We start from the raw sequence: 72,089 nt of genomic DNA, 5'->3' as shown, positions 1-72,089 counted from the left end.
TCCCGCCTACTACCCGAAGATAGCTGGGATGGGCTCCAGCAAATTTTCTGGCAAAGGGAACTAGGGTGTTGACACAGAAATATTCTTTCACCCAAATTAGGAGAGCAAATCTAATGGATGTGGGTGGATTTTAGAGTAGCTATATCACCAAGAATAAATACACCGGGAGATAAAATAGATAGGAACAGTCACGGCTACTCGAGGGATCCTCAGATTGTTGAAAGATTTAATCCCCTCCAAAACATAAAACAATCAATCTTACAAAATTTGAACATTATGCATGTTTATTTTGTTCACATTATCGTATAGCGATGAATCTGTGGGTTGTTTTGTTGTTCTTGTTGAGTTTGACCGTCATGTATAAGGTCATTTAATTTTGCTTTTTGTTGTTTGTTGTTTGATAAAAAACTTATAATAGTATTTGTGATTTTTTTTTTCATAATTTCAAAATTTTTGTACACACTCTAAAAATCAGAATAAATATTTAATTAAAAAATTGATATAGCAACATGCAGCTATTTTAAAAAATGAAATAAAAGTTAAAAAAAACATATGTACATATGGACATATGTATATCCGATTTAGTAAAAAAGTGCTTTCAATTAGGTGATCATATTGGTACATATCACTCGCCTTCTATTCCAAGCCGACCATCTGCAACAGTTTTTCCACGTTGCATCTAATTTACACACCACACACCACAGACAAATATTTTTGTCTTGATGCAGTAACATTGGCTGATAAGGAACTGATTCGACGTGAAGATATAACAACACATAATTTAGAACACAGCGTTCGCGCCATTGCTAAATTGAGTCATTAGCCAAACCTGCAGCATTGTATTATCATCTTCAGCCCCGTCTGTCTCGCTGTGGTATGCGATGTGCCAGCAACTGCACAATGTTGGGCTCGCTCGCACTAAATGAAAACAGGACCTCGCCTTGTACCCACGAGTTGTGTAAGCTCGAGCGACAAACAACCGTATTTGATTTCTCTATGAAATCCCAATTCAATTGCCCCTCAATTGGATGCGAAGAAAACTTCCGGTGTTGATTACATTTCGATATTTGATAACGATATTTTGGATTTCCTCTGAAATTCCATTTTTTCATGAAGTCTGCTTGTGCCTAAACAGATTTCTTAGCAGCCAACTAAACTGTTTGTTGGGCCTCATCATACTCATCTTCATAATGTGTCCTTATAAGGAATTTTCCAAGGATAGATTATGAATGAGTGTCATGCAAAGTTATAATGAAAACAAATGAAACAACAAAAATTTAAATGGGAAAACAAAATTAAAAGGAGAGCTAACTGAAAGAACATTTTGCTTTTACATAACTACCGACAGCTATAATTACAGTGTAGCAAAAATCTCCTTTGTTTTCGTTGTTTGTCCATTTAATGAGTTGTCAATGAGCCTTGCAAGCCGTACTCTCTGCGAGTTGACGCGTGAGTTACGGCTCACTTATTTTATTCGCTGAACTCAGCGTGGAAAAACAATGCTAGGTAACGCTAGTTTTTTGTTTTATATGTGAGAAAATAAATAGTGCCATACAACCAAATAAACCACAAGCACTTTTCATCTATGTCTAGCCATCCATCCAATGTGACTGACTTCGAGAAAAACAAAAAACTTTTTGGTAGTGGCTTGTCATGCAATGTGTGGAATACTTCCCAATGGGAATTCCACCCCTCAAATGCACTTTAGATGTTTGCAACTTGGTAAACAATGGGCGTTAAAGCCATACCTCCTCGCTTCATCCAAGAATTTAGAGTTGTGATGCATCTAACGTCAGAAGAAGTATTATGTGCTGCACTTATTGTCGTTTAAAATCTGTGGACTGTTATCCAGTACCTGCTGGTTTTACTTTTTTTTTTTTTAACCACAAAAATATTTTAAACGTGTTAAGCTTGTGCGCTAGAAATACAGCAAATTACAAAAAAAAAAAACATAAAAAACTAAAACTAATAAATAAGCTAAATTAAATCATTAGCACAATTTAAAGCTAAATAAAAAAATCAATTATAACGAAAAATCCCAAATTATTATAGCCCTGGTGTGATGAAGCCCGTCAAGCAATTTAATTGGATGCAGAGAAAACATTTTATTGTAGGCGCATGCATAATTTTAATAGATCTTATCATCTTACCATAACTGCTATCAACTTTGTACAGAAGCAAATAACTACTGCAGTGAGCTAGCTAACATACGTTCAGGTCCTCTCTGATGTTACAGAGAAATAGCGACTTTTTTCCCGGGAATTTAGCTACTATTGAATACATTTTGATTTTATTTAAAAAAAAAAAAACACTTTACAATTGGTGAAGTAAATACGATGAACTTTCCCCAGAAGCAAATAACTGCTGAAGTTAGCTAGCTAACACCCGTTCAGTTCCTCTCTGATGTTACGAAGAAATAGCGACTCATTTTCCGGGAATTTAGTTACTATTGAATACATTTTGATTTTATTTAAAAAAAAAACCACTTTACAATTGGAGAAGTAAATACAATGAACTTTCTCCAGAGGGAGATAACTACTGCAGTTAGCTAGCTAACATCCGTTCGGCTCCTCTCTGATGTTACAGAGAAATAACAACTCATTTCTCAATTATTAAGTTACTCTTGAAATATTTCGATTTTATTTTGAGGAATAAAAAACAGCTACGAGTCAGCGTGTTTACAATTGGTCGAGTAAATACGATGACATTTCTAAAGAGGCAGATAGCTACTGCCGTTAGCTAGCTAGCTGTTCAGGTCATCTCTGATGTTACAGAGAAGTAGCTACTCAATTCCCAAGAATGAAGTTACTGTTGAATACATTTTCATTTTATTATTATTTATTTATTATTATTATTAAACAGACATATATGGTCATCATACAGTCAGAATCTGATATCCAGCCACGCATACTGACTATTTGCGATAACTATCCCTGTTCCCGTTATGAGAATTGACTTGTTCTGCATGAATGAACACATTTCTTAGCACCATATTGGATAGATTTACAATTATACTGATAAATTCTTTAATATCTGTGGTTTGATTTTTATTTGATTTTTTTTTTTGTAATGAATTATGTTGCTGTCACACACTTTCTGTTTTGTTGTTCCATGTGACGTTTTCATTGGGCAGAGCAACATTCACTCTTCTGGAGACAGTTTGATGGCCTCCAGTTAGATGACAAATACCGGTTCGATCCGTTCCATACTGTTCGTAGCAGAACTTGTCATGACGTGAGTTGACGTGGATCCTCTGGAGCTTTAAGGCGTTTCCATTTCTGGTCACATCACAGAAACCTCCGCCGCATATTGCACTGAACTTTGAAAAACTAACGAGGAACAGCCTATTATCTCTAAAAGTGCTTCGAAGATGGAGAAAATGAACTTCTCTTCAAAGTCAGCTCACACAGTAATAGTCTGCTGAAAAAGACGACAAGTGCGATAACCGCAGCAGATAACGTGCGAAATGGCTCCCGCGGACACATCAATTCATCGTGACTTAATTAGCCTTACCTTCATTAACTTTATCTTCATAACACCCTGCTAAAATTTAATGACTCATTTGGGTAATTAGGTTGTGTTAAGTGAGGACCGAGACAGACTCTTTGGCAACTTAAGCAAATGACGGCTCGTCGGCTTTGTCCTTCAGCCTCGTTTGGATGGATAAAGATTCACATTCAAGTGCCACCTTGGAATGCATGTTTGCTCTGTGTGACATCAAGCACAGGCAAGTCCACGCGTGGGGGTGTGCGTGTGTGTGTGTGTGTGTGTGTGTGTGTTTGTCGGTGGGGTCGAGCATGATGGATAATGCAAAGAAACCAGGGTCCTCCGAAGCGTAAATGTGACACGTTTGCAAACACAAGTCCGTCGGGACGTTGCGGTTCACCTACGATGGCTCCGTCAAACGAACCTCCGCATGGCTCTTGGTGAGCTGTCAAAATGCGGAATACATTATAACGGAGGCTAAAAGATGAAGGCGGGAGTAATAGCATCCAGACAGAAGGCATGGAGCAAGAAGGATGATCTGAGACTGAGGGGGGTAAGGAGGGGGATTAAGGACAACCACATGTTCAAGAACAGTATGAGGACAGTGGTTCAAAAAGTCTCAAACTAAGAAACCCAAGGCAACAATAAAAGCGGAGATATTTTTCTAACCGACCAAGGCTCCTTGGAGAGCGTAATTGTGCGCATGAGCAACTTAACAGAAGCGGTGACAACACTAGCTTAATACTGGATACCACTGGTTTTTTTTTTTATTATTTATTTATTTATTTATTTCTATAAAAGGTTAATCCAATGCTTTTGTGTTGTTGTTGTTGTTTTTTTTTTTCAATATATGAGCTGGCAACATTTAAGTTGTCTTGACATGAACACCAAAGCATTGGGGTGGTGTCAAAAGGATTTCCAAAACAACTGTCTTCTATAGAACAAGAACTAACTCGATCCTGTACGGATGAAAGTTGCTATTTGGTTTTATAAGCGTCCTGACATTGCAACGTTTTAAGGTTAGGAACGGTGCAACATGAACTTATGTGTTGGGCGGTGTAAGAATGCATTTTTTTTCTCTTCTTTTTTTTTTTTTTTTTTTTTTATCTAAATTGGCCAAGATTTTTTGTGCAATTTCTTGTAATTATGTCTGAACTCCTGTAATCTACCTCTATGGTGTTCTGACTAAACCAAGGATGGGAAATTAATGGGACCGACGCGACAGATTTTTATATTAACTCATTCACTGCCATTGACGGCTAAAGACGTCAAAGATCTTTTTTTTTTTTTTTTTTTTTTACTCGGCAGGTAGTGAATGAGTTAAATGAGAAGAGGGGGGGCTATGAGGAGAATTTTTAAGAATGCAGTGGAACTTACCGCATTTCCTGTTTTTTCATGTTTTTTGTGATTAATCATTTCCAAAAAGTGTGATTAAAACCAATACAATAATTCATACAGGAAACAATGTAAATCTAATGAATCTGTTCCAGACAGCTAAAAATATGAACAAAATAAAATACATGTGTATGTGTTGCTGTGTTATGTGCATTAAAGTAGCAGATGTTTGAATGTTTTGAATTACCTTTCAATGGGTGCTAATTTCTGTTAGCCCATATGTGGCGTTTGGCAAGATACGTTAGCATTAAGCTAGCAGACGTTCATTAGCCAAAATTATACGGTTTGATGAAACAATTTGGTGCTCAAATATGCTTGGAGAGCGAGCGAGAAAGAGAGAGAGAGTTTACTTACTCACCTATCACATGGTAATAAATATGTAATAAATATAATGATGTGAATGATGAATGTGGTAAAAGCATGTACAAATGGTAACATGATGAAAAATATATATATACCTTCTTCACATCGCATACAGTGCTTGAGGGTGGTTCTGTATTGTACCCTCTGTGACAAATTGACTTTATGGTCTTATGATGAGAGTTACGGTGCCCGAAACTCCAACACTGGAATTTCTTCTAGCTAAGCAGGACCAGATAGCGTCTGCTTCTCCAACAAAGAGGCTCCAGTGAGAGAAATATGTGCAGACATTGAATGAGAAGGACTGTTCGTTGACAGTGCAACCACAACAACCACATAACTTGCATTCGCTGCGCATGCTGGCGACCGACTGCGCTGGCTGGCAGCCGGCCCGCCAGCACGTTTCTACTTAGCCATCTTAACACATGGCCCAATTAGCTCCAACACTTGCCGACCAGAACACGGTGAAAGACGGTAAATATGTGACAAAGTGCTTCTCGACATAATTACATAACTATTGAAGGCAGGCCCGATTGCTTTTTTTTTTTTTTTTTTTTTTAAAGATGGGTTGATTGAGTCCACATTTAGACAACAATGATGAGATTGTGTTCTTTTGTATTTTTGTCAAGTTCATTGTTCATGCAACAAAGATGATCAAAATAAATAACTTGTGCATTTTTAATACAGTGGTGCCTTGACATAACCACGACCATGCTTGCAACTCAAAACGCTCGTATGTCAAATCATCCTCTCCCATTAAAATGAATGGGAATAATATTAATGCGTTACAACCCCGACCCCTTCCACGCCAGCAAACATGTTTTTCACAAGTTTATATTTAATAAATTATTATAACTACTGGCTTATTCTGGTGTGCATGACTTGGCCACTCGGGGGCGGTATAATTCAGTCATACAGACACAAAGTAACAGTTTCACAACCACTGTGATTTAATAAGCTGCACTGATAGTAATTGTTCGCAGATGATAAATTATTATTATTACGATTACTATTATATTGCCTGTCTACATATGTTGCTGCATCGGTTGTGTCCAATATCCGTTGCTTGAAAGCATTTTAACACTGCCACATAGGTGTTCGCTTGTCAAGGGCGTTTCCAATTCACTGTTAGCATTAAGCTAGCCGACTTTACGGCAAAGTTATGTGGTTGTTTTAAAAATACAAGCTGTACTTCTCTTTGTTTTATGTTTAGTTTAGTGAAATTTATAGTGGACTGGCATTAATCATCTTGAAGCCTCTTCTTTTAAAACTTTGTTCACGATGCCAAACTGCTGCTTGTTGTAAAGTGAGTTGAGTTCACTTACCATGCAATGTTCATATTTCAGATTTAGGCCGTCAAATAAAAAAAATAATAAAAAATCTGACGAATAATGGCATGTACCGTCGTTCATGTTGTTTACAAACGTTTGTGAAGGTCACCTTTATGGTGCTGGGAAGTCGGCCTGTACCCACTAATTTATCTCTCAAGTCGCGCCTTCAGTCCATCTTGTTGGTGTTTTGGATTATGTGGTGTGAAAGTATTTATGAGGTCATTGTGATCCAAACAATCAGTCCTCTCAGCACATCGTAGCTGCGGACAAACTCTCTTTCGAACGTCTTTTTTTAAGAGCACTTTCAGCTTTTGGTTGAATTTAAAGGATTTTTTACACTCGCGCCTCAGCTTACATATTGTCGCTTTGCCAGACACACTAACTTCGTTGTTGTTAAAGTCAAAGTGAAAGGATTGATGAGGATGTTGAATTTTTTTATCTGGAAAACCTTCCATTTGACGCGCGAACTTGATTTGTTAATGTTGGACACCTCCGAAATGATTTAAATCCAGAAATAGAATGAGTGTTTTTATTGCATCATCATGTTTCAGAGGCGCTTGCAGCTTTCGGAGCGCTTGTTCGTGCGTCTGTGTGTGGGTGCTCAGCAACTTGACTGTGGAATCTTCGAAGCGAAAGGAATTTGGAATCATTTTCTCCAGTGTGCTTATATCGTTAAAATTGAGTTTTAATATTTTTCTTGAGACCTGAATATATTAAAGAAAAGAGAATTTTTACAGGACCGAGAAACAAAAAAAGGCAAATTTTTATTGTTTATTTAGTTTTATTTTAGGATACAGCAAATTTCAGACAGGAAAAAAGCCAAATAATTTCAATGTCAATTTGCTCTTAATGTTAAAGAGCAAAGCGGTTGATTCTTTTTTTCAAATTTTGAGTTCATTTAACATTAATAACATTAGTATAAAATTAAACAGAGCACTAATGCAATTTAAATATTAACATTTACATAACTTCGCAAGCACTCAAACCAGAATAAAATAATACGGATGCAATGATGATTTTTTTCAGTATTAGATTTTAAAAACAATTTTTTTTTTTGGGTCAATTTCAGTCAAAAAATACATTTCCTTCAAATTTAACTGTTGTTAATAAGTAAAGGTTAATACAATTTTTCCCGATATTTTTGGTCAAATTCCAAAGTTAGCCTTATTGAGTTATTATTGCTGTAAAAGAGATACGACTGCTCGCACCGAGCGCTGCGAGTGTCTGAATTCCCAGAAGAACCCTTTCTCTCGTATCATGAGCCAATACAGACTCCATAAAAGCCGCAAGTTTATGAGCAAACATTGAGCACTCCATCATTCCATTAACTGGGCCGCATGCCATCATAAAGCGCACGCCGGCACACTTGCTCCGAATAACTAGCCCCCCCATATTTACCCCACATTTACATCTCGCTAAGAGATCACGTCATGTTTTCTCGCCCCGAGGTTAATTCTCTCCTACTGTTATAGTGTCTGTTACCGAGTGCAACAGCAACACAATAACGTACTTTACTGCCCTGGACAAAGGTGTGAACTTGGCAACTGGAGATACGACGGAACAAAACAGGCGCTCGATGGCTAATAATACGCATGGAAACCACTTTGGGGTAAACGATACTGTCGTGTATTGAATGTACGATATCCATGTCAGAAAGTTTTGTGTCTTGCGCAGTGCTGCAGTCGTGTCCAAAAGAAGTGGCATGTCGGATTTATTTACATGGAATATCTTGGAATGTATCAAAAGTCATTTAAAGGGATGGTTAACAAAATTGAACGTTGGTTGTTAATAGCGATCTTATATGCAGACGTGGGAAATGTATTTTAGCATAACCCCGATTAAGGTTAAACCGTTTGGTATTGAAATTGCGATTTTAGACTTTTTTTTTTTTTTTTAAATACTCATCACCTCAAGCTCATCAATCCGAAGCGGCATGCGACTTGTGGACAGGTCACACTAACCCAGGGGTGTCAAACTCATTTTAGCTCATGGGCCACATGGAGTGGGCCGGACCAGTAAAATCCTGATCCATAACATAAAACAATCGGTGTCAATATTACGCAGACTATCGCAATTTGCATGCTATCCTGGTGTTGCCAGAAGTTGAATGTGAGCTATTTAACACATTTATATTTTTTCTTACCAATCAAACCAGTTTGCGTTTTAAATAGTGACATCCATGTCAATTCCATATTTTTTCTCTACTCAATCGAGCATTGCTTGTAAATATCAGGAATAACACTTTGAAAGAAAGGTTTACGGATTGACCGCCACATTGAATTTTACGATACATATTAAAAGATCTGAGGTTATGGTAAAGTTTATAGATGTATCGCACTACAAATTATTTGTCGGTTGTTTATTCAATTTTTTTATGCTTTACCAAATCTGCTCGGGGGCCAAATTAGATCCGTTTGTGGGCCAGACCCGGCCTGCGAGCCGCATGTTTGACACCATTGCATAAACAATCAGCATCTAGTTGGTTAAAAAAAAAAGCACGGTGGTAGAGTGACTATGTCCAAATTCCGGAAGTCAGTTCTTGTCAGTGCTACAAGTTTTTATCTCTGCTTGAAATAATAAACAGCAAAATCAGGCCCAGTCAGATTAGAACGACCGGCCCGGCCGGTGTGTGTTTTCATTGACGCTCTAATGCCGTGCAGGTGGTTCCACTCACTCAAGTGTGTTAACAGGACGTACACATGCTCCATCCTGGCTATTTGATATGCTAACGCCTGACCAGACAGTCTGACTGCGGAAAACGGCAAAGATATTGCAGGAATTTTTCAAGCCAGATGATGATCAGTTTTGGTGGTTTGACCACGTTAGAGGTGAAAGATAATTTTGTGTGTTACACCTCGTGGCAGCGATTTAACAGATTTTGATAGGGTGGAATGCCCTGGAAGCAGTTTTGACATTTTCTGGAAAATTCTGAATAGATTTTCTCCGGGTTCTCTGGCTTCCTGTCCAAGCTCTACCTCACATTTCACCTAATAAATTGTAATAATTCATTCTTATGTCATCATTTATCACTATTCGACTTCCCATTTGACTTTTTCTAAAATTTGACAGAGGGACCGGACCAGGAGCAGATGGATGGAATGTTTTGGGTACCTCACCTCATCTGAGAAAAAAAATATATATTTAATTTTAAATGAAAGTGAACAAAAGCATTACAACAGAATATATGTCATTAACACACCACAGTATTTAGAAAATAAAATATTAATAAGGTTGATTCATTTAAATTTTTCAAGTTCGACGGGCCGGATTAAAACGTTTAACGGGCCACATGTGGGCCCCGGGCCGTAGTTTGCACACGCCTGCTTTACACTGTATTTATTTTGACTTACTCAAGCCATGTATGTGAAAATAAATGATTTGCTATTAAAAGCCCTGTGTCGGTTTTACAGTTTGAGGTGTTACACAAGCAAAAATGAAAACTCAATTTGCCGTGTTCACAAAAACGAAAATTTGTTTAGAAAGCGGTGTTTTTGGTGAAATCCTCCCATGTGCTTTTGCTGAATGCTAAAGAATGTAAAACGCTCCAAACGTGTTTTGTTTGTTGTTTTCTGGTGAAAATCGAAAGTACTTTTTGTTTTTCTGTGGGTTTTGAAAGATCAGTGAAAATTCTGTAAAATGGTTGGCAATCCTGAATGGAGAACTCTGCTTTCAAAGCTGCTGTCAGTGAATGAGTTATTGACAAACTACTCTTCAACTGCATCCAGTTTATGCTATTAGGTTTGATTTAAAGCCCGTACACATTTTATGTTTGCTGTGCCCCCAACTGTGATTCACAGACAGGCCAAAGCCTTGTTCTTGACAAAAATGCAGAGACGCGAGAACATCAAGAGACATCTTACCAGCCATATTTTTATTTTCTATGTGTGGTCAACAAAATAAACAAGATTTTACCGACATGACATATTTCACTTCAATTATTTTTACATCAAGTACGTTCTGGGTGTTTGTGTGTGTTATTTTGTTGTTGGGTAAAAACTCCTTTTCACAGCGGGCAATTCATTGTGAAAGTTTTATTTAGTGTCATTTAATGACACCAAAGTCGACCATCTCACTGGGATGCTTGTGGACTTGAAATCCGCATGCCAACGGTGGGCCATTATGTCCCTCGATGACAACTTTACGGCCTTGCTGTGCATGGACTCCATTCACCGCAAGGCTGTAAAGTCGTTTTTGATTTGTTCAAAAAGAACAAATCTTTTAATCTGTTCAGTGAACGTGAGTGGATGGATGACTGCCTCAAGTGATTTCATATATATATATATATATATATATATATTTTTTTTTTATATTATTATATATATATATATTTTATATATAATTATATATATATATTTTATATATAATTTTATATATATATATATATATATATATAATTATATATATATATATATATAATTATATATATATATATATATATAATTATATATATATATATATATAATTATATTATATATAAAATTATATTTATATTTATTAGATATTTTTTTAAGATTTATTAGATAAATTTTTAGATTAGATAATTCTTATAAACTAATTAATCGCAAAAAATCCCTTATTAATTGTGATTTATCACAATTTTTTTTCTAACATTTTTGTGAAGCTTCCAACAGGTATGTACTTGAATAATATCTTGTAATTAATGTAAAATCACTGTCCTACTAGCTTTCTTTGATTCTCGAATACGATTTAAACGGAGGCAATTTTCTTCGACAAAAGTAACTCGTTGCTCTATACCAGTGCTTCTCAATTATTTTATGTCACGCCCCCCCCCCCAACCAGAAGAAAACAATTTGTGCCCCCAAGGCCACCACCCACTCTCCGATGCAACTATAAATAATAGCATTTTCGTGCAAAACAAACCTACACCGTAGAGTTAATCTTCACTGCGCAAAATGTGCAATGAGGGCGCCACTGTCACCTACTGGAGTGGATGTGCAATTACACTTTATTGTAGTATGGCGGGGAAAAAAGCCTGTTGCCCAAGGTCACACGCGTCCCCCTCAGCATCACATCGCACCCCCCCAGGGGGGCCCACCCCACTATTTGAAATGCAATGCTCTATAAAGCACATGCATGTAATTAGCAATATTCAATATATTCCAATTTGGAAGTATTTTGCCCAGAACTCATCATACCAAGTCATAACGGGTTGCGCAATCACTAATGTTCTATTCTCCAACAGAATCTTTTCCACAGAATTAAATCGTGCTGTTGTGGCTCAGTGATGTGATGCCTTCCGACACATTTGCATATTTGTCTAGATTTCATTGCGGTGAGATGTGACAATGAATAAGAACTGTCAATAAGATGACCTTAATTCCACTTTTGAATGATGGAAACGGCTCTGAACTATCAGTGGAGGTCTGCTGCTTTGCGTGTTCTTTATTGATTGACTACCCCTTGCTATTGACATCTTTTGGTGTGTTTTCGGATGACCTTGTTGGTGTTGCCTGGGAGCTGGATTGACCAGAATTCGAGTATGCATTCTTAGGAGGGACACACCCACCATAGCAGATGATTTCTTGAGAATCCAGCTAAAGTGCGACAAAAATATGCCTTGGACTCAGCGCCATTGAATCGCGCAGACTATGAGAAGACTTTTCTGTGGATTTTTCTTTCACCAGTCTTCGGTCTGTTCTGTTTTAATTAGCAAAGTTCACATAGTGCGGTTCATTTTGTGTCCATGCTTAGATTGTCGACAAGCTCTGTATTGATCAACACCGTCTGCATTTCCAAGCACGTGGAACCGTGTTTGCCTGTTTCTTTTCTGGCACCGTGCTTTTTGAGCATCAAATGAAATATTTTGCATATTAACTGAGTTGAAAATGGATTGATGGGTTGATCCAAGTTTTAGGAATGTGCGATTGGCCACCAGTCTTCCAGAGAGAGCAGATTTCGTGCTTGTTTTTCTTTTATCCACCGATCCAAACATTTCAGAATCACGTTGGCACTCAAGCACCTCTCAACTCCTCTTGCCTTTCTTGTTTCAAGAAGAATGTCAATGGGGCAGCAGCTGCGTGTGGCACGGAGCGGATGCGTTTGTCAGATTGTCAGGGTTGGAATTTTGGTTTTGGAATTTTCATGATAGTTAGTTTTAGTATTAGTTTTTGTTTTACAAAAAAAAGTGTTTTGTGTTCAAGATTTGGTATTATAAAAAAAAAAAAGTCAAAAATATTCATTTAAAGTATTTTGATAATACAAGGCACAGTTCGTAAACTTTGATTTACAATAAGTGCGGTGCTTTATTTTATTTTATTTATTTATTGACTTATTTTAGTACCCAAAAAAGTTACGGTGGAGTGTCAAACAAGGTGTTGATTTACACACCAGGAACTCCGCATGGTAGCAAGCGGAGAGAAAAGAAAAAACATGGCTGTGTGAATGGAAGAAGAAACAGAGAGTAACAAAAGAAAGTGCTAAATGTGGATAAATATTTTCTCAGCACACCCTGAGGTAATCGGCGCACGCCGTAGCCAGTTAAGCACACAACCTCGCACATATGGCTCTTGCATTTAACAATTTTAATAACATTCCTTCAACTTCTAGTGGCAATGGCTACAGACAATAGACAAAAGTACATTATTAGACATATATATATATATATCTTTAAAAATGTGGGTTCCCCAGGCTGTGCCCAGTTGTAAACCCCCCCCCCCCCCCCCCCCCCCCCCCCCAGACCTCAACGCCCTACAGTCTAGTGCTATTCAAAGCTTCATGTGCTGCTGCTGCTGTAGACTCCAACGCGGGTCATCGGTCTGGCCTCTGCACCTGGTCAACGAGAGCAAATAAGCAGTCACCCTTCGTCTCGGGACAATGGTGTGCGACACCACGGGAGGCCCCCCCCAAACCAACTGCGGGGCCTCTGTGACAATGTCCATGCATCCTGTTGCTGTCAGCACCCCACCCTGTCATTTTGCTTTCTTTCACTTTTTTTTTTTTTTTTTTTTGTACCTCAACCCCCACGTTTCCACTTTCCCTTCTACTTTTTCCTCCAGCAGTACGTTTGACACCTGTGTGATACAACATGCTATGACTCGGTAACGTAAATACAATTAATGCAGAAGTCGTGACCGGCAGACTCAATTATTTTAATTTAAATATCTGAGAAAACATGTTTTATGTGCTGTTTTGCCACATTTGCTAGCTAAAAATGCAGCATTGTCGACAAAGAAACTGCAAAAAAAAAAAAAATAAACAACATGGGAGTCGACCTTGGCCTGGATTTTCACTGGAGCGTTCTTTCGACTTTCAGGGTTTATCGCAATGTCGACGTGAGAGCATCTTATTGATTCATTGAATGATATCCGACCCTGGAATGAAGCGATAGCTGAGATCAGAGATCAAATAAGGCTTTTGTGTCTTCTGTGGTTGTATCACAATTATTTTTTTTATGATTTTTTTTTTTGTTTGAGTATAACGCGTCCTATTCCTTCATTATAACAATAACTGCGGAAATTCTTTTAATTATAAAAGATGTTACACTCAAAAATAGTGATAATTTTTACCTGTTATTGAACTATGTTGTATATAAAGTATATTCCGTTGTGGCCAAAAGAAAAAAAACTGTGCCCTGATTGATACTAATGACGGGAATACGCGATCAATTTTCAATTAGTTCCCTTTAATCTCCAGAAACTTTGCATGCCGTCTCATCAATGACAGTAGAGTGCAACCAATTTTAGATTGATAGATTTTTCAGAATGAAAATAAAATTGAGATCACAAGTTCGCAAAAAGGTGCCTAGTGAAGAAAGTGCAGAATAAAATGCACCCTGGACCGCATTCGTATTCTTTGATTACTTGACAATTTTGAAATAAAAATGTATGAAATATATTTTACATACACTATAATGGTGACCATATGTGACTGAGCTCAACCACATCCTAAATAAAAGCTTGGAAATCTGTGTGAAAACAGGTCAGGTAATCTGTAAAATGTGTTTTTTATACGACCCGTTCACCTCGGAGGGAGGGTGGTGGGCGTTGGGGGAGGTAGAGGACAGCCTCTATATATATCTTCAGTGATGGTGGTTGCGTGCGGGTTCCCATCTCTGTGCCCTGTAACTGACTCCATCCCTTCAGACGACCCGTGTCGTAAAGTACGACCGCGACTTCCCGCTGGTTTTGCAGCTAGCCTCAAATGAAGCTTTTAGTGAGACCCAGAAACACCCCCTGCCAAATTAGCTCGGTCACCAACTTCCTCTCGCCACATCAGATGGAAAATCATCAGAGAGAGAGAGAGAGAGAGAGAGAGAGAGAGAGAAAGAGAGAGAGAGAGAAAGAGAGAGAGAGAGAGAGAGAGACTGTGTGAAGAAGCAATTGAGTACCAAAATCATCCCAAGTTGCATTTATCAGTTACATGTACAAAATGCATTTGTACATGCACGACTGAAATAATTTTTTTTACAGAGACTAGTGTGGATTGGAAGTGGCAACCAAGCGCGCCCCTTCAATGCTGGCCCCTGCGATGTGATTAATGGTTGCGAGTGTGACCCTGAACTTGATGGTGGACCTCTGTACATTGCGAGGGAGCTTGCTGAACCAAGTGAAAAACAAACACGCACGGACATGAAATAAATAGCTCGGGCTCAGGTGGTGAGAGCGCAGTGGCTGAGTTGTATTGTCGCCAGCCTTGAATTTGAGGTTTTCTCTATTCTACCATTATGTGTCCTTATTTACATTTTAGAATTAATTGCTGTCACTTTATTTCACTTAAAAATTACATGATCCAAATTCTTAAAAAAAAATTGCATTACTTTTTACGATTAAAAAACCCAATTTCATTTGTCTTTAGCACATTTTTAGTACGTATTGGTAAGATTCAAAGTTTAATTCCCCGCAGTTTTGAGTGTGCCGAAAAAAGCTTGAAAAATGATGCACAGCGTACTTGAAAAGTGAACGATTCTGGACGGGCGTTGAGTCGCGTTCTGACATTTGTGGACGACGGCTGTTTTCGAATGCGTATTGGGTTCAAGGCATTGTCATGCGGTTAAAGTCGAGTCTTTTCATCCAGTCGTCAGACATCTCCAGCGGAACAGGCCATCCATCAGCGCAAGCCAGACCGACTCCGGGGGCTGTGGGTTACCTTACACCGCAAGCCCCTCGTCTCTGTTTCTTTTTACCCCCTTGTCAACATCCTTCTTACCCCCTTTTCCGATGAATGCCTCCACTACTTCCTTCAATCCGCAAACTCACTCCCCGCATCATATCTTTTTTTTTTTTTTCCACCTTCTCTATTTCTCCCCCCCTCAGGCACCATCACTCTTGTCTCTTCCGCCCTCACACAAGCTGGCCAGTAAAACCGGGAGCAGGCTCATGGGAGACCATTAACCACCAGAAACGAAGCTTTAGAGCTCTGCTTGCAGAGCAAACGACCGCAGGCGCACAATCCATCGCCTAACCTTCCGACAACCCAAGAATGGAGTACAGTATTAGAAGATATCCAAATACAGCGGTTATCTCGCCTTTGGATTCGACCTAAAGCGTAAAAATAATCTGTACGATCATGAGCCTGATTTGCACGAGCTCCAAAAAAAGCCGAGGTAGGCTCGATTATCGGACGGCTCTGAAGCAGCCTTGCTTCATCCGGACAACCAATATTTACGGTAGCCAATCTACATCAGTGATGGTCAAACTACGGCCCGCGGGCCACATGCGGCCCGTTAAACGTTTTTATCAGGCCCGTCGAACTTGAAAAAAATTTATTGTTTTATTTTCCCTGTAATTCTGATGCGTCCCCACTAGGAGGCGCAATCTAAGATAGATATTTTCTTGTAATGCGTTTGTTAATTTTCATTGCAAAATGCTAAATATCGGCCCCGATAATCGCTCTATTACTAATAGAAACACATTGGATAAGACAATGTTGGAATCCTTCTATAAGGACAGCTGCATGGAGTCCAACCCGGGACCTTCTCCCAAGCTCGCCACACACGTGGACAGGATTTCTACCCTCTTGTGAGACGTGGATGTTGCGTGTGGTCTGAAAGTCAATGCCCTCGTTATGAGGTGCTATGTGCTCAAGACGCCTACATCGGGATTTACATGTGATGGGGCGCGGTGAGTTGGGGTGGGTGGGGGGGGTCACATCCAGCCCCCAGTGCCAGGTGCTGCAGTCTCTGCAACAAATGGGGGGGGACATGCTTATTGTCGTGTCGTGAGATCGGAAAAAAACGCAATGATTAAAGTCTCCGGAATCGGAGTGTTGTGTTACGGCCGTCAAGATATTGTGATGCTAAGGTTACAAAAGGTGAAAAAAGAGGGTCAGTGACATCGTTTTCGTGCACAGGAATAGCATTTCCTCCTCTTGCGTGCACGTAATTGTGCCCCGAGGTTGACCTTTTACTCAGTTTTTCCAACTCTCCACTGAACAATAGGATGCTTTAAAGCCGTGACTGTGAGTCACGAGCGAGATAGTCATTTGTTCAAATACAATGAACGTGTAATTGAGCTCCAATAACAGCGAAATGTGAGGGAAGAGTCGCATAAAACTTGTGGCGTGAGTTGTTTTATTTTTCTGTGGCTTTTTGGGACGGTAATGGTGTAACGTTGAAAAATTGATACGTTAAGTGTTTGGGTAACCTCACCTCATCGGATAAAAAAAATCTATTTAATTTTAAATAAAAGTGAACAAAAGCATTACAAAAATATATATGTCTTTGAAAAAACACAATATTTAGTAAATAAAACGTTAACAAGGCTTAGTCATTTAATTTTTTTCAAATTCGGTGGGCCGGATTAAAACGTTTAACGGGCCGCATGTGGCCCCCGGGCCGTAGTTTGCCCACCCCTGCCCTATACTAATCTCATAAATCACACATCTGGGGACCTGAACCAACCCGCAGTATGTCGATTTAATTTTTTTTTATGGCCAAATAAATTAAATCGCGCATTAACTTGATATTTCCTGCCGAATTGAGTCGTTTTGATTTTTGCAGTAAATCTGTGGGAAAGTAGCACTTTATCCTCAGCTTCTCCTAGTGAACGAGTCAATTTGATTTTCACAGTTCACAGGCTCTCTGATATAAACCATGAATACAATGCGGCCTTAGATAAAAAAAAAAAATGTGGTCGAGGACACCCCTGACATAACTGATGTATCGTGTCACTACATGACATCACAACCAAACATTGAACCTGATCTCATGCGCATGTTGGCTGCATAAATATAATGTAATCATGTCATCATGAACGTCTGCAAACATGTCTGGCAACCCCAATAAAATGTGTTTGGGAATGGCTGATGTCAGCGGCACATAAACGCCGCATACTCTTTGTTTTCCAGCAGGGGGTCTGGCAGGCCGCTCCATATTAACGCGCAACCCAATCTGCACACCGCTCTATTAATTGAGTTATCGCACGTGGCTTTCAGTGCTTCGTAAAGATCAAATGGAGATGTCTGAGGACACCTGCGTGCATGTATGTGTATGTAATGGAGACCCCCTCGACGGCTCCCCGGAGACAAGCGTGACACCGAATCTAAGAATAGCCCCTCCCCTCGTATGTATTTCCAGCAGTCGGTGGGGGAGTGGGGACCCTTGGGCCTAGTCGTCGTCCTTTGTAGGACATTTCTTTTTACCTGACACATGTACGTTATAGACCTAAATTGCGTCTTCACTCACGCTGACAGATTGGATGCAGTGGTGGAAACGGCAAAGTGAAGTTTGATGAGATGGAATCGGAAGTGCGAGTGGAAGAGACAAATAACGATACGACGGAGGAATTGAAAATACGGCTATCATCAAATGACAAATCTTATTTGTGCCGTTTCACATCAAGAACTCAGTGACGATATAACCCATTTTCGTCTTTTCACCCGAGCTCGCCAATGGTTACCTGCCGTATATGTCACTCGCCAATGGTTTCAATAAATGGGTCTAAGCTGTGGCTGCGATGCGGGTGATATCTGATAATCATCCATGATTTGATGTAATTGTGTAATTGGGGTAATGCAGTCCTCTCATCTTATCATAACAAAGCGGCACGAGTGGATTGCTACCTTTTATGTCACTCAGACCCGCCGTCCAATAATAGGGTGAGCATCTCGTAATTGGCTCTATTTTCATTTCAACTCGGATAATATTTGGGTTGGAAAAGAGAGTGCATTGTTGGATTGACAGCCATAACTACAAAATCCAGTGATCCAACACAAAAGCTGTTGGACATACAAGCCGCACCAGGCTATAAGCCACAGTTAAATAAAGGTACATAAACAGTGCCCTTTAACACGGCAACAACTTTGCTAATTAAAACAGAACAGACCCAAGAGAAAAAAAAAAATCAAGATTTATTTAGCATATTTTCTGAACTCTAGAGTGCCCCTACTGGTGAAAGAAAAATCCACAGAAAAGCCGCACCGTTGTATTCGCCGCATGGTTCAAAATCTCGGAAAAAAGTAGTGGCTTATAGTCTGGAAAATACGGTACTCATTTGAGTCTTTCTGCAGACTTACTCCAAAACATATAAAAACTAAACAGGAGCAGGAACAATTTTTTTCCCTTCGATAAGAAAGATCTAAACACTTGATGGCCCCTCTCTCCTCCATGTGAAAGCATCGTTTCCTACATTAGCTAAAGTAGCGAATATAATAAATAACAAATGGGGTGTTTTTTTGGAATAATGAGTTAGGTGTATCGAAACCCTTGTCGATAATACACAGATGGAGAAGTTTAAGAATAAATGGATGATGTCGGCTTTCGCTCGGATTGAACTCGAGCGCCATTACAGCTTTAATGACACGCCGGCTGGTGTGCATCTACTTTGAACGCCCTCATTTGCATAATAGCATCAACCTCACAATACTTGCAGCCGAGTGATGGCCTCTCCCCTCTCTGCGGTCATTCTCCCTCACCTTTATCTCCCGCAAGCAGATGCTCTAATGCCGACAAACAGGAATTAATTAGCATTAGCGGGCACTTTGCATAAATAGAAGCATGTGAAATGTGATCTCACCATTTGTTGTAAATGACCAGATGGCACTGTGGCACAAAAGCAAAGTGGAAACACAAAATCATCCAAAGTCCTCTTGAAAGAATACCGCAGACATGATCGTCAAGCGTTCAGAGAAAATATTCCGACTAAGTTTTAAAGCGGCATCCAAAAATAACGGTTGTTTTCTGCTGCAGTGGAAGCTCAAAGGTTTCCATTCTGAAATTCTTGCAAATTTTCTCATTCCTTGTACATTAATGACGTGAGCTGGCAATGTTTTAAGTATCGTTTTAACATTCTTAGCTGTCATTGTGACCCCTTTTTTTTTCTTTAAAATCAGTCACCAAATTTGGCTGGTTCCGATATTGCACATATAATGCTGAGATGAAATACACAACGTGTTACGATTCACTCAAGTTCGATTCGGTTTTCGATTTCCAGTTCCCAATTACGGTTAATTTTTTTTTTCCCAAAATGAATACAAAAAAAATTTCATTTTGACATCTATATTTTGCCCTTGTTACAAAGAGTAAGTTTTTGGAACTTTATAAAAAAAAAAATAACATAAACAAATCATTTTGTTTACATTTTTGTCTTATCCGTGTTTTGTTCGTGCCAGAACTCAACATAAAAATAAATAAATTTACAATCAACTTTATTATTTTTTTTTTTATTAATTTATCGAGCCCATTTTAAGTAGTTTAAATTAAGTGTAAATCAATTTTCAATTAATCGTTCCATTCCTACTATCCACTGTTTCATTGTTTCATTTAAAAATACCTGTGATAATACGTGTGATAAACCTTTTTTGTTGATTCCACGACGACCGAGTAGTTTACGAGTCGAGCGTGGTGTTGGGTTTTATTGGAAGCAACCGTTCAATGAAAAAGATGAATATTTGTTTTCACACTTGTTGGACTTTCTATATATATCTCGATATACAATTTTTGGTTGTGTATTCTTGAGCAATTCGTAGCAATCTTTGTTTGAAGGCACCTGTTTCAATGTGAAAATATTTAATTCAAGAATATTTTATAGCGTATTTTTGTACATTCTTTTGAACTACTTTGTGTGGGCATTGCTTTAATTCCATAGTTTTACACTGCAAATCAAAAAATTAAAATAAATCCTGATGGTGTGGAGGCCACACATTAATTTTCTTTGCTATTCCAACACAGATTTGGAACACTTTCTGTTATATAATTTTTAGCTGTATCCATTATGTGACATGGTTAATGCAAAATTTAATTTTAATATTAAAAAAAAAAAAAAAAGGGGGGAACGCACTGAATGAAGTCTTGAAGACCATTGGACACTCTTAGTAACAAAAAAAAAAAAGCCTCGGATGCGATCAAGTCTAAACAGGTATATTCGGCGAAACCAATGAATCTCTGGAAATGACACGTTTCCCTGACAATGTTCTGCCATTCGTCAAGAAGATTGCCACTTTCATTTCGACTCTCTTACCCGGCCGGCCTTTCTCCCCCGCAAGCCGTCACGCAATATGAACTGCTATAAAATTCACAACTGCTCGTATGTGACCTCCACGTCCGCTGTGAAATATACTCCCTGCTTATTCTCGGCAATAATTCACCATTAAGCATTGCGGAAGGAGCCATAAAACGTCTGCGAGCGAGGTCGTCCCTCACCTGGGGAGAGTGGTCGAGCTTGATGAGCGCCGCGTCCTTCACGCTTGCCAAAAGTGCAGACTTAGTGCCACTCACTGTGCTGCCACTCCAATATATCAGTGCTTTTTTTTTTTTTTTTAATTAATTAATTATTTTTTTTATTCAAATTAGTTGAAAAATTGGTTGTAATTTAAAAGGGTCAATTGTCATCTAGATCAGTCACAAGGAAAATTCACTGATTCAGTCGTGTGTGTGTTTGCCATGAAGCGACGTGTTGACCAACACGCACACGGATTTGGGAATGCCTTCAAAGGAGGAAGCCATATGGTTTACTGCAGCGGTTGGCACATTTTGTACGCCAAGTACCACCGAGAAAAATACTTGGCTCTCCAAGTAACAGCGTCATGTACAGCTTTAAAGAGCGTGGAAGGGTTCATCAAAAATGGTGGTATCATTCCTAAACATTGTATTGGATATGATTGTAAGCCACTGTAACTTTGTTCAAAATGTTACTTTTGATCATTAAAGGGGAAGTCAACCCAAATACAATTTTTGTAATTATATGTTCGACGTGCCTTCACTTGGCTAAACATGCTGATTAATGTTGCATTTGTGGAATATGAATGAAGTAGAAAAAGCAACCCATTTTTAGCCATCTCAGGCCATGGCGGCCATTTTGTTTTTTTCTGTCCACTGAAAATGACATCACAGTCGCTCATGGCTCAGGTAACGACCAATATGGCTCATCTGCTGAGCCATGATTAGTTGCTTTCTATTTGTTGACTTCCCCTTTAACATTAAAATTGCTTAAATATAGCAAATATGATTTAATCAAACAGTATTGTACAAAAGTTAATCCAAAAAATTCTACGTAAAAATCCCCAAAATTTTCTAAGATAGAAAAAAAAAAAAAAAAAAAACAGAACTATTGTGGCACTCGCAAGTCCGAATCCTTTTTAGCATTGTGAGCATTCTTTTAGTCAATAAAAAAAAATACCACAGATTTGGACGCAGCACAAGAAATTCAAAGATGATATTTGATAAAATTTCTCATAAAATCGAATTCCAACTAAATGTTGCTATTCAGATTTTCTTCCTCCCCCGTTTCTTTCAACAAGACTCATTTCACATTGAAACATTCATTTTGGTTCAATTAAATTCAGAGTCATCTGCCATCTGGTCAGAGACGATAACGCTAAATCATGAACAAACAATGAGGTCATTAAGAATTAATTATTTTGACAGAGAAGCAGAAACGTTTTGACCTGCCAAGTTAAATGGTTTGTTTAACAAAAGACTCACAAATTCCTCTGCAAAAAATATCCAATAGAATCTGTTTGGCCAAGCTTCAGAGTATTTTGGTAGAACTATTTAATATTTGTGCATGGCCCGAGTTGTCCAGTTCTGATAAAACTGCACCTCTGGCAACATCTGGGTTCTCCATTGTTTAAAAAGTCTGCAGTCATTTCATATGGAGACCAGAGAAGGCAAGTGTGGAGCGTTCCACTCTTATTTTGTGGCCGGTTCCCGAACAGCTTGAAGCTGGCCAAGATTGATTGGTGAAATGACATAGTCAGTGTGTATTCTCACAAATCCAGCTGCGCCGACTCCATTTCCAGGCAATGTACCCCTTCACGAAAGCAGTGAATCATTAATCAATCGGACGATTGACTTCGAATATCCCAACACGGTTTTTGTTCATAGGGTTGCTTTCAGGCTGCGCTAAATACATTTTTCATTTCCTGCTGTTTCACAAAAAAAAAAAAAAAAAAAAAATTGGAGAAAACGTGACAGTTTTTCAACAGATGTCTGGCAGTCATTATGTGAAGAGGTGGCAGAAGGATTTTCCCTTTGTCAGTCTTGTTTTTGTTGCTTTGTAGATTGAGGTGGCACCACAGTGAAAATAATTTTAGCGAACAAAGTCCCTGCTCTTCTTAACATGAATCTTTTCACCCAAAAAAAAAAAAAAAAAATATATATATATATTTTTTTTTTTTTTTTGTGTAATCAACCTATGTTTGCTTTACACCAGGGGTGGGAAAACATTTCGATTGGCGGGCCACAATGGGTTCTAAAATTTGACAGAGGGGCCGGACCAGGAGCAGATGAATGGAGTGTTTCGGTAACCTCATCTCATCAGAGAAAAAAAAATACATTTAATTTTAAATGAAAGTCAACAAAAGCATGACAACAATATATATGTCTTTAATGTATTTTGTATTTTTTATGTATTTAGAAAATAAAACATTAACAAGTTTTATTCATTTAATTTTTTTCAACTTCAGTGGGCCCGGATGAGAACGTCAAACGGGCCGGATCTGGCCCCCGGGCCGTAGTTTGCCCACGCATGCTTTACACTGACTCAAAAACAACAACAAATAAATTTTTAGGAGTGTTGTGTTTCCGAATGTTTTCTTTAGCTTGGTTAAGATGCGCAGATTGTCAAAGAAGACAAAATGCCGTGGCTCTTAAAAGATCAGTCACCAGCTGGCCATATTCGGAACTCGGATTTGAAAACATCTGGCAGTAAATGACTTTTGATTACTTGGGACGACAAAACACGACTGTGTCCCCAAAATAATTCCCCTTTTTATGCAAAAACTTTCCCCCCCCCCCCAGTTTATACTTTAGGCTACTGTCACAAGACCAAATTCCCCGCAAATCATTTTATAATTCCAATGACTAAATGTTGTTGTTTTTTTTTCCAGGTAAGGCAAATGAAAACAAATCATTTGCACTACCGACCTGGCAGCAGAACGCCAAACAAAGCAAAAATAAAAGCAAATAAAAAGACAAACCAACAAGCTGTACCGAGTAATATCGTTAAATCGTTGCAGACATATTACATCACATGACATCATAGCACATGGTGAATAAACGCTTCAAAAGAAGCTGAAAACAGGTGCAACAAGCCTGCACACAATCTTCTGACTAACATTTTCACGTGTTTGTTTTTTTTTTTTTTAAGTATCACTTTACAGGGAGTAAACTCCCAAAAAAGTCATCATAGAAACAAAGTACAGGTAGTTGCATTCTCAACGCAGCGGGGAGACGCTGCCGACTTCATCTTCGGCTTCTTGGCATGTTCCTCTTGTTGTTCTTGTAATATCTCCGTTTATTGCCTGTTCTCGTGTTAAATCTTGGACTGACTTTGTTTTTCTGCAACATGTTTGGCTTGCGGCCTGAGCACGTCAATAAAATACAAGCACATTATGCGTTTTATGGCAAAATTGTTTGCTAAACAGCCAGTTGGTGACACACCTGAATAATAACGAAGCGCAGACGTGTGTGTAACGCCGAAAGGGATACTTCCGGTTCTGTAGCTGTTATGTGGTCACATATTCAGCGGGAGCTTTTTATCTTCTGCCACTTGTTGAAATGACTTGACGTGAAGCAGCGCAAATATATCCGAGCGATGATATGGAGATGGCGAGCAACTTCGCAACACGAGGCAAATTCTTTTTGCTTAATGGCAGCAACTACATCCGGCCGCCATCAGTTCACGTGGTTCCCTCGCGGCGAAAAGTGTATGTACATTATATGTTGCGTTTTGTGCTCACAGTTGACTCTTATTTTTTTTTAACTAATTAATCACAAAGAAATTCATGATTAATCACATTTTTCAACGACTATTTTTTGCGACGCTTGTAACAGATATTTATTTGAATAATATCTTGGAATTGATGCAAAATCACCAAATATGAAGTATATTTTATTCAAAGACTGTTTGAATAGCTTTCTTGGATTCTAGAATACGATCTAAATGGAGACATCTTTGCAGACATTTATTTTCCAAACATTTCTCAAAACTGCCCACAAGCGCCACACTCCAGCAGTGTTGGTTTGCAAGGCCCAGTGGTAATTTGAACACTGTGTTTTGTTGTTCTGAGACGTGCTAGAGATGTACAGCTAATATGGCACGATATTTCGGTTCTAAGCTTCGTAAAAAAATTGTCATTGAAAAACATAATAAATTGTGATCAATTATGCAAATTTTTGCAATTAATTTGTTAAGAATAAAATCGTTAAAAATTAATCACCTGACAGCACTAACAGTGACAGTACAAGTGGATAATGTCCACTGAATTAAAGCATGACGTCATAGAAAATTTTAAGTGAGTGTGGTGATAAAGGCTACTTAAGAATGATTGAATCAATTCTTTACACAGCATTTTATTATCACTGCATGTCTTTTTACAGTACTGTTATTTTCCTTCTTCCATTTAATCCAGTATTTAATTCAGTGGGGAATGTTGATTTGAAATGCTGTCCAACTGATTTCATTTACAAGCCTGGAATATAATCAAATCAACCCAGTCGAGGTGCGTCTATAGAACTAAAATGAGTCAAGCAAATGCGCTCCAAAAACAAAGACGGCAGTCATTCGTGTTTATGAAAGCCTCTGACATGTGAAGAACACATATTCACACGCTCATGCATAACAAACGCTTTGTGCAATATGATCTCTTCTGGCATCGGTGGAAGGCAACATCGTAATCTGCGATGCATTAAGACTCCCACTGACTCCAGCGTGTATTCGGTCACATGTCAAGGCTGCATGCTTTGCAAAACGCTTATCTAATAAGGTCCAATGCAAGACCTTTTCTGAAAAAAAATAAATAAATTATATATATATATCTATATATATATATATATATATATATATATATATAGATATATATATAGATATATAGATAGATAGATATATAGATATAGATATAGATAGATAGATAGATATCAATATCTATATCTATATATATATATATAGAGAGAGAGAGAGAGAATTAAAAAAAAAATATATATATATATAATTAAAATATATATATATATATATATATAGAATATAGAATTAAAAAATATATATATAGAATATATATAGAATAAAAACAAATCTATATAGAATATATAGAGAATAAATACATATATATCTATATATATATTTTATTTTTTTATTTATTTTTTATTTTTTTAAACCCAAATATACCGTATATCAATATCCACCCAAGAGTGCTCTACTAGATTAATACACTTTTTCTTGTGTCTCCATTATTACCTCAATCCTAAATCATATTTTCTGCAGCTCTTATATTGTAAAAGCAGTACTTGAGTAACACCAGAACCAGAACATCTTAGTCTTCCCTTTATGTCAAAATGCCGAAAGAAAAACGAGAAGTTGACACTCTATAAACAGACAAAAGTGCTAAAGTTGGAGGCTGACTCAGAGCTTTGCTTAAGTCCATCCATCAACAAAAAGACTGGAGATTATTTAAAGAGCAGAATGTCAAATAACTGTTCTTCGCAGTTAATCTACCATCTAATAAGAAGCGTCTCAAATCGAAGCCAGACCAACACTTCTTTTGCGCATATCATAACACGACGGGATAATATATCAATGCATGTATCCCCGTGAAAATGCCAAGAATGTATACTTGTGTTTTGATAAAGCTTTGATGCAGACAAAATGTTACCGCGGGTTGTTTTTCAAACAAAAAAATCCTGAACTGAACATACGACTGGACCATGTGAGGTCGGTGTAAGTCAATTCACAATTATTGAACCTACCAAGACATTTTTTTCCCACTATGGGTCACATATAGAACAGTTTATCCATTAGTTTATGAACTCATTTACTGCCATTGACGGCTAAAGACGTCAATGATCCATTTTATTTATTTTTTTTTTACTTGGCTGGTTCTGAATGAGTGCATGCCAGCATGCCAAAATCAGGATGGTCAAAAAAAAAGAAGCTGTTTGAATCCTCGCAGCTCCAAAACTGGTTGAAAATTAGTCAACGATCATCAATTGCGGCACCAAAAAAAAAATGAAATAAAAATCCCCGTTTGTTTATTTATAGCAACTCTAATTAGACGGATTACGTTTTTTGAGCTACTTTGCTTCTGCTTACAATGAGTCCCACAACTCACTTTCTGGTTGTTTTAGTTCAAACTTTTCTGTGATTCAATAGACTTTCATGAGCACTGTCTCCACACTGTAGTTGTTTATTTGTTTTTGGCGAGGTGAGACTCAGATCGACTCAAGGACAATGACAGCCCGACTCAAAAGTGTCCGTATTTACAAAGATGGGCCCTTTACTGCATTTTGTCGGTCCGTCCGCCACTCCCCTGCCCTCGACTTGAGCACCCTTCCGTCCTTACACTTTTGTCGGTTAGTAATCTGGCTTCTCGCCTTCTCTTTTCTCCCCCGCCACTTTCGTATACGTCATACGTCACATAGCTGTTTCTGGCCATGCCTGTAACAGAAAGCATTTTTTTTGTTCTTAGACTATTTTGAACTTTAGGTCGCCTTGCGTCGAAAACACACGTAGTACGTGACTCACGAGCGTGAGGGACATTTTTAGGGACAGTCCAAAATCCACTTCTTACCCTTTCTTGGTCCGTCCTTTTTCTTAAACCTCCCACCCTTGGCCCCGCCGTCCCAAAAATGGGCTTCTATTGAAACGGACTGATGGTCCAATCTGTCTCCGGGACGGAATGCTCATCTCTACGTATTTGGTACCGGTTGCTAAGCAACTAAAACAGGTAGTAGCTTGGTGCCTCTACTGGCGAGTTTGGAGAGACTGAAGTTAAATCGGAAAGCCCTGGCTTTGCTGACAATGAGGAATGAGGAGCATGTCTGGCTATATTGTATTTTAGCCGAGCACTTTTATTCCTAAGAAAGCTCAAATCTCGTGTTTCTACCACTTTCAATCAACCGGGTACATTCAAAGTAGTGAAGTTCTCCGCCCATCGCTTTTCATTTACTCTGCCTGTAAACAAACCCAGCCGTCTGCTATTAAAAGTGATTTTTCTTTTGCGTCAGTGCTCAGAACACTGGAACATCAAATAATTATAACACTTCCCTCCATTTTCCCGCCAACTGCTTTCAATGTGAAATCACGCCACTGCCACCCGTCCAGTTGGATGCGACGTCTTTCATGACAAAAACGCTGTGCTGCGTCGCATTACGCAAGGCCATTATTAAATCAGCGCAATGTTTTCCCACACTTGGACAATAAGAAGTTTTGGCTTCGCTGTGATATTTTTTTGTTTGCAGGGCAAAATGTCCCAAATGCTGAGAAGAGGGGTTGGTGCATATGTCGGTAAATCAGGAAGAGGTTGTCATTTCTTGTCGGGAAACTACTGTTTGGAGCCCATGCGCACATACCTGTCATCGATTGCTAACCTCGGGCTACCATCAATAACGGCCGGGCGTGACAGCGACGACACAATTCTGACCGCCTCCACTCAAGCCGGAAGATTCACAGTCACCACTCGACAAATACGTACGTCGGCACAGCCGTAAATGTTGACATCTCAATTCCGCTCTCAATCTTGCTGACATGCTGTTTGAGCGTCTGGTTTCTCGCATGGACGTTCAAAGTGAAGTTGGAGGGCTTCATTTGGACACGGATGAATGGGAATTTTAATTAGTTAGTTTTAATTTCGTTTTGCATTTTGTTTTTTGAATTCTGTTAGTTTGAATTAGTTTTCAAGGCGGGTTAGTTTTTATGAGTTTTTTTTTTGTCTAATCACTTAGTTTTAGTTTAGTTTTAGTCTTAGTTTTTGTTTGTAAAGTGTTTTATATGTGATAAAGACAAAAAAACAAACTATGGTAAGTATTGTGCAGGGAAAATTCAACAAAAACATTATTTCAAAACATTTTGACAATACAGGGTACAGTTCTCGGTTTTAACAGTTTCTAACAAGTTTCTAAAGTCAGATGGAGCATAATTATTATCGCAGTTTTAATTAATATCACGTAGTTGCCACCAGCTTCAACACAATGCCATCCCGAAATCATAAATTTAGGATGCTAACAAACCTCCAGTTAATGACACCGTAATGACACGACACAAGTCTCCGGCATTTGTGGCTACTGCTGGCTAGCAGCTAGCTGTTAGCATTAGCAACAAGTGCCAGCTGCCCTCGCCCCTCCAACACCGGTTGCTGGTCTTAAAAGGAACCCGCGACAGTCGGGGAGCACCACCTCAGATGACACGCTAGTTTTGGTTTACGAACAATCTTGGTATTCTTATTGTATAAAAGAGTCAAAACTTTGTGTTTTTTAATCTGTCCCCATAAACATCTTTGACTCCATACTTCAGGTATTCTCTAGCCAGTCCAACATGCTCATTACCGCAATCACATCAAATGACTGCTTTTCATCCACACTTTCCTTTCCCGCTGCTTCTGTCTGAGCACCAGCTCTCTTCAAGGAAACCACCAAGTAATTACCGAGGAATGAGGACATTGTTTCTGTTTTTGTGGTTGCTGAATGTGTTTGTTGTTTGTGGGCCCTGTCGATAAATAAACAATGACTACAGAGGAAGTGTGTAAAATATTTATAACGAGAAGCCAAGAATCACTGTGGAGGATCACCGTAATGTTCATCTTAAAGCCCCCCCGTCTTAAAACGCCCGTTCGACACCAAAAACGCCTTTGGGTGTTAATCATCCGAATAACTGTCACTAATAACGACACAATGTGACACTTTTGAGGTTTACATAACACCACAACACGCCGAGATACTTATCCGTTTATTCTTGGAAACCTCTTTGTGATCACATGCTTTTACATACACAGCAACTTTTATTTATTTATTTTTTTCCCTCCCGGAGTAAACAAGAGAGCAGCTGGTTCTGAATCATCCCGACAGACATCGTCCGGGGAACTGCGTTGCTATATCGGGACACCTGGATAAAGGCCAACGCACCAATTCTCAAGCCGCCGTGTTCTAGAAACGGCACACCTTTTGAATTTATTTACAAAACGACAAAGGCCGTTCGGGTTTGAGGCACGCGAGAAATATTTATTTAAATAGTTTCGGCAAAAACAAAAGAACTGACAGTACAAAAATATAATATTGGCTGTCCTTGACGTCACAGCCGACATGTTTATCAGAAAAGCACTTCTTTGACGACACCGGACATGTTGCACAGGTGCATCTCGATCAATTAGAATATTGTGGAAGCATAATAATTTATTCGTAATCATTTTTAGCAGGTCAATTCAAAAAGTGGAATTCATTTATGCTGTAAATTCACAACATGAATATTTCATGATTTTTTTTTTAATGGTTAGAGACAACCACTAAACAAGGAAAAATTAACCAAATTAACCGTCTATTTTTTTTTTTAACAGAAATTTACAAATTGCCAATCTGGAAAGTCTGTTTAATGAATTGGCATGAATTTCACTTTTTGAGTTTAACTATTGAAATAAATGAACTTATCTACATTATTCTAATTTACAGTGAACCCCCATATTTGTGGCTGTCCATTGGCAAATTTGCATATTTTGGGTGGCCTTTATTTGTTGACTTGCCTATTTACCATATTTTTGCTAAGCCATTTCTATTACAATAAATATCGCTATAAGCCACCGAAGTTGAACTGAAAGGAGGAGCTTCGTTTTGTCACGCTCTGGCTTTGTAGTCCAGAAAACAGCGCTTTACCGTCTTGTGGCATCCGTTGGCAATTACACCGCTTTCTACGTGAGATTCAATTCCTCACAGACTGTTTTTTAGCGGCAAAGTGGAGGTTCACTGTCTTGAGATGCGCCCCTATATCCTGTACAAGTTCTACAATTATTTACAGTCATTCAACATGAATGCATTGTTATCTCCAAGAGGAAACCGTTTTCTCATGAGGACTAATTTGACAGTAGTTCAACGTCTCTCAATGACCAAAGGAGTGATTGATGGGCGTAACAATCGATGAATAAGTCAACTGTGGTCAGAGTTGGGCACTTTGTACTATTTTGCCGGTCCGTCCTCCGTCCGCGACGTGGGTTCCCTTCCGTCATTGTCCTTCTAAGGCAGGCATGGGCAAACTTTTTGATTGGCGGGCCACAATGGGTTCTAAAATTTGACAGAGGGGCCGGATCAGGAGCAGATGGATGGAGTGTTTTGGTCACCTCACTTCATCAGGTAAAAAAAAATACATTTAATTTTAAATCAAAGTGAACAAAAGCATTACAAGAAAATATGTCTTTGAAAATCCCCGGTATTTAGAAAATAAAACATTATCAAGGTTTATTCATTTCATTTTTTTCAAGTTTGGCGGACCGGATTAAAACGTTTAACGGGCCGCATGTGGCCCTCGGGCCGCAGGTTGCCCACAGTTGTTCTAAGGATTTATTAACTGGCTGAGAGTGTTTTGAGAGTGGATTGAATTTTGTCTTCCAACATAGCATTTAGCTGACATCACACCCACCGTTGGTCACCAGACGGTCTGGCGATGTATAAACTTTTTCACGGAGGACGAGTGTTACTTCTTTTGTTGGCTTGAAGTAAATCCCTGGGACAGAATGCCCATTTCTAGCTGTGGTGTTGATTTTGTGTCACTTGTGAGGCATAATTGAGTTACACGACTCTCCTGCGATAAATTGTTCAAAAATAGGCAGAGAATTGTGGACAACACATTTTGATTAGTATCTTCTGACACTTTCAATTCAAATTAATAAAGGGGAATCCTGTTTCTTGCTTTTGAGATTGTCCATTACATGGTAGTATTTTTTTTTTTTTACCGCCCATTTAAAGCATGCAGCAAAATTGAGCGCCATTTTCTACAAATTTGTCTCATGACTGAAATCGTTTCAATATAACGTGCAATTTGGGTTGTGATGCCACCGTACAAATGGAATTCTGTCGTAAACTGAGGACACCGTTACTAGCTTTTTCTACCCAATTCAAAGCATGCAGTCTATTTTGTTTTGTATATGGTTGCCCTGCCACTGAAATGATAATTGTTCCAACTCACGTACCAAATCGGGGATTCTCAAAATTTCTATAAGTTACTTTGTACATTGAATATATGAATCAATTGGTCTGTACTATTTTTGGAAAATTTTACACAAAAGCCTTAAAAAATAAGAGTACAAAAAAAAAACTGCCTGTAAATATGCAGTCAACTGTGAATGTGAATTCTTTTTGCCCGTAGACTGATCTGTCCGACCATTTCTACAGCTCCGTCGTCCACTATCCACTACAGTTTGTCCGTCTGTCTTTCCTTCTCTCTGTGGTGCCTCCTGTTCCTACTCTTTTTCATATCCTGCATGTGCTTCCACTTGCCGACTCCCAAGGCTCGGCCGCGGGCCTTCGACAGCCTCTTCTCGAGCCAGAGAGAGTCGCAGTACTCTTCCAGGGAGCCCCCGGGGGCGCTCATGAGCCTCAGGTAGTCTTTATAACGGTGGCCGTGCCGTAACTCCGTCATCGGGTCCTCGCCGGCTTTGGGTTTTCGGTCCAGTTGGCCGTGTGGGACCAGCTGTAGGGTGAGCCGGCGGAGCGTGTGCGCAAAGTGAGTGTGCTCCTGCGCTTCGCACTCGTACACGCCGACGTCTGACGCGTGCAGCGAGCGAATCAGGAGGCCTCGGTCCGTTTGTATAACGCGGTCGTCCGGCCTGACCTGTGAGAAAGAGAGAATGCCATTTTTAAGCTGAATTCGGATAAAAAATTCCCAAGATGATTGTCATTTTAACCCACTTATAAATTCCGTAATATTTTGCCCACCACTAGAGGGAGTGGTAACTGGTCTGAGAAGGCCATCACATCCAATTCAGGACTCGTAGTTTAATTTTAGCTTGGTTTACGTGGCTCAAATTTTGTCTCATTCTGATGAAAGCTTTCAAAAGAGTTTGTCGTTAGGGGAAATGGACCCTATCATTGCCCTAACATTGATATTTCAAACCAAAATGGCTTCCTGTGTCTTGTCTGGCATGGCTCCTTGAAGACATTTTGCGGATTCGCACATTAATTCCCCCCCCCCCCAAATAGTTTGGTGTCAATCATCCTTAACCCAGCCCCCCGCCCTTTATTTTCAACTGCTCTGTCCATCACATGACATTCCTTAAGGAGGATGGTCCCATGTATCCCGACTCGATCCTTTCTCACTTTTCGTCTTGAGTACATTAGGCCATAAATCGTCACATTGTCACATACAAACGCTGAAAAGACCCCATTGTATACAGGCTGGCGGCAAACACATGTCCGACTGGGGGGATCGCTCTGTTATGATTTCCGCTGTGTCGGGGGATAATAAAGCAACATGCACACATGCCGGCCTGGAATGCGTAAACACTTGGCTTTCTGCTGCGGGGTGAAACATAAGAACAAAAATGAGGGAAGGGGGCTGGCGGTGGTGAATGGTGGTGGTCTCTGCACCTGTGTGTATACTTTCACCTCTGACTTGAGACAGTGGTGGCTTGAATTCCAAGTTTAATTTGTTCCATGAGCATGCTCGTAACTCAAATCATGGGCACCTCAGATCAACCTTCGCCAATGAAAGTAACGAACACTGTATAAGTCCAAAATTGATCCCCATTTAAATGCACTGGGGGAAAAGAAAACATTTTAACCAACCAGAAAAAAAAAAGCTGATATAAATTCTCTACCAAAAAGAGGGGTGAAATGGGGAGATTGGGACAAAAACTACATAAAAAAAAAATATATATATATATTTATACATATATATATATATTTTTTTTCAAAGTTTTTATTAGAATTATTTTCTTGGCTTTTTTATTATTATTTTTATTTTATTTTTTTTAAGTGTTAAATTTTTCCCCTTACCCTGACCTCTCTGCTCCTTAAACACACTCACCAGCTCCACTCGCAAATCGATGAATGACTGCTTAGTTTGATACTGAGAAGATAATGGCCATTGAATGACAAAGCAATTCGTACAAAAAAAAGTTCCTATCATGGTGTGATAAACTGCAGCTGTTCTTCTGTCCTTGCGCCTTCACACTTCCAAAGCCCAAGACACTCGTGAAAATCAATGACGACTCAGTTTAAGGAACTCACGGGCTTCCTTTATTACTTTTTAACGGCTCAGGGGCCTTTTGGGTGTCGTCCGTTAGTCTGTTTAAGAAGTGATCGGTGTCCTGAGTGTAAGTGCTTTAATCTTCCTGTAGGATCGGCTCTAAAGCGATTTGTGATGACATTCGGGACTCTGACCTCCAATAAGTCGACGAAAATGAGATTTAATTTTTTTCGATGCTTCAAGGCCTTTATCAGTTCTGTGAAGTTTGGAGACCTCAGGAATAAGCAAGTAAAAAAATTATAATTTTTTATTTTTTTTTTAATTTGAGACTGACCTGCTCTCTGTGTTCCGATCCAGTCCTGCGAACGAACCATCGGATCTGGGCCTGCTGAGATTTGGGGATGCACTCGAGAAATGTTGAGTTGCTCTGCACACCAAAGAGAACTCGCTCCTCCACTCGTCCCACGCCGAGACCTGAAAGAAAACGCAATCCCAAGGTATGTTGTGTTTTAACGCCGCTCTTCTGAAGTACATCAGCAGGAGGAAATCCAAATTTGAAAAGGCTACTTACTGTCCTCGGTATCCCAACACTGGCTGGCGGGGTCTCCATGCTTGATGTCTTGTCTCCTGGCTCTCCTGGAAAAAAAGAAAATCTAAATTACTCCAGTGGAACTTTTGAGTGTGGATAAAATTGGGTGGATGTGGTCACTAGAGTTGCTGAATCACTTTAAACCGTTAATGAAAAGTAGCCAAATGCAAAAAAATACAAAATGAATACACTCGCAAGGAGCATGGAGCACATCTTTGTCCAGTCAGTGACAGAAGTGAAGTGTGGGGGGAAAAAAAGGGACCACCACCCTCAATTCATTATTTTCAGTCGCTTGTTGAAAAGAAAAAAAACAGACAAGTAAAATGAATACACTCTTAAGGAGAATGGAGCCAATGTGGAAAATAGACAACAGATCTGACTTGAGTTTGGCTTAATTGCACTTAAAAAAAAAAAACCCTCAGTTAAATGATCATGTGTTTTCATAATTTAAAAAAAAAAAACTGGTGTGACATACAGAGTGCAAGTAACTTGAGTTAGGAGCTTGTCTCGAAATGAATTTAGCTCGTAAATCAAGGTACCACGAAGCTTGAGAAGTAATTGCCGGCGACTGTGAATGAGCGGCAATGTTTTAGTGAACGTCTCTCAGGAAACTGGAGTAAGTTTTCGCTTCTTCTCTTCTTGCCCTTCCTCCTCCTCTTTTGCCTCTTATGATACATCTGCAGATTAGACACTCGCTGATGCTGTGAGGATCAGTTTTCAAAGAACCTTGTTGTTTCCGCAGGAAAAAAAAACGGAATAGCATCCCCCTCCGGTCGATAAGTCACTCAGTCTTGCAAGTTGAACTTTAAGATGATAATTCTTTACAGGCCCCAATTATTGGTAAAAAAACAAAAAAAAAACTTCATAATTTTAAGAAATCAAAATCTGACGCCAACACAATTTTGTTTGTAATTCCCAATAGTGGCCACAAGATGGCGGGAGACTATATTTCAGCTTTTTTTTCTACAAAAAAATATTTGAACACCCTCTAATCTAAGACTTCCGTAATTTTTGCCAGGGGTTGTAAAATAAAGCGCTGAGATGAAAGGAGATCCCACCAGATGGCGCCAAAGCTCTATTTGACCTCAGTGGTCCCCATAGTTTTGCAGAACAGGCTTTGTGTATGGTCTGTTTTTTTTTTTTAACTCATTTTGCTAGCTTGTGGCTTTAATATTAGCGTAACGCGGCCGAGACGATTAGCAGTCCCAACGTAACGAAGAGAATTAATATTTATTTCAAAATTAAATATTTTTTAGCCTCGAATAATAAATAAACGAAGTACAACGTTTTTTTTTCTTTCCTCCGTGCGGCCCACCCCAAAGTGGTCAACAACCACTGTTTTATATGACTTTGATATGATAAGAAATTCACCATCCATTGACTGGTGACCAGTGCAGAAGTGAGGACAAATAACGATACAGTGTGGCGTCCTCACCTCTTAGCTGCAGGGACGTATCTGGAGCACATGTGCCCATCCCAGGCACAATGGGGGTCTCGGGCCAGGCAGCACTCGGCGCACGCTTGACCGTATAGATGACATCTGCTGAGCGAGAGCTGGGCCAGACCCTCGCTGGACCCAACGTACAGCTGTTGCTACACAGACAAACACAACACTCACATTTCACACGTTTACATTATGGCGGCGTGAAAATTCAACACAGCGTGAAAATGGGAATAATTCAAAAGTTCAGACTCACAGTTGTTCGGAATAATAGACCTTTGAATAATGATTGTAAACATTCGGCTCTAAGATGCTTCCAGATGGCAGAAATGATTAACTAACACTCATTCGTAATGGAAACGTGACAAAATGTCGTTGGCTCGTCGCACACTGCGTGATGTGGCGCAAGCCAAACGGAATGAAACATCACGACAAAAACAAATTTCAAAGCCATAAATTTGTATATATTTTTAAGCTAGGCAAGTCAACATAATAGTTGAGGAGAATTTGAAAATTGGCTTTTTTTGCATTGTCAACAAAGAAATCAGCGTCCCCCAACTTAAATATATCACTATAACGATAACATAATGAACATATAAACACAACAACTCAGCAAATTGTTCTGAAGCAAACAACTTGTTGGCTTGACACCAACATTACCGATTTCTATTTTAAATTTGTTACGACTCAAATGACTATTTTAGCTTTAAAATACTCAATACTAAATTTTACACTGAAGTTCATGCCGAATATTTTGCACTCAAATTTCACTCTTTTAACCAAACATGACATCTTTTTAGAGCAAACTTTTCTGTGTTAGAGCCGTCAAATTTATGGGCACGTCGTCATTTTTAAAAACGTTTTTTTTAAACACAATATTGCATTTACATTGTGAAAAATGGACTCCATCTGGATCTTAAAGAGTATAAACTGCGAAAGAAAAAGTAGTTCACGTAATAATGACCCGCAACTGTATTTGCATTGCATTGTTTAATAAATTGCACCAGGGAAATATAGATATAGATATATTTTAATTCAGAATTGGTACGAGGCCAAGAACATCATCAATCCAAATAATGCATCATTTCAAAACCGTCAAAATGACGGCTCCCTTTTCCTATTGTTAAACTGTTTTTTTTTCCCTGCCAGACATGCAACACGTGATTACGCAATGAAATATTTCAACAGTGATTCATGGAAGCCCACCAGTTTTTAGAGTTCAGTGGGTTAGTCATATATTTAGTTTACATTTCACAAGTTGAACTGAACACCATCGCATCGTATTGTCTGCTCAAACTTGTCCGAAGGTAAGGAGGTTCCCCGACAAAACTTCCAACCCCGCTGAGCCCCCCCTCCCCCTCCCCCTCACACACGTGCAGGTCAAAATGCAGTGAGAGATTAATGGCGGCTGTGATTAGGGTTGAAGTGTCTCGTGACATCGCTGACCTTTGAGATAATGAGGCGTGAGGCAAGCGAGAGAGCTCGAAACCCACGGAAGTCCAACAAGCATGATGACGAGCGGGGCTTTTACAGACGGAGATTAAACAGGACCGAGTGGGTGGAGGGGGGCAGCCCAAAAACAAATAAAGCAACTTGTTTAGCACCCGCCATAGCAAGCGCCGATGAAAAATTGCAACGTCTCAAGTATGCTGACAAGAAACGCGAACCGAGACTGCCTTTGACCTTTTGCTACCTATTAGGTTCTTACTTCGCGTTTTTAATGAAAACTGTCACTTGAATTTTTTGTTTTACATCAGTGATTCTTAAAATGTGGCGCGTGGACAAATCACTGAAGTACAGTTCCGTTTTATTTCACTTTGAAGTCCAAAACATTTGTAGTTAATCTTGAAGAAGTGTATTTATTTTTTTAGCCCATTTTATTTGTGCTCTGTTTTAATTCAATCATTATTTAAGTACACCTCCCCTATTTTTAAGTCTCATGCTAAATTTAATTATGAGAAAGAAATGATTTCTTAACATCTTAACTGATTTTCTAGTTGACTCCACACGTGGCGAGAAAAATAAATCACAACACATGATTTGATGAAAACCAGCCTGTTTTTTTGCGATTTAAAAAAAAAAAAATTTAATCCAATTTCCATTACGTAGGGGTACCCCCCCCCCCTCCCCCAATAAAACTCCACAACCCACAACCCCTATATCACAATTTTATCCTAATCACAGTACGTAAATTAATAAAGTCTAACCTGCTTCGAAGAAATCTCCAGACTCAAAATTGGAGCGGGAACCTGTAAACAAAATAATTGTGTGATCATTTTTGGACCACATGCTAAAGAAGGATTATTTTTCATAGTTTGGTGCTGCACATGTGTACAACAGCTGGTACAATGTGAACAATGTCAAGTGGTTCACAAAATCACTTTAATCTGTGTGTGTGAACGTGTGTGTGTGCGCGTATAGGTGTGTGTGTGTAGGGGTGCTGACGCGTGTTTCTGTAGCGTCCAACCTGGAATACTTGAAGCTCTTCAAGTACCACTTCCTCTGTGGACCACTTGTCTCTGGTGATGCTCACCACCTTCAAAACTGTGCCAGCGTCTGTGACAGACGGACAAATGAGTTATTTTCACACTTTTAAGCAGTGTTTCCAACATTTTCACGCAAAAAAAAAAAAGAAGAAACTTATTTGTTGGGAAAGATATTTCAAGCCTTATAATCTACTTCATCGAAAATTCACATTTACACATTTATTGTTCATGAATGAATGGTCTCTAAAATCAATTACAAATCTATTCTAGGTATTGTGAAAATGCAGACTCAAAGCACTAGCAAAATCTATTTCTTGTAAAAGAAATGTCAACTTAATTTAAAAATGCTTTATCTGAAATCAAGTATGGTAATTACAAATTCAATTTAGTTGTGAAAGAATTGTTCAGCCTTTTTTTCTTCTTTTTTCTTTTTCTTTCCTTCTTTCATTCTTTCTTTGTCTTTCTTTTTCTTTTTTTTCTTTCTTTATTTCTTCCTTCCGCCGTTTTTAATCCAAGTAACTAACCAATTCAATATTTGTTGAGGAAGACACTCGAAGCAATCATTCTGTGCAAATAGCAGTGTGAAAAAAAAACCTGAATAAAACGTGTTTTTTTGTTTTCTTTTTGCAGTTTTACAGTACCATGAAGTACAAGCCATCTACATTTGTTTTTAAGCATTATGTGGTGTCACCGTTTGACAATTACTATTCCTGTACTACTGTAAAATGCATGCAGACAACACATTGAATACCCGACGAATGTTTTCGTGATGTTGTACCGCCCCCTGGTGGCCACTTCGGGTAACAGGCACTACACGCTCACCTGTCCCCAAGAAGAGAACCTCATACTGGCCGTCCTCGGCTAAAACTCTGTCCACCACAATCTGGGTGAGGGTGTAGTCCACTCGCACGCGCGTGAACACGGGCTGGCCGCTCAGTGGGTAGACGGAGCGAAACATGAGCGGGTGGTAACGGATGAAACTGACCACCTCGTCTGGGAAATCTTTGGTAGTCTTGATGCGAGGGTCGTACGTTTTACTGGGACACTAGAAAAAAATATACAGTAGGATACAATGTCATGGATTTGGTCGCAGTCATTCTGTACTTCAGTAGAAGTAAAAAAAAAAAAGACGACTGGTAAAAGTCAAGGTGGCTTTTCCTTCAACTTGTTTTTTGCGTTTGTTTCCCTCTAGTGGCCGTATCAAGAAACACAAGCTGAAAATTGGAGTTATATTTTTTCATCTTTTCATTCATAGAAAATAATGATATTCGCTGCAGATACGACCTTGTGAGTGGTGAAGGGGGCGTGGGGAGGTATAATAATTTTTTTTTTTAAGTATTTAGACGGTAGTAAAAGGCTGTTAAATAATTGTGTAATTGTGAAAACAAAATCTAAAATAAAATGGCATTGCTTTAATACAAATGTAATTAACAATGTAAAAAATTATTTTATTACAATGTCCTCATATTATACTTAAAATAAGTCGTGACATTTATAGTACAAATAAATTCAATACAAAAAAATTGTCTTGTCAGGCTCTGAGGCAACTGTAATATGATCTGTTTCTCTGATTGTAATCTTTACAGTCATACTTTGTAGGGGAAAAAATGCTTTCTGTATTGCCGACAACATAACTGCCAACTTCCAAATACAAATATTGTCAATCAGAGCATTTATTAGAATTTTTATTTTTTTTTGTGTGTCTTAATATATTTTCTGAGCTTGGTATTATTTAGTTTGCCGTCTGTGTGTTGCCAAACCCACCGTTCCAGGACGCGGGTATGGTATCCTCCCCTCGTACTCGACCCAACGGTGGTCTGGCCCCTCCTTGTGAGCGTAGGGCCCGTTGAACACGGCCCTTATGTCCGCCATGCTGTACACGCACACGGCCGAGCCCCGGAAAATAGAGCTGAGGGCCGGAACACAACAGGAGATCCAAGTTTCAAAAATAATCACACTAAAAGAGATGGCAGGTAGTCGAGATGACAAACGACCAAACCTGGAGGTGGTGAAGACCGCATACACCTTTGGGTTCTTTGGATCCCTGGTAGGAAGCATAAAAATGTCCTCTAAAGGAAAGACACACGGTGTTAATGTACGGTAAATTCAAACATGAAAGATTAATAGTTACAGTATTTATGTTTTTAGTACCGTTGTTCTTATTTGTATTGAATCCCTGAAATTTACTGCTTTCATAACCGTGTGATATTACCGCACCTTTTCCCACAGAGGCACTATATTAGATTATATTAAAAAGTCAGCCTCAATGCAATTTGCGCTGCTTTCATGCCTCTCGGAGGAATACAAATGGGATTCCGATGAATTAAGGGTTCGCACGTCTTAAATGTTCTCGTAACATTTCAAAGGAGCGCTAAAGGGGTGAAAAAGGTGATGCGGAACAGTAAAAGTCAGGATTTCACAAATATTTTCAGCATAAAAGACACAGATTAGAAATGGAGATCTTTCATGGGAGCGCAAGGTAGATAAATAAAATTTGTATTTCTTTGCTTTTATGTGCCTTTTTGGAAGCTTCAACATTCCGGAAAACTATCCTGGTGAAAACTTATTGCGTGTATTTCGAAGGGGCCATGAAGCATCCAACCGGGTGGAAAATTTAAAAAAAAGAAAGAGCGCTTGACACGAGTTCCAGCGATCCACACAAACTTCGCTGGACGCTTGAAAAACTCTCAAGTATCCATGCCTAAAGTTGGACAGGAAGTCGGCCATTTTCATTTAAAGCAGCCATTTTGGGTGAATTTTAGTTTGACTGACTCCAGTTGGGAAATTCACTTAAATGAGATGAGCCCCAATCAGAAGCAGGTTTGCTAAACAGATGACTACTTTATTGCCTCAGCCATCCATATTGGATCAAAATTCGTCCGTCATTTCGAAGATTCACCCAGAAAAAGGAGGGACTCAAAAATGCCAAAAACGCACCGATTTTAAAAAGTGAAAACTGAAAACTAACCACTGGAAAGTTCTGTCGCATTAACTTCGGGTGGACATGTCAACTGTGACAGGACAAAAAAAAATGTAAATGCCCGAAATTGAAAACGGAAATGGGCACTTTGAGTTCGAAGCAGCTATTTTGCATGATCTCACGTTTTCGGAAATTTGCCCAAAGTAGCCTCAGTCCAAAGCATGTATTTGCGAGAATCACAATCAAATACATTTAAAAAAAAAATTTAAAAGAATGTGAGGGACATACGTAGCTCATCAAAGTGCGTGTCCACGCCGTCGGGTCCGGGTATTGAGCACACAAGTCTGGCCTTGAGGAAGGTGGTCCATTTGCTCGTCAGACTCCTTAGGCCACCCACGTCATTCTGAAACAGAACCACCGTCATCGCTCCAACAAAAGCGCAGCGAGACAGCTGGACAAACTTTACGCGCTAATTAAATACCCTGAATGCTACTAAGTCGCTTTGTTTGTTGTGCTGCTGCTACCATCACATCCTTGTTCGTTTAACAACATCCAGGAGATGAGCTTGGAACAAGGAAGTGCTGCGCTGTATATTATTCGACCGAATAAAAAAAATAAATAAATAAATAACAGGCGTGCTTGCTGATTGCTAATATAACCTAAATTGGCAACAAATGTGTTTCCACAAAATCAAAATGGGTGTAATGAATTGAATTTGTTTTGTGGCTTGCAACGCAGACGAACCTCCTTCCCGTCTGCCTCGCAGCTTTATCTCGAGTCATAAATACGCCGCAAGCAAGAATGTGGTCATAGAACCTTGAGCGCTAATAGCAGACCGCGAGGTGGCTGCTCCCATTTGGCCCAGATCCAGCCCGCAAGTTTTTAAATGAATGTTATCAGCCGTGAATCCGCTGGACTCCCCGTCCTAAATCAAGGTTGCTGTAAACTATCAGTTTAATAGGAAGCAACATTAAGTGGTCAAAATGTAATCTCCCTTGGGTCTCGATTTTCACGATTTATGTGGGAAAATGTGTGGACAATTAGAATCCAGAAAACCTGATGACAATCATGTGTTTGTTTGTGAAGTTGGCATATCTGAAAAGTGTTTGGACCTTAACTTTAGTGTCACAACATCAACCAAAAAAATGAACAAAGTGACTTTGTTTTTTTTTGTTTTTTTAAATAAATAAATAAAGAACTAAAAATAAAGCTGAACTCATTCAATCCATAAGACATCAATATATATGTTTTCAAAATTGTAGTCCCTGCCTTCCAAAGACGTATTTATACGTCTTAGCCTCTTTTTTTTTTTTTTTTTTTGCGTCATACCTCCATTTTTTTATAAATATCTTTAGAACACAATATTCTGTGGTATGTGGAGTGTCTGTATGCCTTGCAAAATCAGTCAAAATCCAGAAAAAAAAACGCTGTGATTGAGATATTTCCTCTCGTGAAAATGGCTGGGATTAATTAAAGGGTAAGTCAACCCCCTTAACCTTATATGCGCTTTCACTAGTCTAAACACGGCATTCTGATTAATATTGTATTTACGGAATTCGAGTTAAGCAGCAAAAGCAACCCTTTTTTAGCCATCTCAGGGTTGTCCATTTTGTCCGTTTCTGTTGACAGAAAATTACATCAAAGTTGATCACAGCTCAGGTAAACACCATTCACGGCTCACGTTTTTTGAAGCTGAGCCATGATTGGTCGTTAGCTGAGCCCTGAGCAACTGTGATAAAATGGCCGCCCACCGAGGATAAAAATGGGTTACTTTTGCTGCTTAATTCAAATTCTGTAAAAACGCAATATTAATCCTATGCCGTGTTATGACTTGTGGGACTGCATAGAACATATTCTTGTAAAAAAAAAAAAAAAGAAATTGGGCTTGACTTCCCCTTTAAGTTGTCACTCATATTTTAAATGAACCTCAGGAAAGCAACCCCAGCAAATGTCTTAATCAACAATTAACAAAAGCACAGTGCAGAGATCTCAGTGACCGCACCCTGTTTGGTTCGGTGAGTGCCTGCATAGCACTAGCAGGGTTAAAAAGATGATTTACTGCCTCTGACAGCAGCACCAAGTCTCTCTTTCATAGCACTGCAAAACAAGACCGTCAAGAGAAAAGGCCTCCTTGTACGGGAGATAAAGCACATCTAAAGTGGATGACACAGAGATTCTTATCCTATCAGATGACACCAGGAGTTATGGCTCCTTCGCTCCGCATGTGAGAGGATTTTTCTTTCCCCATCTATGCACTTCTCTGCGGCTGACCCTATACCCCCCACGCCCCCCTCCCCCCTGCATCCAGTCTCACTCACCTTGCAAATGCGGGCCACGCGTGACAGGACGCTCTTGTCGTTGCCTTCCCACGACACCTCCCGGAAGAAAAAGTAGATTTTGTCGTCGTCCGGATTGTAGGTGTCCGCGATGGGGTGTGCCGATATGAACTTGGCTTCTAAAGACACAAATTCAAGAAGTTAGGAAGTTCTGTACTTTAAAATGTTAAGACAAATGAATTAAAAATAACTCTGTGGTTGGTCCATTTAACGTGAGGAATCATATGCTGACGGTGGCCATGTTCACAACGTTGCACAAGGTCGCCATGACCACCGAACTTGGAACAGATTAACGTATGGCCGCCAATGCGCTCGACAACAGGCGCTTATTGTTAGTTCTGTGATTAAAAGATGTTCCGCTGGCACGCGGGGAAAGAAAGTCATCACCGACTTGAGTAGCGCTCTCCATCTCCGTCACCACACACACTCTGTCGATTTATGAAATATATAGTGTCTGTGCTGGTCGGACAGAGCGAGAAGCCAGAGAGGATTCATGGCTCCAAACAGTTCAGCGGTTGAGAAATGTGCAGGCCATGTGCAAGGATTTAGATATGGCTGACAAGTGCTGATGCACGATGGCTGGAATACACTTGAAACGTATGTGACACGTGCAGACAATTTAGTCATCACTGTTCACGCCAAGTGAAAATGGAGTGGGCTTTTGTCCATGAGTCACTGTCATAAAACAATGAATTTTTCCATTTTACAATTTTCCAAGGACAGTGCACTTGAATTCATGATTATTTTTTTTTTTTTATGTTGACACTGGAGTTTCTTGGTGTGCATGGAGGTCGTGCAGATATAATGATACCCCTCATAAAAGTGCCTTTGTGGGAATGTATGATAAATCATAGGGGGTCCTCGGAATATGTCAAGAGTTCAGTTACCACGTGGAATTGGGAATCAAATTGTATTGTCATGGCACATGTCACGAGTAGAGGGCAAAAAAATGGAGGATACATAATCTATGACACTAAGCCGGTGTCACAATGTGGGCTTTGGAAAGGAAAAAAAGTCAGTTTATAGTAGGACTGGGTTTAAAAAAAAAAATCGATATATTGATTTTAATGGATTTTCCTTTTCTTAGCGCAATATTGATTCTTAAATAGATAAATAATTTTTATAATTATAATTTGGTCCCCATTAAATTGACATGATTTCACGTCACGCAAAATCTTGTCACAACCAGAACGTAGCGTTCCAAAACTAAATGGCGGAAGCAGTGAAGTCAGCACCAAAAAGAATGAAGGCAAATGGATTAATTGTTTTGATCAGGTCGTGTTCAATAAAATGTGATTAATGGAACTGGATTGGCTTCAATTCTTAATGTAAATATTAATATTTTAAGTTGAGTTACAGCAATAAGTTTGTACTTATTGCAGTAAAATTGGCACTGCGTGAAATCCTTGATTGAATCAAAAATCAATCAAAGGGAATCGAATCGAATCGGGTCTTTGTGTATTGAACCGGACTAATTTTGGAAATTTGAAACGATCCTCAGCATTAGCTCATTGTGACATATTAACATAAGACATTGTAATAAAACTCGGACTTGCACACGAGTTGCTACTAACTCCGCTGTGCTGACACAGTAGCGCAAATCATAATTCCAGCAAATATTTGTCTCAAAACAACCCAAAAAAAAAATAAAGTAAACACGGTGGTAACTGAGTGTGCCGTCATATTCCGCACAAACTTGCATCCGGCGAAACATTGTAAACCAAAGACTCCCTGAAGTGGTTAAATTCCTGAGTAAATTCCCAAAATATACCCAAAAAACAAATCATAATTTTAGGTTCATTTAAAACTCTAAAAAAAAATTTTTTTGCAGTTGTGAGTGTGAATGGTTGTCTTTACGTGTCCTGTAACTGCTTGGCGACAGGTCCCGGGTGTACCACAAAGTCAGCTGGAATAGGCTCCAGCTCATCCGGGATCCTTATGAGCTAAAGAAAATCAATACCATGTGGACTGTTTGTATGCGCTTAACAGCGTGGGCTCTGTTGCAAATTGTGAATTCCTAAGTAGGTGTGGCAGCCATGCTCAGCGATGGAGTTTATGTAAAAAAAAAAAAAAAAAAAAGTCTCACTAAATGAATAAGCAAGCTCTGTCCTCTGCCCTGGAATTCCAATAACCATCCCGCTGGCACAGAGAGGTTCTTTGTGTCCGAGATTTGGCGGAGAGAAACGCAATGTGTGCGTACCATTGATCCAGTAGTCCTCCGAGATGTCGGTGCGTATGTAGTGCTGGTCAGGTGGCGGGCCGAGGGAGCGTGTGAACGTCGTGTCTTTGCCTAGGAAATCCGAGGCCGTTCCCGCATACAGATACTGGTCTGGATCAGATACAAGAAAAGTTCAATCGGTGATGCAACCTGATATATTTTTTTGAACTAAATAATCTCAAAAGCACCCGTAATTGATGGCAATTAATTCCATTTTCCAAAATACAATATTTCAGTATGATGCGGACTACTAAAACGAACAGATTCCATACACGCAATTGCAGTGGTAACTTCACTCCCATTCCCTTAATTCTCATGTAACGTTCCCAATTTAGAATATTTCCCGAATACTCGTTCCAGCTAACGTGTCATGGGCCGGTTCATCGTACCTGTGAGGACTGAGGTAAATGTCTGCAAGGGATCAAAAGGACATTTCAATCTGCCAGATTCCAATGTAGCAGACAGCAGCCGGAACACTCCGTCCTAATGAAATGGGACAAAACGGTACGGAACAAAAAGGTTGGACATTTGTTTTGGTAGATTTTTCTTCTTCTGTTGTAAATCTTTTTAAGGAATGAGTATGTCTGTGATGGGCAGGACAGAGTGAGCACTTGGGATCAGTTTGGGTATGGTGTTCATACTGTGGTGGTTAGTTAGCATTGTCTGTCTCACAGCGAAGAGATCAACTTTTTGGAACTCCATTGGAACAGCTCCATAATAAGTGGTATGGTTTTTAAAGTCAACCCAAAAATGTTCTTCCAAGATTATTTTTGTCCTATGCAGCCTCGCTAGTCGAAACATGACATTCTGATGACTATTGCGTTTCTGGAATACGAGTTAAATAGTAAAATCCACCTGTTTTTAGCCATGTCAGGTGGCGGCCATTTTGTGACTTCGGTCAACTGAAAATGATATCACAGTTGCTCAAGACTCAGATAACGACCAATCAAGGCTCAACTTCTGAAAACACCTCAGCCGTGAGTGGTCGCTACCTGAGCCATGATCAACTTTGATGTCATTTTCAGTTGATCAAAGTCACAAAATGGCCGCCACCTGACATGGCTACAAACAGGTGGATTTTGCTGCTTAGCTCATTTTCCACGAATGCGATATTAATCAAAATGTCGTTTTTAGACCAGTGAAGATGCATAGAACTTATTATTGCCATTCGTTTTTCGCAGTTGACTTCCAATTTAATGATCAAGAGCACCAAAGAATAAGAAATCAATAAGAATTTTTACAGAGAAGAAATTTCCGAACTTTGCAGGGATAACACTTCATTATTCTTACCTGTCTTGAGCCGGTGATTTCAATGTAAGCACAGCTGGGATTGAAGGCTCCCGTCCCACAAGCGTAAACATGCGTCAGGTTGTAGTTGTGGAGCACCCTGACAAAGTTGGCGCACTCCTGTCGAAAAAGGGCAGAAGGCAATTGTTTGCAAATATTCCCAATTATTCCCAGATCATTGCGATATCTGGAAATAAGCAAGCGGACTTATTGCGAGTGACTTACGTTCAAATTTTTCCCTGCCAGTTTGCACGCTTCCACTCGGTCGCGAGGTGCAGGCCAATGAATCTATTAACACAAGACAGCAAAGTTATTTTAGCATTTACGGTGAGCCCTCGATACACAAGTGAACCGATTTCGGAGATGTTCAAGTTACGAGCCATCGCTTGCTCGTTCACACCCTATTTCATGGGTTTTAAAAAGAAAAACAATGTTTGTAGATCGCCACTGCATTAGCACAGGATTAATCATTACATCGTAAAAAAAAATGACATTCTCCCTCCTGTTGTGGCACAACATTAGTGGAATTTGGCGTTTGGACTGCAGCGTGGTAACTCACACCTCCATGTGCGGTTGCTGTAAATCAGACGTGGCACAACACACGCATTCCCTTCGGTGCGCCTCGCCATGTTCACACATGTGTTATAACAGGCTTATGTGCTTAGCGTGTTGCCCCCCCCCCCCCCCCTCCTAAAACCTACCAAGGGGAGCTATCGCCAAACGTTTTCATCGAGCTCGTATAGGCATGCAAACATACCTCCGTCAATGTTAAAACATCTCATGAGTCCAAAATGCCGGCGGGGAATTCATACAGAAAAGTCGCGTCAGCGCATGAAAGGACTTATTCGGAACGCAGATCAATACCCTTGATTTACGACATCACATGATGATCTCACAATAGCTATCGAAGCACACGCCTCTCAAAACGGATTTGAGAACACCTGGAATGCTCTCAATGTGCTTTAACATCTCACGTTACAGAAAGACCCCAAGGTGGGGTCTCGAAGTGGTCCCTTATGGATCAAAATATCTCGTTAATCTCCGCGGCATCGGTATCAGTGACCAGAGAGGCTACACTCGGAGAGGAGAACGAAGAGTTAAAACAACCAGATAAGGATCAAATAAACACACGGTCGCTCCACTCGCGGGTCAACCTGGGCGGCGTTAACACGCCAACATATGGAGAATGCAAGCGTGTTTATGTAGAAGTGTGTGTCAAATCGCTATTTATTGAACGTACGGGATTGTGTTTACGTATAATAACCCATAGCCGACAGCCGCTTTCAGTCAGCTGTTGAAACAATACCGAGCGTATTTCGGTGTAGCGGCGTTACTGTATACACTGGAACAGAAAGCGGGAATCAATCAATCCAAATGCAATTGCGTGTTAGGGTTTAAATGTCAGGACGTGATACGTTTAACGGGCTGTCGTTAACCGTGCATGCTTGCGCTAAGCAGATGTTATCAAGACTCCCACGGTGACCCCAAGCGAGAGTTTGCATGGATTGGGAAGATTGCGCAAGTTCACCTGGGTGATGCATTTCAGAGAGGCAAAATTTTTTTTAACGCTTGTCGATGCACCCAACTCTTAGACTAGGGTTGGGGATCGATTCAAATTTCCCAAATTGATTCGACTCGATTCACAAGGGCCCGATTCAATTCGATTCACGATTCACTTGATTGATTTTCGATTCAATCAAGAATTTCATGCAGTTTTAATTAGATTTTCTTATGGGAGGCATTCTCGGAAGAACCGATGCTGCAATTAGTACAAACTATTACTATTAAAGTTATGCATTTTCATGAGCTTTATATTTCTTCTGCGGTGCCAAATGTCGCATTCCAGGAGGACGCTGGACTTACACGCAGCTTCACGTTTATTGTAAAGTCCCAAAAATACCAGAGATTTTGTGTTGTACGTATCATCCATGCACTTTATATTCATTCCGTGGTTTCTGCTGCATGTGATTAATGAGTTACCATGGTGACCATATTAAAGCATTGTTAACTGCTAGCAAAGTTACATAATAATACACAGCGGAGTTGAGTTTGTTGTTATTCCGTTTTATTAATCGGACATCCCCCCGAAATCCCCCCCCTGCTCCCGGTTGCCGGCCAGAGGCAGAAAAAAAGTATGCATGGCTTCTGATGATTGCTGACAGAATCCAACTTTTTGTTTTCATCCATATTCACATTCCCCTGCCATTGTGTACCTTTCTGGGACCTTTGGCCAGGTTGTCAGGGTCAAGCAGGTAGATGTGATCCCTGGCTCCCAGCAGAAGACGACCCCTCTCCTCATCCAGCAGAAGGGAGTGTGACAGGAGGCCGTCGGAGGGGCCCAAAAACAGAGAGACACTGTTTGCTTGCAGCAGCTCTGCGCGAGACAAATGGCAAGAACACAGACGATTGACAGATTCGTTCGATGCTGTGTGGTCAAAATTAAAAATGTGCTCACATCGTCTCGACGCAAAGATTTCTGCAGGATATTACTTGGATTCTTTCTCCGCGGTGCAAAATCCCTAAAATAAGCAATGGATTTCCTCTCGTCGAGAGAAACGTGTCTCGGCTTGACGTGAAACGGCCTAATCCTCTGTGGTTCAACACCTCCACTGAGAAACCGGATCGAAAAAAAAAAGATACAAGAGCAAGGAGTCTACTACCTCAGTGGGTGTGTTTATGGATATCTGCATCGGGGTATTTTCACAGCCTGTTCATTGACCATGAAGACATCTCTCAAGTCAAGGATTTACATTCCCACTGCGCAGATGGAGCGAAGAAAAGCAAATGTGTCATCTCAAGCCGTCCGTACTATAAACTGATAAGAGGCTAAAACAACTTGGGCTATCTTGGCCATCTTGTGTCAGATATCATTCATTAGCCATCAACATCTTGCTCTGATGAGCCGTGAAAGGAAGAACTTGGACAAATTACACCCGCCAAGGAACACCTCTCAAAGTCCGGCAAGCGATACAGTTCAGTTCATCTAACGCAGCAGTACAGTTGACAGAGTAGAGTAAACCGTGATCTGGATTGCGTCAAAAGGAGAAAGAAAACAATGGAGGACCTTCAGCAGTTTCTATTCTTCCTGCTTGGAATGTTGGTATTGACTATAGTTCAAGACGTCAATTATGCCTTTGAGAAAAGGTTTTATGTTGTTCCGCGTTCCCATTGTTGCATCGAAGGAACAATTCTCTGTTGACTGATTCACAGTCTCAGCTCCATCCCGTAAGGTACTGCCCCATTGTGATTAAGACAAACTGTACTTTTTGGCTGAAACTGAGCTTCAAATATAGCGGCGCCATGACTGATGATTTTAATATACCGGGACGTTTAAAATGTTCGTGTTTCTGTTGTTTTTCTATTCTCAGCTGTGGGAGGTGGGAAATCCATGGGTCACCTTCATGTTCTGTTATTTTAATAGGTAAAGTGAAAGCAACTTTGAATAACACGCAAAATACAACTGACAATAATTACAAAAAGTTTAAGGAAGAATTTAGACTTTATATTGGTATGCACTTTATTTTGGAGTCAGCCAGTCGTCCCTCAAGCGCCTCCAACTGGTCCAAATGCTGCTGCTCGCCTTTTTACTGGAACCCGGAAGAGGGAACACAAAACCCCAATCTTGGTTCTCTTCACTGGGTCCCAGTGCACTTTAGAGTTCGCTTTAAGATACTTCAAGTCTTTAAATGGCCTCGCCCCAGCGTACCTCTCGGAGCTCCTCCACCCCTACGCACCTGCCCGCTGCCTCAGGTCTGCGGACTAAATGCTGCTGGAGGTGCCGAGGACTAAGCGGAGCCTCAGGGGGGGATTGTGCCTTTTCTGTTGCCGGTCCTTCCTTATGGAATGACCTCCCATTAAATGGTAGGCAAGCCCCCTCTTGTAATTTAATGCCAATTTAAATGAAACTATTTGGAAAAACACTTTGTTTTACAGCTCCAGCTGTTTTGAAATGTGCTATATATATATATTTTTTTTTAATTAATAAGGTTGTGGTTTTGAGTTTTTCTTAGAGTCCAGCAAAATGGTGATCATGAACATGTACACGACTTAATTAACCCTCAAACTGGCTGAAGCTGCGCCCACACATATTGACAATCAGCTCCAATTCTAGCAGTTTTCCTCCCTTACTCCCAAGTGAGCAAAGGACCGATGTCTCTAAAAGATTACCCGGTATCATTTACCTGTGGTGCGGGGTGTGTTAAGACTGCTTTTTCATCGCCACTCTCCTCATAAAACAGTTGTGACTGTAATTGTTAAACGTCTTCAATATTTACAATGGGAAATGCTTGAATGTGATCAACAACCAACAAGGGCTTTGCTACATACTCTGAAGATGTCAAAGAGACAAATAGAGGAGGAGCAAAAAGTCTTGATAATCAGAATATTCCTTTCTTGGTGAATCCCTGAAGGGTTTTACGGACAATCTGCTCAAGAAACTGCTCATAAATCGGATCAAGGGTGAGATGATGATGAACAGCAGATGGAATGATGCTTTATGACAGAATTCATTCAGGTTGCCATGGTGATAACTGCTGACTTTCCTCTCAGTGCAGTGTGTTCTTGATGGCAGTCTGAGGAAAACTCTCGTCCTCCATTGCCTCCGCGCAACACCGTGCCTTGGATAAACTCTGGCTCACTGTGTGGGGAGTCCTATGGGAGTCATTCTGAAAGGATTGACACTGTGATTACCCTCTTGGTGTGAAGGATTGGAGAGGTGAGCAACCTTCAATATTTGAACTTCTCCATCTCATCCACTCCTCCCAATCCGGCTTAATACCTCCTCCAGTGCATAAGCCCTCGCACACACAACCACACATACACAAAAGCTCCCCCACTTCTCCATATCTTCCACCCCCCACAACACACCTCACACTCACAGCAAAGGAGGGAGATTAGGCCCGTTCGCCCCATCGGCGGACGCTAATCTGTTCTGTAAACATGCAGCACAGCGAGTCCTTTTAAATCAGCCCGCTTAGCCGATATATCTTCGCACCATGGCGCTCACCTTTCCCCAAAGGGGAGAGCCTCGGCAGTCAGCAGCTCTTGATTTGGATCCTCTCGTAAAAGCAGTCACACACACCCGCTTTGAGTAAGACACCAGCAAACGGGGTTAGACAGCGCCGGTAAACCAAAGGCTCTCTGTACGCCCATCCGCTGTTTCGACTAAAGTCAGCCATCCAAACATTTCGTTTAAATCACATCAACATTGTCGGTGTGTAACCTCTCATTGACTCGTGCTCTGGTTTATGGCCTAGCTGAAATGCGGACTCTGTGTTCAAGCTACATAACACGGGGTCCTTGTGTCTGTTTCTACAGTGGAATTTGGACATAAATCAAAACAAGCCATCGTCTATCACTAAGATACGCAAACGCAGTCGTAAAGTCATCCATCCATTTGTTTTCGACGGCGCTTGTCCTCATTAGGGTCAAGGGTGAACTGGAGCCGACCACAGTTGACGTTTGTAAAAGGCCGGGATCCATCCTGGACTGGCCTCAAGTCAAGCAACCGTTCACAACTATGAACAAGTCTTCAGTGAACCCATGGGGAGAACATGCAGACGACACGCCGGAATGGAGCCACGAGTGGAACCGCTGAACTTTAAGACAGATGTGCTAATCAGTAATGGTGGCTAAATGAAGCTTCAAATCAGCTTCATGAGCCAGTTGTAGTTGTTTTGGATTCCAGTAGATGGCATTCTCTGAAAGCACACTGACTTGCCATTTTTTTAAACCCGTTATTTAAACCAACAGTGCCACTGGTTCATGAAGCAAATTTGAAGCTTCATTTTCCCATCACTACTAATCAGTACTTCGAATTTGCTGCTCTAGGGAAGTAATAGTCTAGTCATCCTTTTACTAGTAGACTCACAATCTCTTCTGGATTTGTCCAAACCAACCAAGTCTGTTCTCCAGAATTTCTAACCTTGGCTGTTCCTCTGACGATCTCATTTCGAATACCAAACAACCTGGCTGCTCCTAAAGAAAACCTCAACATATTAAACCCCGTTGTCATTTCAGTGGATGGAATTGAAGTTGTGGACGTAGAAGGGTCCCTTTCCTTCCCTATTTGTTGAGGTTTGGGACTGGCATCTGCAATTAACGGTGAAAATATTGTTAACTGAAAAACTGACTGACATGAAAAGAGCACCCGTGACCCTCCTCTTATTTGAGGGTAACACTGAACCACGGATAATTCCATTGCTTTGATCACTTAACCTCACTGAAGCTGAGTTTTCATGAGAGGTTAGCGCCAATGCCGTGTTTGAAGAATGTGCAGTGATGAAACAAAGACGAGTCCACTTTCTGAGTGAGATAGACTAAACTTCCATGTTTGGCTATCGTCGCACACTCCGAGGTCTAAAAGGGTATTCCCAAGAGCACCAAAACAGCTGAGCACATGGAAAACAGAGACAAGTGATGCCAAAATACAGAGCAGTCTCGTTCAGATTCTGACTCTGCCATAATGGCTCGGGGAGAAGCATATGAAAGATCTAATGTGCTTTAAAAGACTACCTTAGCTGCTGAGTAAACACGACAGCGCAATCATAATTCCCACAGCTACTTGCATTTTATTTATGGTGGACACCCAGGACATAAATATGAATCTATTTGCGGCCACGTAGGCTTCGGGATGCCTTTGACCAGCAGAGAGCTCTGTGCATTGGGTCAACCTCGGTTTACTTTCAGGTCGCCGATGGGATTTGGCTTTATGGGCAAGACTGAAAGTCACTTGTGTGTTTTTTGTCGCTGATACATAGCGCGAGCGATAAAAAAAAAAAAAGACTTTGAAGTTGCGTCTGAAATGAATATTAAGGCAAGACATCATCTGGCTTTACCCCGGTGGCTCAAAGCTTATACGTATGGAGCACACAACAACCGACCCAAACAGACTGCCTTAGACCAGGAAATTGAACTTTGTGACTAATAGGACTGCTCTACATTTCATTCCAGAATATGCCCCTAAGTACGTGTTTTTCAGGTGACAAATTATAAGAAACTTTAGACAAGGTCGTACTATGTTGGAAATATTTGTTGCATTTATTTAGCTTTTTTGTTTTCTAAAATGGATACATTATTTTTATACTGTAGTAGCAACAAGAGACGTACTTTGAACAAAATTCAGACCTGGAGTATTTGTGGACGGCAACATAACTGAAACGTAATCGTCGACTCAATTCCACGCCGCTTATAACAATGTTATTACATTGAATTTAGTGATTAAAAGAAAAATGTAGAATGTGTTGAGAATTATGAGCATCATGCTTAATTATTCACGACGTTGATGTGTGTGACTTGGCCACTGGGGTGGGGCAGTATAATCAAGGCGTTGTCATTTGTTAGCCCGTCCATGGCATTTTGCATTGTGTGAGTATTTAGCTCGTGGAAGGCCAAGTCGTGTAATTCTCTTGTTTAGTTTGACAATAAACTTCAACCGGGAATGGCATTTAACAGCTCGGTGCCTCTTTTTGGGAGAATTGTACATTATCAAATCTACGACCTGGCATGTCAAAACCAACTATTTTACATTTGCATTTGAAACTTTCTGTTTGGTGTAATACATCCTTTATTCCTGTTTCTTACAGCAAGCCCACCTTTCTGTCAATCCAAATGAAAAAAAGACGACTTAAGTTTCTCTGTCCTGCAGCATCTGTAGTTGCTTAGAACTCTTAACTCGGAAATGGGAAGCCCGAGCAATAAGTTATAATTTAATCACAGGGAAAAGCTTATAATACATTGACGTAAACGTTGAATGGTTGTAAAAGGTGGCCACATGAGATAAACACCCGAAACGATCATGCAAATCAACAGTCTGTCATCCCTTACCTCTCTGGCTCAGTTTGACTCGAGGGACATTTTGTTTGATGCTCACTCCAAGCGGGAGGATGGCCAAGAACATCAATCCCACTAATGGGACTCCTGGATGGGATAGCGCCCTAATCCTGCTGTCTTGGCTGCCATAATTGCTGCCAGACATGCAGCGCTGATCCCCATCTTCATTTGGACTTGGATGGCGGGAGCCTCTTTTCGTCATGGCGCGTGGACGGGTCTGATTTCCCCTCTGTGCTGCCCTGGAGAGAGACCAGTGCATAGGATGAAGCCAGGGAGGAGCAATCATAAGCGTGCGTGTGTGTGTGTGTGTGTGTGTGTGTGTGTGTGAGTCTATTCTAAGTGCAATGCAGGATATGTACACACTTGTGTTTGTGACCACTGAGCGGCCTCACCATGGAGCCCTGCAGGCATGTCGCCCTTTTCTCCTCGACCATCCTTCCTCTCGGCTCTTGCCTTTTGTGTTGCCTTTAAACCTGTTTGCTCGCAACAAAGGTCAACCCCCCCCCAAAAATAAGTTACACTGCGCTATCAGTCAACTCTCGCCCTCCACCGTCTTCTTTTCAACCAGATAACTCATTTAATGCGTTGCTTGAATCATACTTGGCAAACGTTCAGAGCCGTCAACCAACGACGCTGTCAGTTCCTCTTTTATGTCCGGTTTAAAAAAATGACCCCATGGGAATGATGGCAATTTTTTTTTTGTTGTTGTCATCATGATAGGACAGGGTACGATTAATGGATGGCTGGGTAAACGTAAAATGTTTGTCAATTTCTTGAGTTTCAACAAAAAGAAAAAAAATTATGGTGTTCGGTCCAAGTGGCCCTTCCTCTTTCAACCCTGTCGATATCGGCTCCTCTTGTACTTGGGTTTTATATTGGACAATGATCCGTGCAGCGTCTATCATCTAAAGTGAAGTCTTTGCTTTCCCAGCAGCTCTTAGAAACGGTAATCCATGCCCGCGTCACATCTAGACTAGATTACTGTGATTTACTTTATTTTGGAGTCAGCCAGTCCTCCCTCAAGTGGCTCCAACTGGTCCAAAAATGCTGCTGCTTGCCTTCTATGTGGATCTCAGAAGATGGATCACATGACCCCAATCTTGGCTTGTCTTCCCTGGCTCCCAGTGCACTTTCGAGTTCATTTTTAGATACTTGCATTCATCCTTAAATCTCGTCCCAGCGTACCTCTCTGAGCTCCTTCACCCCCTACGCACAGGTGTCGAGAATTAGGCGGTCATTCGCTTTGGAACGAGCTTCCAATAAATGTTAGGCAAGCCCCCTCTATTTCCACTTTTAAAACGCGTCTGAAGACACATTTTTATTCTTTTGCTTTCTTTTGCATAACCAAAAAAAAAAAGAATAACAATTCCACTTACCCTCCAGGAATGCCTGCTCGAAGCAGTCCCTCTATGGATTTTGCATAACAGTGTCGTTATCTATAGACATGCCTCTGTCTCGACTCGACTCTTGTTTTTTTTTTGCTCAACACTCACAGTCAGCTCCACCCATCACTGCACTTTATATCAGAATGTGGGATGGGCACCTTTATCTGTACGGCGAGATATGCGCCGGCCCATCTTTACTTACAAACCTTAAAAGGCAACATGGCATCATACATCAGCGCTTGATTAAACTGGTCTCATAACAACACGACCTGTTCGAGTGTCTGATTACTGCAGCTCAAAGTTCCTCGGACTAAGACTGTACTTGGTAAATGCACTTTCTGTTTTTCTGTTGCAGACTTCTGCAATACTCTACAAACATTTTGATTGGCGGGCCACAATGGGTTCTAAAATTTGACTAGGAGCAGATGGATGGAGTGTTTTGGTAACGGAGAAAAAAATAATTTAATATTAAATGAAAATGAACAAAAGTATTACAACAATATATATGTCTGTGAAAAACCACAGTATTTAGAAAATAAAACATTAACAGGGTTTATTAATTTAATTTTCTTTCAAGTTTGGCGGGCCGGATTAAATCGTTTAATGGGCCGCATGTGGCCCCCGGGCCGTAGTTTGCCTACCGTTGCTCTACAACAATGTCTGCACTGAGATTAAACAACAACAAAAAATGACTAAAAAATGAAATGAGAACATAAGATAGACATATGTATTTATTATGAATGGACAAGCAAAAATGTCTTTTATGGCCCCATGACTTATAGAGATGCCATTTATTGCAAGATGATTCGATTTTTTTTTTACGATAAAAAAATAATGTCAATGGTGAGCAAAACCCCAAAAATGAGGGACTGATGGTAAAACATGAATTCATAATTGCAGTACTCATCCAATATTTCCTTCTTGATTGAATCATCAAAAATGAGCAACATCAAAACTGGTTTGAAACCGCATGAATCATTAAAGAGACTGCAGGAATTTGTACAGACTTTGGATGTTTATTCTTAAAATGTGCATCGACTTAATGCGAATCACAACCGCCCTCCACTCAACTGCCTTGTTGCCACGGCAAACATTTTCGCTTCAATAGCTTTTCAAGCGAAACATTTTACATTAATGCTCAATCATTCGCTCGTCATTTTCTGCATCGACCATTCCAACCGCCGCACTCTACAAGAGCAATTGTTTCCCACTTCAAGGGGGAAGTGTTAAATTCCGGGCGGCAGATTGTGTGTATTGGATTACCCCGTTTAATTACACTTGATCAAACCTAATTTCACAGCCATCTGAGCCACTAATTAACCCGACAAACAATGAAGTGCTTCATGAACCTCATCGCTACATCTTCCTCCCGCCTTCCGTCTCTTGTAACATAATTAGCCTCTCAATGGCCGCGTGAACAAAGTCAAGCTTAACTAAAGGCGGCGATGTCGCGCTCGTGTCGCCAGCGCGGCCGTCTTCTTTTGTCAAACTAATTACAAAGGCGGTGACATTCTGAGCGCGTTCATTCATTCACACCCACACACGAAGATTACAATGTCGGCGAGAGTATCCATTCCCCGACTTGACTTTTTATTTATTTTCCTTATCCTGCCTTGCCGTGTGCTGTTTGAAAGTTGAGTCGGTTATCCTGAGCGAGGGCGATGATATCAGGCGCACTGTAGCAATAAACCTGAGAGGATTAGACCCTGATAATCAGATGTTTAGTTTAGATGACAAATTGAGGCACCTGAACACCTCACGGCCGTTACAAACTTGACAGAGAATTATGCCTGACGGATGGCAAAGTGGTTGCGTAAGTGTGATAGAGAGCCGGATTTCAACGGAACCTTTTTGCACTTAAAAATGTTTATAAAATATTTTTCTCCATTCGCGGCACAGAACCAAATCTGTGTTTTGTGAAATGCATCGGCTGCAAGATTCATGGACAAATGAATATCAGCATTTAGGAGTTGTTCCAACTGAGAGAAATAAACATAATACCACAGGAATGCTTTAAAAAAAAAAAAAAACACCCGCAAGAACAAAGGTAAAACTCCACTGTGTTTCAACGAAAGGCGTAAGAGTTTAGAGATGAAATCATGCCGTTGCATGTGACGTGCGGGCCTCGTACATGCTATCGTTACTCATTTTGCTAGCTTGTGTGTTTAATATTAGCGTAATGCTAGCGAGATGATTAGCATCTAGAAATGCGTCAACTGCTTGCAGTTTTCTTCTTGTTTTTTTTATCTGTATCCCACCGTAGCCCGCTGTTTGAAGAACTTCTCAAAATGTTTATGAACAATAAGCACTCCTGCTAATGTGATCTAAAGTCAAAACAATGACTAAAATTTTACTCCCTCAAATGTTTCGTTTTTATTGAATTTATTTCAACAATTATATGACTCCAGCAGAGCCTGTTGGTGAGGAAGCTAAATTGACGTTATGCCGTCAATAATTTTAGGCAGGTGATCGAAAGATTGCCTACAGTAGAGGCGGAGTAGCTTCTTCAAAAGGGACGGACAAGGAACCAAAGATTTTATCACACAGAAATGTAAAAAAAAAAAATTTTAAATAAGTATTCCGGTTGACAATGAGTGATTTATCAAAACATAATCACTGCGATATCCTTCTCAGCGAGAAAATGTCTGTCTGTCATGTCTGTGCCATTCATCCGAGCAATTAAAAAAATCAGTTAATCCCTCAATGAATATGTCATCTATTTCTGAGTTGCCGCCACGTCAAGCTAGCTAGAGGAGGGCTAATATCATTTTTCAAGCCATTTTTCTCTCTCCGTTTTCGCTGCCTTGGTCCAAAGACATGCTGGGTTTGTTTAGTCGTGGTGTAGTCAGACATCGCTTGCGCTTTTGCCAGCCAAATAACGTGACATCATGATTTATTTAAAGGCCTATATGTCGCTTCTATGAGACTACAACGAATGCTTACTTTTTTTTTTTTTTTTTTTTATAAGGCCAGTGCGGTAAAAATAGACACTCAGACGCCAGCCCTCGTGTAAAAGGTGCATAAAAAGCCCTGTGATGTAATTTGGCAGGAAAAGACAAAGTCGATCCAGTTTGAGAGGCAATAAAATAGATGAAGAGTGACAGCAGGGGGAAAGAAGCGCACAGCTTTGTGCCAGGCGAGTTAAACAAACTCAAGTGTTTCCTGCCAGTTCCTGTCTGGATGGAGTCCCCCCCCCACCCGTTTGGCGGAGCGGCTTGCACGTGGGCATGAGGACGGGGGGGGGGGGGGGGTTGACGACAGTAAACAAACCTGACGACATCCGTGGCAGATTTAAAGCCAGATGCCGACGTGGTGTCGCCTGATAACGTAGACTTGGACCATATCTGACCCGTACTTCGGTTCTAACTGGCCTTAAAGTCTTTATGAAGTGATAATCAAACTTAGATTGTTTTTATTTTTGATGTGTGGCTGTTTTAAGCGAGCAAATGAATAGAATGAAATGAATGTTTCTCAGATTTTTTTTTTTGTTTTGTTTTACATGCATTGGATCAGCGGTTTGGATAATGAATGCATGGAAGCTATTGAGAAGATGTAGTTGGAGAAAATGAAAATTTGTCGAATTTGAAATTAATTGGTCTCATTTTTTTCCCAGAGCTATTTTATATTTAGCAACATTTCCAACCCCTTAAGCCATTTTTTTTTTTTTTTTTGCAAACACTAATGCCAATAGTGGTTTTGCAACGTTCTCGTTTCCTGCTCAGTGGACCAAGAAGGGGATTTGTCCTGATAATAATTTGGGAGCCACAGCTGTCCATCCATTCTTTTTTTTTTTTTTTTTTTTATTTATTTTTTTTTTTTTTAGCACCTATCCTCATTGGGGTGAGTGCCCACTGGGAATGGCTCATATTGGTTTCAGATGCACATTACATAAACATATTTTTTGGTGAAGGTTGATCAGCTCATTGACTGCCAGCTCTTTTCAAAGCCAAGTTCCCAATATTGGCAGCTGTTTTAGGCCATTCTCAAGACTCATAGAAAATTGTTTTCTGTGACATTGTAAGCACAGAACCTGCCACAAGAGTACTCATGATTGTTCCGTTAGAATAAAAAGGTTGTTGTCCAGTCGTCCACAGTGCATCTCACAGAATCTCAACATCCACAGCAGTGAACTGAGTTAAAACGATTTGTATCGCAAATTTCAGGTTAGCATATTGGAACATCCCCCGGCAACTATTCCGAGTTTTCACGTGAAAATTAAAAAAAAAAAAATTCCCATCCTTGTTATAACATGTCACACACTTTGGCACCTTTTCCCGGCCGTTGGTCCATTCCTAATGCTCCCAAAATGTAGTGCAGCAATTAAGAGTGGACCAACTTTTCCGAAGGTCGTTTCCCTGCGCAAGTTGTCAAACGGCAGATGGCGGCGAAGCGGTGTGGCCATGGGAATTCTCGCACACAGACCACCCCTAATGAGGCAGTTAGCGACAACCCAGGTGCCCCGTGGAGGACGCCATTATCAAATCCCTCCATCTCGCCATGACAAGGTGCATTAGCCGGGCTATTTGTCGAGTCCCGGCCACCGAGCAGACGTAACAACCTGGATAATTGTTCTTTCTTTGTTTTTCTTGGCAATGGTCAGTCACCCGTTTTTGTTTTGCTTTTTGTTTTCTTTTTGGTAACCTTGCGTTTAAGCAAGCATGCAACTCCCCTGAGAGTCGGTGTGAGTTCACGTCTCAGTGAAAACACACGGCCGCCACCGGGCCACACAACTGGTGTTTTTATTCTAAAACTATAGATGAGAAGCCTTGCACTTTTTATTAGCTTTTTTTTTTTTTTTTTTTCTTGCTGTAAATCTTAAATCTGTCTGGCAGTAAAGAAGGACAGTTTTAAAGCGTTCAAAGGTGGTCTCTCTTTTCAGAAATGGCTTCAGCATTTTCTAAGGGAAAGTTGAAAATGGTTTGGTAAAGCTAAGCAGTTGGAATTTTATGTCATATCCTGAAATCAGGTCCCGTTTCAAAAGGCTAAAGAGACAAGAAAATAGCTACCATCTTAATACTATCTTCCAGTGGTGGGCCGTCATTAATGTTTTATTATATTCTAGTGTTGTATTTTTAGGTGGGAGATTCTATCCAATCAGAATTCAGCTCGTGTTGCTAGGCAGATTTCACAAAACCAGGAGCACGCGCTATTCGCCTGAAAGCCAATGAGCTTTCAGAGTTGAAAGACACTTGCGATAGCCAATCAGATCACGAATTGGCGGACAAGCCTTCCCGCTGGCCTTACGTTGTCGGTGATGAACGCGTTTCCTGATTGGAAACTGACTCGTGACGAAACAGCGCTATGCGGAATCAATACACCCGGAAGTCCTAACTGGTGACCGTTCGAAAATGTGAAATATATTCTTGCTTTTTTAAACCACAATGACCGGAGGAGGGAAAAGTGTGGAAATAATGGCAGATACACTTGCGAGGCCATTTTCAAGACGGACCTTTCAAGAGAAGTTAGGTCGTCCAACACTCAGTACTGTGTAAGTGTGTTTTTGTGTATTATTTCTCCAGCTGTAGTGTCATAAATTATGGCAATTTCAGGGTGATTTATTCAAGTTGGACTAAGTACGACTACACTGAAGGGCTACGTGTGAAATGCAGAGTCCGCCACTGCGAGCTTCAGACTGAACATAAACTATTGCATCGCCCAGCGTGTCTCATGTGCGTTTGTTCGCGAGGGAACTACGCGGATGTTGCTTTGAGTAGAGGAGGGGCAAGAAAAAAAAAGTTTAAACGACGCTAATTAATCTGGCAGCCGGTGGTTCTGTGACTTGGGCTGCTAAATGCTTGCTCGGTTAACAGTTCAACAGCTGTAAACGAGTCAATGCATTCACCAGATACGCCACCTTCCTCGCTGCGCTTTCTCCAAGTCTGCTTATTTTTGGCTTGGTTCTGGCCGCTGTTGGAAGCAGGCTGTGTTGAATACCTCTCGGTGTTTCAAGAACGCAATGATATTATCCTTCATTGGGGGTTTTTCAACACGTTGTGTGCCAGTTTGTGCTTGTGCTGCTGCTGCGGCGGGTGATGTAATTATATTCTCTCTGTCGATTGGCTGTCGGCGATGCGACGCCGTGAAAAGTTTCCATTTGCAAACTGCAGCAATTTTTTTTTTTTTTTTTTTGCTTTAAACGCTTCATTCGCGCCACTTGCCACGCATTTACGCCTGACCGTGCGAATTGCTTTAACTATACAATTCAACCCCCTCCATCACTGGCACTGGGCTCACAATCCCAGGATTTCACGCTTCTATTTTATTTATTTTTTTAAGATATATTATTTTTGACGTTTGTTGACATTTTTGTGGCGCTGTAATGTTTGTAAAATATTTTTGTTATTCATTGCTCTTGGGCTCTCTTAAATACGTATTTTACATGTTCAAATGTGTTTGTAGTGCGTTTGAAGATCTTGACATTTTTATTAAGTGCCGTAAATGCCATAACAACATGCCTTGGGTGTATTTCTATATCGCATATTTCACTGACTGTATTGCAGAGGTGTTCTGGAATGTTAGCCCTGCCATGCAGGGGGATTTACTGTACATGGAAATCCACCATCAGACGCACTCAATTCACATCTGATTGCAGCATAAGAGAACAAACGGTGATAAGGCATATTCATAATAATTATTCATGATGTCCTTGTATAGTCAAGGTACAATTTCTAATAAAAACAACGTTGCTGCATTCTAATATTTTAGCGGTTTATATGCTAGCATATAGCAACATGAAAGGCGATAAGGAAGCTCGTGAAGGCTTTTAGGTCACACTCTTGTTTTGAATGGTAATTTACAAATTGTTAGCAGCTACTGTGCTAACAAGATTGTAGCCTGACTACAAAAGGTGTGACGGCAGATTGAGAAGGATTTTGTATCATTCCCTTATGGTCAGGTTCGAGAGCTAATGTATAAAATGCTAACACACAAAGTGTTTGCGTTCTGACGCAAGCTAGCAAGCTGGACAAAAGGCGCTAATGGATGCCATTCTGGTCCGAATAAAGTCTGACAAAATGTCATCATGCTAGCAGTTAATATTTCTATGAGCAACATGAGAAAAAAAAATGCTAATATGCTAATGATGACGGATTCCATAATAAAAACATGCTGTAGCTAACCTTTTTCAAGTCAATGTGAAGCACATGAGAGCGGTCACAGAGATTAAAGCGCTCACTACACGCAATCATAAAAAAAAAAATTAAAAAAAAACATTGTGGCAACATTTGCAACTGCTTTTGCTCAATTTTTCTTTTTTTTTTGTACTGCAGCGATCGTCTTTCTCTGGCTTGAACATCAAAGCAGCGCCCACAATTTCTTTGAGATGTTAATTAACCTCAAACACGACTCGTGTGCGTGCATATCTTTGCGATTACACGGCAACCGTCTGGTTTTGGCGTATTAGCGTGAATGAAAACTACGTCACCCAAATAATTACAATATGTGGACATCTCAACGTCCGAGGATCTTTGAAGTCGCAGAAATGCGTGGAGTGGAGTGCTGTAGGTAAGGCCATCGAGGAGTTTTCCATGAAAACTACAACAGGGTTCACGGCCATTCGGGAAGTTTGAATTTCCCGCAGCGGTTTTACCTTCTATTAAAAACTATAAATCATAATTCCGCAAGCTCTTTCGATCATGGAATGATCTTTTTAAGGGGTGGATTTATGGAACGCAGTCACGGTTTTGCATCACTTATTTCATGACATCACTTTGGGCAAAACAACCTCCAGGACAATCTGTGTCCAAAATCAAAGAATGCCCCCATGAGAGGACGTTCCAGTGGAATTCCTTCTGTTTTGGAAGGTAAAACGAAGTCTCTAGGCAACACCACGGAATACGGATAGAATTCCAAACCTTCCAAATTCCAGCCAGTCTGTGTTTCATGTCTCTCACAGGTTTTTTAACATCTTCTGATTTTCAAAGTGGGAAAGACCCACACTCTGCCCAAGCCTACGCTGAGCACGCTGAAGGATTTTAACAGGTTTAATATTTATGACCACACCCCTCCCTCCAGGATAATCGCTCAGCGTAATTTTTGAGGCATCTGACAATCTGGCGTTTGTGGTCTTTGATGGTCATTTGTGGAGGGAAAATGCCCAAATTTGGCCTGATTATCGTTATATGTGAACCGCAAACTTTGCGATCATGAATATTGAAGTGGGTTTTTCATTTTCGATTATTTCAACAAGAATGAATCTTTTGCGTGAACGTGAGTGAATGTATCACTTCCTCAAGTGACTCGTTCTTTTCTCATTTGAGACGTATGTTGTCAATCTGCACAGACGACCAATCAGCAGCCAGCGTCAGGTGGACGAGGGATATTACTGAACATACTGCTACGCTATTGGCGTTCACAAAGTTAGCGCGGTAACTTCCCGTTCGTGAACGATTCAGTGAGTGAACATGATGCCATTTCCCGTTCGCAAGCGAGTCATTGTACAGATCTTTTGAATAGGGCTATCAAAATGAAAGCGTTTAATTTTAAAAATACGCAATTAAATATTTGAACTCAGTAAGCTCAGTTTTATTTACTTCGAAAATAATTTGGATACTTTGCAAAGCCAAATTCAAATATTATACCATATTTGGTCTACATCTTTAGCACATCATCTCAGAGCAAAACACCCCGCTCAAGTTACCACTGGGCTTTTCTAAACAACAGTGGAGTATGGTGCTTGTTGGCAGAACTAAATGTACTGTGCAAGTTTTGAGTATTGTTTCTTAGAAGAATTCCTGGAAAGATGACTCCGTTTAGATTGTATTTAAGGATCAAAGAACGCTACTTGAACAGTCTTTGATTCAAAATAAATTTCATATTTGCTGATTTTTACATTTATTACTCAAGTAAATACCTGTTCAAAGCTTCACAAATAATAGAAGTTGAACAATGTGATTTTTTTTTTTAGATTAATTCGTTAAAATTTTTTATCAAGACTAGTTTTAAATGATTCTTTCTGATGATATAATTCACTTATTGTAATGATTCAGTTGATTCAACTCAACGATAATTACTGAAGATAATCTTTAGAGGAGGGGTGGGCAAACTTTTTCATTCGTGGGCCACAATAGGTTCTAAAATTTGACAGACGGGCCGGACCAGGAGCACATGGTTGTGTTTTGGTAACCTCACTTCGGAGAAAAAAAAATACATAATATATGCTATAATTTTAAATGAAAATGAACAAACGCATTACAACAAAATATCTGTTTTAGAGTGCGCCTCCTAGTGGGGATACATCAGAATTACAGGGAAAATGAAACATGAACCGGGTTTACTTGTTGAATTCTTTTCAAGTTTGGCGGGCCTGATTAAAACATTTAACGGGCCGCATGTGGCCCCCGGGCCATAGTTTGCCCATGCTGCTTTAGAGACTTTTGACAATGCTCAAATTTGGTGAGATCGTCAATACCGTTTTATTGATAAACTGTGAATAGTTCAAGCAAATCTCACATCTTTGTTAACAATCTCCTTGAATCCATCCAACTCTTTGGCCACGCTCGGCGGGCTCGATATGAAAGCGATACAGTGTCGGGTCAGCAACCTGCGAGCTCCAATTGGAATATGGACGGTTACCGGATCTGGTGTTTATCAGACGGGACGAATTCAAAGTGGAAACAAAGTTGTATTGAAAACACAGCCGCGGCCGCGTAATCGAGACGCGGATGAAAATGCCAAAAGGCTTTGTCGATGCGGGACAACAAAACAAGTAACTCAACACACACCGACTAGGTTGTGACCCCGGCCGCGCCGCGCTGAATTTGTATGAGCGCACATGTACGAGCATATGTGCGTAACCTAATCCCGGCCCGAGGTGAGCAGATGGGAGCAGCAGGGCATGAAAGTGCTCTGTGACAGCTCGAAGTGTTCTCACTTGTCTGTCTCCCATCCAGAGGAAAGCTCAGCAACACCAGTTGAGGCTGTCCAAACACCAACCGCTTCTATTGTCTTTTCGGTCCGAGGCAATACCCACAATGGATATTTTTATATGCGGTTTGCGCCCTATATTTTAACGGTTTCGGATTGGGACTTTTCGGAAACACAAATTTTAACTTCTGCCATGGGGGAGGGTCATTCAGGCTTCGTTTGAATTGGTAGTGATGGGAGAAAAATGAAAGGCATTTGAAGTACCATTTTCCTGATTTTTTTTTTTTTTCCATCAGCCAATTGGCAACAAATTATCGACTTCACACAGTGCTGCACATCCTGTGAACATCTTTCACCAGGACAGGCTTGTTCTGACCTCAATTGTCTGACACGTGGCATCAGAAAGGTGCATCCTGAAATATTATTTCCACAGGCCAGTCCGAGCCAGACAGAATGTCTGCCTGCGAGCAATTGGCACCTCGTCACTGTGGACTCTGCAAACTTCACAAGTGCCGACCATGTGCCTTCTGTACTACAAGACAGGACTTTTGGGAGTTTGCGCAGAAGCAGACAAAAAAAAAAATAATAATGCGCCACTGCTGGAGGCCAAATTGGAGAAAATGTAATGACTTGTGACAAGAGCCAGCTCCTCTTTCCCATTCCACAACTCGAATAGAAAGTGGATTAGGACCGAGCACGTTGTTACCTGTCAACACGTCCTCATTTTAGACGACGAGGGCGCCATGCGGGGACGACCCCAGCGATGATGTCATTTTTGGCCTCGTCTTTCTCTTGGCAACTTATCAAAAAAACCTCCAACGTATCTTTTCCAAATTCCCGTTCTATATTCTTTTGACAGTCTGCAAGCCCCACTCCGCCTCCCCTCATCGTCTTCGAGCTCCTTGTAAGGGAGTTGCGGCGAATTCTCGAACCGAGTGGAGAGCGGGAGCGGGGCCTTGAGACAAAAGCCATACAACTGCCTCTCGTTTGCTTTTGTGCGCCACTGCAAAGTGAATATTCGACAGTCGCTCCTCACAAAGTGGAATGTTTGACACACGGTGACTGTCAGCAGTATTTTGGGGTGGATGTGCGTGGAAAAAGACAGAAGCCTGGCGCTGCACACTCATAAAAAAAAAAAGAAATCTAAACATACTGCCACTTGAAGATTCAAGGTGTTTATTGTCATGCGCATAGTAAAAAAAAAATGGACAGGCAATGAAATTCTACTTCCTTTTACGAGTACACACAAGGTAAATACAACTGACTCCGCACAGTTTCTGCACGTAACTCCCAGCTTTGTGAAATACAGATGTGACACAAAAGTGGATTTCCTCAGTAGGTCTAAGGGCATAATTCCCATTTTAATTATTATTTTTTTTGTTAAATTGGCATATACTCCCAGACATGTGTAGACGTACCAAACGTAACACATGAGTAATACAAACGTTAAATCTTGCATAGTGTTTATTTGGCCCGCGCTAACTCCTCCCCCAATTAATTTAAATGAGGGTGAATTGCAATTTTTGCTTATTTAATAACAAGCAGTGCTCAAATGCAGCATATCATTATTATAAAGATTCAAAATGGCACCCTCGAGGGGATTTATCGCTGAATTCTAATGCAGTAAAGGCAACGAGTGCTCAAGCAATGTCACGCCAAGCCAGTGACCGATGTGTAGAGAACGTGACAGGCTACAGCTGACTTAAATACACAACTTTGGTAACTACCAAAACATTTGTGTATTTTTCAGTTGGAGTTCGTGCACTGGCACTTAGAAACTCTTTAACCACAAACAATACATTTGGAAATGTATGGTTTTCGAAATTAACTCATTCACTACCAGCCGAGTAAAAAAAAAAAAAAAGGATCTTTGACGTCTTTATCCGTCAATGGTAATGAATGAGTTAAGCTAAAAAAGGGAAAAAAAGATTACAGAAAAAGGAAAAAAAAATCAGTGAGCACATTATTATATCTTGATTACATGTCTATTTTCTTTTTGACATTATTAGCCAGCAAAATAATTGTTTTGGGCATTTTTAATTGGAAACCCACAAGAAATATTTGCATTTTTACATATTTGTATAAGTTCTGGATTCACACATGTGTACCAAATTCACCAAATTTGTTGACAAACAGCAAATAAATGGCCCCAAAGAGGTCTTATATGAGCCTTTAAAAGTTGGTTGAAAAGCTTCATGAAACAATGCGATTGTTGTTATCTTGATCTTATGCAACAATGTGGAAAAAAAAAAATCCAACAGGATGCAGCAAAACGTGTCGATTTGTTTGTAAAGCCATTCGAATGACATCATCAAGCTTGCATCTTACCTGCACTCAACTTTGCCTCTCTCACGCGCGACGCATGCCCGTCCGTGCCGCACCTGAACGCACCGCCGCTCCACTCGCTCCTCACAAAAAGAAAAGAGCGAAACAGCAGCAGCAGCAGTTGCCTCGCCTTCCTCCCAACTCCAAACACATGCAAGTGATCCCGTCTGATACAGTGAGCACTTTTTCCCCAAAATGTGTCCACTCCCCTTCAATCCAGCGCTCTTGAACTCTCTGTGCACTCCGATCGTGTGTCGGCGTGTGTGTGCATGTGTTTACGCGTGTGTGTGTGCGTTGAGCTGCAGGCTCGCCCCTAGAGGGACAGACCACGCACTTCTAATTGGGGCCCTCAGCTCAGTGGGAATGGCCCCTCAGCATTTGTGTGTCTGTCGATAGATTGATGACAGATTTGTAGCGGTTTACTTAGTGAAATGAATGGAATTGCCATTAATCTGTTCGATCCACCAAAAAAAGAAAAAAATTCTGAAGTCTCAAAGGATTTTCTTCAAAGATTTTAGCATAAAATCTCATAAGACTCTTTGTCAGTCGATTTTCTAAAGTCTCGCTGGTCTCAACGATATTCTCTGACGTGTTCTCTAATCTCATCAAATTTACGACTTTTGAAGCTTCCGAGGTTTTTCTGAAGTCTCGCAAAATGTACGGATATCCCATAAGATTGTATAAATTCTCGCGGCATTCTTTAAAGTCTCATGAGATTTTCTGAAGTCTCATAGTTTCTGTAGTCTTACGAGTTTTGCTGGATTCTTGTGAGATTTGATGAAGTTTCATAATTTATTTGATGTCTCATAAGATCGTCTGTAGTCTCACAAAATTTACTGAAGTCTCCTGGAAAGTCACGTTGATATTTTATGATGTCACCTGAGCTTTCCTGAAGTCTCCAAAGTTTTTTTGGGAATCTCTCAAGATTTTATAAGATCTCAAACACTCTTTCAATTCTCATTCGATTTCTCAACAATATTCTCTGTCTGAAGTTTTGAGATTTTTTGTTCTGATGAGATTTGCTGAAGTCTCATAAGATTTATTCCAGCTCACAATATTTTCTGAAGTCTGAAGAGATTTGTTGAAGTCTCACAAGATTTATTGCATTTTCACAAGATTTAAACTTAACTTTTTTTGAAGTCTCACCAGATTCGCCTGAAAAATGTCAAGTCTCGTAGTATTTGCCAAAATTCTCACTGTGATATTTTGTGTAGTCTTGTCATATTTGCTGCAGTTTGATCTAAGATTTGTTGGAAACACCGAAAATGTGTGTGAAGTCTCATTAGATTTTGTAAAATCTCACAGGATTTTCCGCAACCAATGATTTTCTGGCATTTCTCTAAATTTGCTGGCATCTCACAAGATTTTAGGAATTGTCAAAACTCTCTTTGATCATCTCACGAGATTTTCTGAAGAGTTACTAAACCTTTTTAAGGTTTCATGAGATTTACTGAAGCCTCGTGGGATTTTTGTGGCGTCACAATCACAACCGCTTATGAGCTATATTTTTTTGTAACATTTAAAACTTTTTTTTATAACTTTTAAATCTTTTAGTCAGCATAAAACTGGACATTTTTTGAGTGTTTTATGGTGTTTATTGTTTTTAAATTACTACTGTATCATTTTTAATAATCTTTGTAATGCAGACATGGTCGATTTTAAAAGTGCTCTGTGAATAAAGTTCAGTTGAGGCCTATTTTATTTCTGGAAAGCATCAAATGGTACAACTTTGTCAACGAAGGCAGTTCTACTGTGTTTGTGTGCCATGAAAAACTAAATGAGTTAATCGCGATCAAAAAAAAAGAAACTCCCCGAGGCGTCTGTCTACACTTTTCCGAACTGCCAATAGAGAAACAAGCCATGGTGCTATTCCCATCTCCTGTTTCCGACTTCAAAGGCAACTGGGACGCGGCGATATCGTGGATATGATTTTTGCAGATCGTATTTTCCAAATTACTCACTGAATGATCACAGCCCCCATTTCAGAGTGAAGCAGATGTGGCAGCGCAGGCCAACTCGTGAGGTGACTGCAAGTAAATTGTGCTTTGCTTAAAAGCCCTGCTTGGAATTGGTTCTCATAAGTTTAGTCCGCTCCATGATATAGTTACAAAGGGATACAAAATATCCACTAAATGAAGCCTATCTGTAAAGTAAATATACTTTCAGTTGAAAATTCATTCCACAATTCCCCAAGTAGAGTAATTAAGATCCTTATCAAGAGTCAAACTTCCATTTTGTAAATTCCTCATTCATTTGAGTTTATTCCCATAGACTTCCATATAAATTTGATAACGATAAAGCCCATCGTAATCCTAACGATGCCTCACTATCTCCCTCGGAAACCGTCATTTTCTTGCTACAGGGTGGGACGACTTGGCCTCGCGTCTTCCAGACAGGAGTGTGCGGCCTTTGTCCCCAGGCTGATTTCTAAATAAACATTGATTTCTTTGGCCCGCCAGCCCACATGCGCACACACACTTTTTTTTTTTCTCATTTTGGCACAAGTTTCAAAGAGCAAAGTACACACGGGGGTGCTGGTAATAGTGAGCTGTAGGTTCGGAGTTCATTGCTTTGGGGATGCCTCACAATGCACTTTGAAGTGGGAAGAAGCCATTGTGGTTGTGGTCATGTTGAGGTTGTGCTACCTTAGAGGAGGAGGTTATGGGTTAACGGGTTAAAACAGAGTCCTCCCTCCCTGCTGGGAGATTTAGCCTGGGTGTGGACTTCCCCTGGAATAACACACACACAATAAATCGGCTCGTGATGAACAGCATGGATGACGCATATATGTACGGGGAAATAAATATCGGTTTGTCCTGCTTTCTCTGTTGTGGAGTATTGCCTGGATTTGAGCCACTGTGCACCATCACTGCACAAATAAATCCCTGAAACACACAAGTGGTGACATTATTACCCCAGCCTGATATGTATATAAATATATATATAAATATATATATATATATATATATATAAATAATTTTTTTTTTTTTATTATTTATATATATATATATATATATATATATATATATATATATATATATTTATATATATATATATTTATATATATTTATATATATATATATATATATATATTTATATATTTATATATATATATATTTATATATATTCCTAAAATTTATTTATTTTAGTATTTTTATTAGATTATATTAGATTATATTTTTATTGTTATTTTATTTTTTTATTATTATTTTTGGGGGGATTAAAAAAAGTAGGTGGGGAGTCTCAGTTCATCATAAAGAGAAAAAAAATAAACGGTTGTCTGGCAAGTTTAGGCACCTCACACCTGCACAGAGTATGCGTAGCTAAACTAGATATGCGGTCCTCGATCCTGTTCCTCAAGGTGTCCTGGATGTTTTCTATCTTTCCCTGCTGCAACACACCTGAGTCAAATGATCAAATCAGCAAAGTCTGCAGAAGCAAGATAACGATCATGATCATGAATCAGGTGTGTTGCAGTAGGGAGGACATCGGACCACGAGG

General features: G+C 40.1%; 1 protein-coding gene across 1 annotated transcript; it reads right to left on the bottom strand.

Moving 5' to 3' along the window:
- Positions 1–29,934: 29,934 nt before the first annotated feature.
- sema3d (sema domain, immunoglobulin domain (Ig), short basic domain, secreted, (semaphorin) 3D) lies at positions 29,935–68,734 on the bottom strand. The gene is made up of 18 exons (XM_088298207.1): positions 68,592–68,734; positions 55,009–55,253; positions 49,398–49,558; positions 47,410–47,472; positions 47,188–47,304; positions 46,287–46,380; positions 45,880–46,008; positions 43,662–43,798; positions 41,632–41,746; positions 40,423–40,492; positions 40,188–40,332; positions 39,246–39,468; positions 38,405–38,493; positions 38,145–38,186; positions 35,932–36,089; positions 34,479–34,543; positions 34,242–34,381; positions 29,935–32,551 (listed from the first exon to the last, which is right to left on the bottom strand). Exons 2-18 carry the CDS (start codon positions 55,214–55,216, stop codon positions 32,132–32,134), a joined length of 2,376 nt encoding a protein of 791 aa, XP_088154333.1. The 5' UTR covers positions 55,217–55,253; positions 68,592–68,734; the 3' UTR covers positions 29,935–32,131.
- Positions 68,735–72,089: the final 3,355 nt, after the last annotated feature.

Source organism: Idiotropiscis lumnitzeri, chromosome 6 (genome assembly GCF_059441095.1).
Source record: "Idiotropiscis lumnitzeri isolate Australia: NSW breed Sydney's pygmy pipehorse chromosome 6, RoL_Ilum_1.0, whole genome shotgun sequence".
In the NCBI taxonomy this organism is placed as follows: domain Eukaryota; kingdom Metazoa; phylum Chordata; class Actinopteri; order Syngnathiformes; family Syngnathidae; genus Idiotropiscis; species Idiotropiscis lumnitzeri.
Note: the sequence above shows the minus strand (reverse complement) of the source record. Positions and strands in the feature narration are given on the sequence as shown.

Bases quoted from the DNA above. Each gene is read 5' to 3' on its own strand.
- sema3d (XM_088298207.1), bottom strand. From the start codon at position 55,216: ATGACGAAAAGAGGCTCCCGCCATCCAAGTCCAAATGAAGATGGGGAT. The intron at 41,747-43,661 runs GTGAGTGAGACT...GTTCTGTTTCAG, and splicing joins GCGTGGCCCGCATTTGCAAG to AATGACGTGGGTGGCCTAAG. The intron at 40,333-40,422 runs GTTTGGTCGTTT...TCCGGCCCTCAG, and splicing joins GCGGTCTTCACCACCTCCAG to CTCTATTTTCCGGGGCTCGG.